General features: G+C 31.8%; 5 protein-coding genes and 1 long non-coding RNA gene across 7 annotated transcripts in view; 4 read left to right on the forward strand and 2 right to left on the reverse strand.

Annotated features, from left to right (window-relative positions):
* The window catches only part of LOC122578538 (transcription factor TCP17-like), a 1,983-nt gene extending 1,713 nt beyond the window's left edge, over positions 1-270 (forward strand). The window contains exon 2 of the mRNA XM_043750515.1: positions 1-270. This exon is cut by the window's left edge and continues 1,283 nt beyond it. The gene's annotated coding sequence lies outside the window, so the exon portion shown is untranslated.
* Positions 271-8,506: 8,236 nt separating this feature from the next.
* On the reverse strand, positions 8,507-12,858 carry LOC122609849 (protein LONGIFOLIA 1-like). The gene is made up of 5 exons (XM_043782795.1): positions 12,538-12,858; positions 11,781-11,830; positions 10,303-11,682; positions 9,993-10,143; positions 8,507-9,371 (listed from the first exon to the last, which is right to left on the reverse strand). Exons 1-5 carry the CDS (start codon positions 12,686-12,688, stop codon positions 8,623-8,625), a joined length of 2,481 nt encoding a protein of 826 aa, XP_043638730.1. The 5' UTR covers positions 12,689-12,858; the 3' UTR covers positions 8,507-8,622.
* A 20,256-nt stretch (positions 12,859-33,114) lies between these two features.
* Positions 33,115-36,483, reverse strand: LOC122579716. The gene is made up of 7 exons (XM_043751939.1): positions 36,427-36,483; positions 35,428-36,351; positions 35,278-35,359; positions 35,125-35,191; positions 34,712-34,894; positions 34,564-34,624; positions 33,115-33,622 (listed from the first exon to the last, which is right to left on the reverse strand). The coding sequence occupies exons 2-7, from the start codon at positions 36,308-36,310 to the stop codon at positions 33,468-33,470; spliced, it is 1,431 nt and encodes a 476-aa protein (XP_043607874.1). The 5' UTR covers positions 36,311-36,351; positions 36,427-36,483; the 3' UTR covers positions 33,115-33,467.
* Positions 36,484-46,794: 10,311 nt separating this feature from the next.
* LOC122579081 (putative methylesterase 11, chloroplastic) lies at positions 46,795-49,338 on the forward strand. Of its 2 annotated transcripts, XM_043751172.1 has the most exons (5): positions 46,797-47,304; positions 47,608-47,844; positions 48,274-48,417; positions 48,520-48,651; positions 48,879-49,338. In XM_043751172.1, the coding sequence occupies exons 1-5, from the start codon at positions 46,906-46,908 to the stop codon at positions 49,149-49,151; spliced, it is 1,185 nt and encodes a 394-aa protein (XP_043607107.1). In that variant the 5' UTR covers positions 46,797-46,905; the 3' UTR covers positions 49,152-49,338. The 2 variants fall into 2 exon arrangements, with proteins under 2 accessions (XP_043607108.1, XP_043607107.1); XM_043751173.1 differs by lacking the exon at positions 48,520-48,651 and having other exon boundaries at positions 46,795-47,304.
* Positions 49,339-55,706: 6,368 nt separating this feature from the next.
* Positions 55,707-59,440, forward strand: LOC122578988. Its single transcript, XR_006320571.1, has 3 exons — positions 55,707-56,042; positions 56,198-56,272; positions 58,704-59,440. It is a non-coding gene; the product is annotated as an uncharacterized LOC122578988 (long non-coding RNA).
* An 11,174-nt stretch (positions 59,441-70,614) lies between these two features.
* Positions 70,615-72,089, forward strand: part of LOC122578296 (eukaryotic translation initiation factor 3 subunit M-like) — a 4,715-nt gene continuing 3,240 nt past the window's right edge. Inside the window, exons 1-4 of the mRNA XM_043750225.1 lie at positions 70,615-70,825; positions 70,930-71,059; positions 71,785-71,923; positions 72,007-72,089. The exon at positions 72,007-72,089 is cut by the window's right edge and continues 130 nt beyond it. Coding sequence (XP_043606160.1) covers positions 70,733-70,825; positions 70,930-71,059; positions 71,785-71,923; positions 72,007-72,089 — 445 coding nt within the window. The 5' untranslated portion in view covers positions 70,615-70,732. The remainder of the gene's footprint in view (positions 70,826-70,929; positions 71,060-71,784; positions 71,924-72,006) is intronic.

Consider the following 72,089-nt stretch of genomic DNA (forward strand, 5'->3'; position numbering starts at 1 on the left):
CGTACGTGATTAAAGACTGCTCATAGCGCCATGGTACGTTCTTCGTGCATATTCCATTAGTTCATTTGTTGCGCGATTACTATTACGAAAAAAAAGAAGGAATTTTATTGAAATTATAATAGGGTTTGATTGATTGTTAGTTTTCTGATTGAAGTTTTGGTTATAACTTCATGTAAAACTCAGTTGTTTGATTATATGTATACTTATATATATATATAACTCATGATTCATACATATATTTATTGAGGTATGAAATGAAATACTTATGTATCCCATTCTTTAGATGTACGTACCATAGCAATGTTGGCCTGTGGCAAATTTAAATGAAATTTTGTTTTGTTTGGGATCGAATTTGTAATTAATTTTATATATTTTTCGCCATCTTAATTTAGAAAACACAATTTTGTTTTGGAATAGATAAATTAACTGGCCTGTCTTAGTTAATTAGCAGTCTATAAAGGTCATCTATCCTAAACAAACAATTAATTAAGTTTTGCAGTTATTAACTCGTTAGTTATTGTTCTATTATTATTATACTCTACCTTTTTCAAAAAGTATGGAAATAGAGTATACATTATTATTATATACATTTTGTAACATCATATCAACGAATTATTAAAAAAAACATCATGATGTCATTTTGCATCTTTATAAGCCAGAATAGAAAAAACTTAAAACAAATTAAGATAGAAGGAAGTGCTGGAAAGACACAAAGAATTTGAATTCTATAATAAAGTAATAGAGAAAGTCAATTGTATTTGATAACACAAATTTGGCCTTCCATATATGTACATCAAAAATTTTGAGTAATTATAAAAATAAAAAGATAAATATCTATCTATCTATCTATAATCTAAGAATCCAAGCATTATTCTAAGTCATCCTTTTTAACTTATAGCTATTTTTAAATGAAACCGTAAAAATCCAAACATCCTAAGTCATTCTCCTTAACTTATATCTAGTTTTAAATGCTGCTATCTCCATATATCTTTTCAATATATATACCCAAAATAAAATAAAAGTTAAATTTCTTTCATATTTATCGAATCAAATCTCATAAAAAAACATGGCTAATAAAATATATTAATATTTTGATTTGGACGTGTATCTCATAATGTTGTAATTATTGAGTTATTTATTAGTCAAACACAACATTAATTCTTATAACTTATAATTAGTCAAATACAATAATTTACAATCAAAAACTCACTTTTTTTAAAGCGGGTAAAAAAAACCCTCGTATATATATTTTTGTCAAATTTAAGAATTTATTTGAAAGTATTATTAGGATCGGTTAACTTGGTTGTTTCTTCCTTGTTGACTTCTAGTCCGAGAACAAGTAAGAGAAAAAGAAGGAGATTGTGTGTTTCACTTTGGTGAAGTTGTCTTGTAGGAAATAACATAATAATGAGATCTGTAGAAAAATTCATACATAATGTGTTACATCTATAGATGAGAAAGATTTTTTCACTTTTTATATATATATATATATATATATATAGAAGAAGATGGATTTAGATCATGTTTGTATAATTGTATTATTGGGTTGTGTTTTTTTAGATTTATTATTAGTATTGAAGATTTGAAAAAAATAAATAAATTGTTGATAGTAATGATTTTATCATGTATGATATTATCAAAAAAAGAAAATAAACGAAAGGTTAAGATCATTGACAGATAGATACAATATATATATATATATATAGAGAGATTGGGTATTATAAAACAAGCATTAAAGTAAAACAAATAAGACGAGATTTTGACTCTTAGATCATGCATGGTTATATTGATGCACAAAGATTCACGAAGTAATTGATGCATGATGATTTTCATGATGCACATTGATTTTCAATGAATAGAAACTTATTGTTTTATTTTTTTTACTTTAATACTTGTTTTATTTTACCTAAAACCTATATATATATATATACTCGTAATAAATTTATTACTATTATATAAAAGTTAACTACACTTTTGGTCCTTATAGAAAGAAAATGGCAAAAACAATCCTCACATGCACGACATGTGACTGACTTAACGACTTGACAGACGGTTGTCAGAACTAGGTACTGTCCGAGTAGGTTTTTGAAACTTGAGGTATGGTCTAAGTAGAGTCGCAAAGGTTTATACCAAAAGAATAATTTGGAGTATAGTTTAGGTACCAACCGTGTAATTTACTCTTATAATTTTAATAAAATTTTATTATGTCAACCAAGCATGATGTGGAAGGGAATTCAGATTCCAATTTTATCAAATTTCAACAAATTTTGTGAATTAAACACCCCTTAGTTTTGTAAACATGTGATAAATAATAGTTATTATGTAATAATAATCTAAATCTCAATTGAATAGCATTTAGAGAATCCAAATATATTGGGATTAATTTTTCTTTTCTTCCTATGATTCTCATATTCAATTCCTAGTATTTTACAAACACAAACAAAACAAAACTAATGAGTTTTTCATGTATAAGTTACTTTATGTTCAACTTACCTGCTGATGGCTCTTTCAATCGAACGTAATAACGTATGAGGCTGAATCAAAGTATTTTATGAGAACTTTCAAACCTTTTTCCTTGCCTGCAATGTTTCAAAATAAGATTTAAAGCTGAGACCTATTGTAAAAATTATTAGACCTTCAGACCATAGGCACCTTGAAGTGGTTATCATGCCCAAACCAAATGCCTAAACGATCGAAGAAATACAAATTTATAGTCGGAAAAGGGCCTATTGTTTAAAAATAATGAATTTAAGCCGACGATCTAAAACCAAAATACATGTGTACCTAATATTATAGGGATAAGTATCTTGTAATGTAACAAACTTTGAACGAATGTTTATAGTAGGAAATAACTAAAGTTGTGTGTATTGTATGTAAACAACTCGAAAACAATGTTTATTGTATGTAAGAAAATGTATTCAACCAATTAAAATCAGACAAGTGACACCTCTATATGGTTGTCACGCATTTTTTCTTATATACAATAAACATTTTTTAAAGTTGTTTACATACAATACACAAAACTTTAGTTATTTCCTACTATAGACATTCGTCCATGATTTGTTACATTCCAGGATACTTATCCAAACATTATATATTATATCTGATCAGAATGTTCATATATAAAATTATAAGTTCATGCCCTTGAAAATTTGAATTTTGTAAGTTCGCTCATTTTACCCTATGATAATTTGTATAAACTTATAAATTTAATGTTTCAGTAGAGATGCAAATTAAATGTTAAGTAGTTATAATGTCTTAAAATACTTTGTTGTAGTTCGTTACTGAAGTAAAAGACTAGTTATCTTTGAGCAAGTTGAAAAAAGAAACTTGATTTGTTTATTTTGATGTAATATATTAATGAAATGTCACGTTATACAGAAATCAACGGCGCCCCAAAATATTTATAAAAAAAAATCCTTGGATTGTTATATATACATACACAACCGAATAAAATCTGAGTGTCATATTGATTAGAGTATTATTATTATTATTAGATGAAAGAGACTTATGATAAAAGAGCAAGTGTCAATTTTTGCATCAGATCCAATACCTACTAAATATGCAGTGGTAGCAGCTAGCTTAAAGAGGCAGTACAGTACTAATAATATTCATTGAATTTAAAGCTTTTGTGGTCCTATTGCCTATATATTGGATTATTAACTTTATATCAACAAACCCAAAATGAAATTAATTGTCTATCTCTGATGTCCAATTTCTATTGGGACAAAAGAACAAAAGCAGTCGAATAACGTTTATTCCAGCTAAATAAAACATGTTTTTGGTTTAAATCTTACACCATTTTTTTTCAACTTTACATCAATAAACATACGTTAATTGTGTTGTAGTGATAATTAATATTCCGTATAAAACATGTTTGATGGTGTGTGATTCGAAAAGATTATACAGGTTTTTAAAATATCTTTCTTTTTTAATGTTTAATTTTTCTATATAACTTATCAATAATGGTTGTAGATGCAAAGCAACATAGGCCTAACTTATATTGTTGATAGTACTACAAGTAAAAGAAACTTAAAGAAAACTTATCATAGTTGGCTTATCATTTAACTTTTAGATATTTATTAGGGAGAACATCGTATATCGATAATACTTTTGCAAAATCAAGAATCATAAAAGTTGTCACATGAATGAATATCAATATAAGTTAATTAATACAAACCATATACACATTATTTCTTTCTCAGCAAAATTAACAAATTAAATGGATAGGATCATAAGTTTAAGGGTTATTTACTGAAATGTTATCTGGACTATCCACCAAATTACTGATTTCATACCTATAATTTTAAAATTACTCTTATCATACCCCAACTTATCAATTTTCCACTCGGACGATACCTGACTTGACGGGCGTCTGTTTGGCCGTTAAATTGGGGTATGACTACCCTAAATTTTAACGTTTTAGGTATAAAACCAGTAATATGGTGGATAGTCCAGATATCATTTATGTAATTAACCATTATTATTATTATTATTATTATTATTATTATTATTATTATTATTATTATTATTATTATTATTGTTGTTGTTTTTTTAATTACACAAAGTACATTGGTATATTTTTGTAAATATTTGTATTTTTTTTATAAAAAAAAATTTATTTTTATAAAAAAAATTATTGTAAATATTTATTTTTTTATTAAAAAGTATTAATATATCAAATACTATTATTTATAAAAATTTTAATAAAATAATATTTTATTTTATAAAAGATCATTTTTAGTACAAAGTTTTTATTTTTATAAGAAAAAATTTCAAATTTTTTTAAAGGGGTAAACCAGAAAAAATATCATAATTTCTTGTATTGCATTAGTACCTGTACAACTACTATGTAAGGTTTGAATCAGCTCAAAACAGATTTAATTAACTCCATGTGATGGTATCCATTCAAGACTTAAAATACATTTATCAATGTTTTACATGAAATTAATGTACTGCTTCCGATTTACTTATTTTTTTATATAAAAATTAAATAAATATGAAATAAATAAAATCATCATGGATCTATAATTTGATAGATTAATAGTTTTTAATAAAAAATAAATATTTACAATAGTTTTTTTTATAAAAATAAAGTATTCATTATAAAATAAAAGTAAATATTTACAAAAAAATATCAATGTACTTTTTAAAATCATTTATTCCTAAATAATACTTTGTGTAATTAAAAAAAAAAAACAACCATGATAATAATAATAATAATAATAATAATAATAGAATAATAATAATGGTTAATTACATAAATGACACATGGACTATCCACTATATTACTGGTTTCATACCTAAAACTTTAAAATTTACGGTAGTCATACCCCAATTTAGCGGTCAAACTGACGCCTGTCAGGTTAGGTATCGTCCGTGTGAAGAATTGATAAGTTGGGGTATGAAATTTTAAAGTTATAGGTATGAAATCAGTAATATGGTGGATAGTCCAGGTACCATTTCAGTTAACAAAATTATTACACATATGTATGTTTGGGATTGGTATTGAAGCATATACAATTCATATTAGTTTCTTTAATCACTAAAAATTATGTTCTATTTCTCTAGGTGTGAACAAATTAACAATTTTGTCACGTTTTTATGTGTGTAAAAATATATAAAAGTAGAAATGTGTAGAAATTTATCCACATTAAAAAGTGTGTACGTAGAACAAAAGTTCACATTTTTTAGTGTGAATTTTCATAATTATTTTGTAACACCTCATTTGTCCATATTAACTAAAAAATGTGTTACAAATTAATCATGAAAGTCATATTTTTACACACATAAAAACGTGATAAAATTTTTAATTTGTTCACGCTAATTAATAGTGTGAACAAATAAACATTATTTATAGTGTAGTGAATGATAGTAGTTTGAGCCAAAGAGTATCATTGGTTATGTGGGATACATACAATAACATATCTGTAAGTCAAATACAGACATGAGGTGTCGTTAACTTAGGTGTTTGATGACCTAGCTAGATTGAAAATGAATTGTTTTTTATCTAAAAATATTCCAAAAATATATTTTGTGATAATAAAAAAGATGTAACGTTTTAATATACAGCTAGATTTTAAACTCGTGTCACATACACGTGTTTTACAACATTATTAATATAAGAATTAGTGTATGAAACAAAAAAAAAATTTATACGTTAACTTGATAGGGGATTGAGATATTTAAATGTAATTACTGAATGATATATCATATCAATGTTGGATGGTGTAGCGGAGTTTTTTTTATAAAAACTCTTTCAGAGAAGCAATAATTTAACTTTAATTACATAAATGATCGAATTCTCATCGATGTCTTGCAAAAGAGTAATTGTGGGGTTTTCAATAATTTTGTTTGTTGTGATTATATTTGTAAGTTTCAGTTTATAAAGAAAAATCTGTATTTTAAATATAATTTGATTTTAATTATTAATAACAACAATGATTATCCTAACTATAGTCTGATTACAATTGCTAATAACAACAATATTACAATTAATTTGATTACAATTAATAATATAAAATAAAATATTGATATAAATATGTAAACTCCATAACTTTTAGCTATATTTTGTTACCCTATCCGTCCCATTATATGTGTCTTACTTTGAATTTTCAAAGTCTTTGTTTTATAACTTTGACCATATATATTTCTAATTGTGTTATATAATATTCGATGAAAGTTATATCAATTGGGACACATCTAAAACTCAATCAATTCATATACTTTTCATCAAGTATCATATAGCACAAACAACTATATTTAAGGTCAATGTTAGATAAAAAAAGATTTTGAAAATTCAAAAGTGGACACTTCTAGTGGGACGGAGGGAGTATTAGATAAACATTATGCAATAAGTATTTAATAAATTGGGTTAAAAGTGTAAATTGGTGATGAAAAACTAAAAAGTGTAAATTAATTTAATCAATTTTGAGAATCAATTTTGAGAAATTGAGAGTTGTGTCAGTTGTTTTTTAGTATATATTAAAATAAGATTAATCTATAAATCGAAAACATATAAAGATTTGTAAAAGATATTTATTTCAAATGCCAAAAAGAATAAAAATACTTTAAATTGAAGGTTGAGATAAATTGATAATGAAAATTCTTTTGATGTGGAAGACCTAATTTCCATATTAAATTTCTATATCTTTGGCAAAGGGGAAAATTAAAAGAAATGAAAAACCAAATTATGGGTGTTTTGTGTCGTTACCCTTTCATGTCAAGATTCAACCAAATGACAAAGCATTTCAGAAAATGGCCGAAATAAAGAGTCTGAAAACATGACAAAACAAAGACCACGCGAACATAAAGTACTTATAAATTTGTGAAAGATGGGGGGTAGGGGTGGGTCGAGTAGCGCCCTCCGACCCATTATTTTCCTATGGGTGATTTTTTTTTTTTTTTTAACAATTATTATGGGTGATGATTTGTGTATCGTTGTTTTTCTAGTCGTATTCAACAAAATATATTTTAAAATGTTGTATCGTGTAATAACGTAAAATATATTTGATAAAAAAGTAAGTAAGTAACTGCTCAGTGCCGTCTTCCGCGCCCCAATACCTCGACGGTGTATGGTGGAGGTTAAGATGTAGGCAGACCTTACCTCTACCTAAGTAAAGAGGCTGCTTCCAGTTTCTACCTAAATGGTAGACTAGACCCTCCAACCTTTACATGGGATGAGGATCGAACCCATGACCTCTGTCTCCAGAGGCAAAGGTATTTACCACTGATCCAACCATGCTGCTTCGTAAAATATATTTGATAGTGTTTGAAAAAAACTGATATATAGATTACTACTATTCTTTATAGTCAAAAGTCAATGCCAAATAACTTTTAATGGGCCTTCAAGATATTTGTAGCCCTCTATGAGTTTAGCAAGCCCATAAATTATATTCATCGGTTTAATGTCTTGGAAGAGTCTATAAGTAGACTGCTGGGGAATTTTCGCATTCTTTTGAGACATATGTACATGTTGGAGAAAAGGTGGCATAAATGTTTCGGAGTATTTCCCAAAAAAAAGTGGTATAAATGCAAATGCTATATTATAGATATGTTATCTCGTTCACAAATATTAGCACAGTGAAAGTGCTATTTGCGGCGTTGGATTGTTTTTTGAATTTTTAGCGTGCATACTCTGCTGGACCCTGAACGTTCACTTTGGATCGTATCTGTGATGGTGGTGTAAGAATGATAGATAAATGTTATATCGGAAAATCTTCAATATAACTTGCTACTTATCCTTTGTGCCTAAAACATAGTTAATAGTTAATAGAAATGTCATGTGGTTCATCTTTGATACTATTTAGAGGGATTATCATGTCTTAATTTTTGTACATGTTAGTATTTTGAATTCATATCATGAAATTTGCATAGTCAACCTTATGTGACACAATTAGTACATATGTTTGCATATTTTGAGAAATCTTCTAATGTATGATTGAAATGATGAAAGGAGAAGAAACAATATAAAGCAGACTTAAAAAGGTAGTCTGGTTTAAACACATAGCTAAAGTTTGTATATATTCTATATATGCATTTGAAGTTACAGTTTTGTACTTCTCAACCCTGTAACTATAAGAAAGGGAGAATTAATGGACCTGGGAGAACAAAAGTCAAGTTTTACATAAAAGATAATTGCCTACGGTGCCGCCCATGTCCATCTTGCCTACCGGCTACTTTGGCATTCACGATCTCACTAATCAAATCTTTAAAAATAAGACGCTCTATATCTAACGCCAGAGCTGGAACCTCACTACAGTTGTCCTCCCAATCTTCTGACTTGTTACTCATATCTTCAGTTATGATGTTTATTATATCATAATATTGGCCACAGACTGTTTTAGTTTCGAGATTATTTATTTCTAAACACAATTCTTCTAGAAACTTCTCTGCATTCAGGGTTCTTGCTTTCCTTTTGCTTGTCCACTGTCCAGAAGAAGCTGCTCTTGTTAGTTTTTGGACAAGCATATAGTTGACGGTATCAAATATCATTTTTCTTCTGATTTTCTCTGATTTTGAGGTGCACTCTTTGGTTTTCTCTAACATGTTGAACAGCTCGGGGTTGATTAAGCTGCCAGTTGGATGAAGGTGAATTATTTGGATAACACAGTCGAGATTTTTTAGTAAGCCCGAGGCTAATAATATTTCTTTGATGTATGTGTGGTCTCCGTTTATGCCTTCAAGTGGATTGATGGTGGCTTCATCGTCGGTGGAGTTTAATAACTCAATTTGATGAACAAGGTGCCTTATGTTATCCAGTTTTATTTGGTTGAACTCGGAAGTTGGCTGATTTGGTTTTCTGCTGCTCACCAAGCTATCTATTCCAACTTGACTCCACTCCCGTTCTTCAATGCATAAATCCTCATCATCTGAATATCAAAAATAATTAGAAATGTTCATCAGCAAGAATCGTCAGCATGGTATTGGGTCTAAAATAGATAATTACTTGCTTGACTTGTCGTAGAAATTCCATAAACCCTTTATGAATTTTTATAAGTGGCAAAATGGGTGGATCGGACAATGGGTAAGTTATTTAACTGGCAGATATGGACTGTTTCGTCTAAATTATATCTTTCTTTTATATACATATATATTGTGCTAAATATGATTCTGGAAACTATATTATTATAGTATTTTTTTTATATATAGATTGGATAAGGAGGTTTTACAGAAAAAATCACACTTTGGGCGATTTAGGACCTGTGTGACCCATTAGAGACAAGACATAACTCAAATAGACCCATTCATTAGTAAACACAGATTTCCATTTCAAAGGTTTTCATAAATTACTCAATGTTTTCTTCTTAACACAAAATTGTCCACTTTTTTGTTCTAGGAAATCCAAGATCTTACATGGTTGAACCTACTATGGAAGGCACATTTAGATGCAAGTGTGTCAAGTTGACTGAAAATAACTACTTTTTGCTTTGTTTCATGTATTTGTTCTTGCTCACATTCACTATATACTACAGTAATAACAAGAAATGTACCGTTGAAAGCATAAGATCTCTTCCGTATTGGTGATAATGTTTCTTCTGTACAAAATGCATCAAGGACCGAGACAGGACTCGGTTGCTCCAAAGTAGGTATGGCAAGTTCAGTCATTGGCTTGTATCCAGGCAATTTTTCTGCAAATTTGTTCTGTAAAACACAAAAGATGAAACATATAAGAATGTTATGATATAACCTCAAAGATCCTTAAACTGATAAAAAGACCTAATGTTTGGAATCACAGACTATAATTAGGTGTATAAATTTACATAATTGGATAACTATATATGCTAATTTCCAATCACGAACCTTGTTTTCTTGTGTCCAATCAGTACTCGAGACTTCTGGCTCGTTCTGAGAACCAACACTAGCATCGCTTTCTGATGGGAAGGAAATCGTGTCACTTTGTTGACTTAAGTTTCTTATGTGACAACTGTTCCTACACGACTGGTCGTTGGTTTGCACCGGGTTAATAGACTTTGACTTTGAGTTCTGTTGCTTTCTGATCACATGAATGTTTTGCTTGTTTGACCTCTGCAGTCTCGGGCTCACAGTAGGTGAATTTCTTGAACTGCAATAGTTCTCTTGAGCCAGGTACTCTGGTGCTCGTGAAGGCGACACTGGTTTTCTATTCCTGTTAGTTGCATTTGTTTCTGTAGATGCTACATTTCTTGCGGATTTCTTGCCAGGGTTGACTTTCTTGACCTTTTGTAGATTTTTGATCACCAAGGATTCTGGTGTTGGTTTTATGGCAGTCCCTTTGATGATCGAGGAAACTGGCTGCACGCTTTTGCTGTCATCTGTCATCTCTAACTTCATTTTGGTCCTTTGAATTGCTTCGAGTATTTGCTTAAGAGCTCTGAGATCCTTACCTGATGTTTTAAACTCCACTTCTGTCAATCTTCTTTCAATCTGACCATAAACAGACTTACAACCACGATCCGTTTTTTTGACTTCCTGCTTCCAAGGAGCCGGTTCTAATGGAATTCTTGTCGATACATTAGGCGCCTTTGGTGAAACAGGTTTTCTTGCAAGTGAATTCGATTCATCAACGGGTTCATTTTTTAAAACTTCTAGACCCATCAATCTTGCCACTACACTTGACGGTGGACGTTTGTTACTTCCCGACTCATGACTTTGGGTTTCTTCGTTAACATTTGTGAGGTTTTTTATACTACTTTGCTTGCTATCCAACGACAGTCTTGGTAGTTCCTTAATATTCGAAAATGATTTTAATTTATACTGTGATACGCGTCCATCATATGAAAACCGTGACGTCTCCTTTACTTCTTTGACTCCCCTTGAGTTTGAAATTTCCCGAAGCTTAGCAAGGTTTTGATCTTTTCTTTCATATGGACCGGGTTTTGGGTGGGGTTCTAACGGCCTAGGGGAATCAACGTGTGTCATGGCAGGACCTTTTCGTTCGTCTTTTGACACTGTTTTAACTGGTACTACTCGAGGTTTTCTAGTCATTGAGTCTTTAACTACATTTTTTATATCAGATGGTTGGGTCGAAAAATCTGTTTTTGTATGTGATGTTGGAGACGAGGGTTCAGAGAAGACGCTTGGGCAAAACGAAGATTGTTCGGTTTGAACCCTTTTACTACATTCTAACGATGAACACGAAGAAGAATACGAGTTTCTTGATGATTCAACGGATACTCTATGGTTGTCTTTCGCCATTTTCTCCTGTAAGTTATAAAAACTTAGTTTTACAATTAAGATTTTGATTTTTTTTTTTTTATGAAAACAATTTATAAGTATATGAATCCAAATCACGGTCTTACCTTAGGTTTCTCTGATGCATTATTTATCTCCTTGCCATTGTCATTTTGACCTGAGCGATGATTTATAAATTAATATTTTAGATGATGAAACTTTAACATATACTCAGTATCATTTTTCAACTTATAATTTAAAAAAACTGGAGATAGCAATCTCTTTGGGGGAAATGGGCTGGGTTGGGTTGATCCGAAACACTTTTTATCCAACATGTTTTTTTTTTTTCCTTTTTTGTTTTTGGTGTAAATAATTACTCTGTCAAATATGCTTACAAAATTGTTATACTATGTCAGTTATAATCTAAGTGTTTGAATAAAATGATTTCTGAGGTTTGATGCATTAAAAATCCATTTGGGCAACTTTTGAGTTTCGGCCCGTTTTGTTTTTAGCTTCTGATATTTTACCCAGTTGACCAGTCAATGATAAAACGTAACCCAAATCGACCCAGGTCAAAATTGACACTTCTACTAGAAAAAGATAGTTACATTTGTTTGTATATAATAGGAGTAGATCAGATATAAACATTTAAGTATAATCTATTCCATTTTCGTTACTGTTTACGTAAAAAAAATCTTTTCTGATTCATGCTTCTACTTTTAGTTGAAGATAGAATTGTGGTAATACTTCATATATTGTATACAGTATACTATATTACTAAATGAACATATATTAAAAAAAAAAGTAGCCTAGGAATAGTAAGTATGTCATGTAACACGTTAGACAGTAATATTTAAAATTTTGCAAATGAACGTGAAAACTGACCTTGAGGTGGCTTCTTCTGGTGGTGGCCATTTCGACGTTGGCCGAGTAGATATCGTCGATCAAAAAGCTGAAAAATTCCATTCATGCATCCTAACTGCTTTTGCATTTCTTGTTTATCTTCTGTTGAAGTGTACATAACCTTAGTAGACATTTCTATCCCACTTTTGGAAATAGTAATAAAAAAAAAAAAGCTAGTAAGATACTTTATTTTTATTGGTTATTGGAATTTGGCAGTAGCCATATTCTTGGTTTTAAAGATTAGTTATAGTTGTACAGAGAATGTGCAGTACAAAAAGTGAGTATTTATATATATCTTGGTTATTTCTGTATAACAGCAAAGAAATATTGAATGCTGTTATTTTTGGGCTAAAAGAATGCTGGAAGTTTAGGTATGTGATTTGATGAAAATATATATAATATGATGTGTGAGATATATATGTATTGGTGTGGCATATTTTAGAACTCAAGAAAGAAGGATTGGCATTGCATATATAGTATATCATAATAATAGTGAAGGGTTGGGTTGGGTAGGGTGGGGGTAAGCAATTGTGGGTCAGATCTGCACTGGCCTTCCACTTCCATGTGGACAAAATAATGTAGTGGGGTAATTGAGCCTGGTCTCTTCATGTGGAGATTGTCAGCTGGTGCAAGTTATATAAAATGGTCATGTATTATGTAAACACTATATGATTATATCTTCCTAAAAGTGTTTATGTAGAACAACATATAAGAAGAAAAAATGATGTAAATGATTAATTTGGTAGGCCTGCAAACATGCTTAAAATTTAGGTGTTACACGACGAGTGGTTAAGTTCGCGAGGGAGAGAGGAAAACAATGGTATTAAGTAAATATATTGTTTGAATCTTAGCCACTAATCATGTCACATATCAATACCAGCATTTTAGGCATGTTAATAGGCCTGCAAGTTAGTAATATGTAGTGTCAAACGCGCAACTGTGCATGATGGGCGGGTTGGGCTGATCCGAAAACTTCTAGACCAATATTTGTAGTTTTTTTTTATTTAACAATGTTTATATTTCTATTAGATATTGTTTAGGAGAATTCTTAAGGTTTTCTTGCAAGTAATTCCTAACGTTCCAATTTAGCGAAACAGCCCTTTACGACTAGTACTTAAAACGCTCCAACAACATTGTGGATATCATTCACTTCATTCCATATATAGAATTTCCTTGTGCTGGTGGGTTGGATCTGTATTTAGTATAGTGCCTTATCAGTGAAAATATACTCTTACTAACATTACTATCTACATCTATTACTATATGTATCCCTAGCCTATTGCGGAAATTCGTTGTAAACGATACAATTACAGATGGATAAGGAACGAAGAATCACAAAGTTATCGGCTCAAATTTCTTGACCATTGCTGTAAGAAAAAGAATTAGTATCCTTGAAGTTATCTTATTTAAATCCCATATGACACTAAATGGCTAGTTTCCCATACACTTGACATGTCTTTTGCTTATACTTTGCATCTTGCTTTAATTTTATTGGCATGTCCTTTGTGTCTCAACTTGTCAATTGTCATTGGCCCTTTATCATTTTTCTATTTTTCTATTTCCCTGTAGCATAAGCTATCTTTGCATTCAACAATCATATACCATATCTTTTAGGATATGCATTTAGGATGGACCAACCTATAAAGTGTTTGCCTATGTATCATATATACATTCATTGCACATAATCCTATAAGTATAGGTCACCTTAATGAAGTTACAAGATATATTTATTCAAGATCTATATACAAGTTGCATTATATTTACATCATAAACTTGGAATTTTCACATTAAAATGAGTCAGATTTTATGTCATATAAGGTGTAAATTTTCTGAAGTTGTAAGAAAATAAACTTATTGAGGTAATGTGGGGTAAAGTAGATGAATGTGATGGTTGGGTCATGGGTACATGATCACGTGGTATATGGGTATAGGTCACATGAGGTCTGCCTACCTTAGTTTCATTTTGCAGTGACTAATTATTTGTATCTATCACATCAATCATACATCATTGCATACTCATATACTATGATCCAAGAAGGCATAACCCCATTGGTATTCCATTATAGGCACATGATGGCCTCCATAAAGTCCTTAAACTTATCCCCTATTGAAACACCATGTGCATCAACACTTGTTTAATACTAGCTACTTGCCATCTAAACTAGATGTTTATCTAGTTTAATATTATAGACATGGATCATGCCCATAAGTCAAGTGTATTATGTGTATGAATTTATGTATTGGTATATAACAACTTTAAATGAATTATACTAGTAGTAGTAGTATATATATGCTTTGATCATTAATTCATTATGCGAAGAGGTGGTAACAAAGGGGTGCAAAAGGACCAATGTGGCAATGTCTGTTTCGAAATTGAAATTTCATATGAATTTTTAACTTTTTTTTTTATAAGTTTTTGAATTTTGTCCCCTTTTAGATTTGTTCTTTTATAATTTTTTTTATTTTGTCCTCTTTTAATTATTTTCTGGTATCGCCTATGATTCTACGAGCAATGCGCGCACGCACATATATATATATATATATATCCATATGAATTAGGATACTACTATTCTTTCGAGTTGTGGGAATTTGAAGCTAGGAAGTTATGTGCCACATCTTGGACATAATAAGATTTTTGCATTCAACTTTACGGTGTTAAATATGTTAATTATGTTGGCAGTCGCTCCATAAGTAGACCCCTACAATGATATTGTAATTCTTCGAAAGAAACCTTTTATTAAATAGTAATCATTATGCGAGATTCCTTGCTGGACATCTACAAGTTTTGTGGTCTAAAGTATTGTTTGCAATAGTTAGTGTTATGAGTCTTATGTGGGTCTAGTTATGCCTTTCAATATGCATACACATTTCTATTTCAATTCCTCGTAGATTTTCTCATCCAAATGAAGAAAACTATATTATTGTGTTAAGTTAGTAATATTCATAAATTTACTCATTCAATGTAAGTAGTGACTTAACCAACTCCATTTAGGTGGGTTGGCCAGGGGTATCTTTTAAATTCACTATGTAGGCCCCGGAGGTGAGTTTTCCCCAAGGTCTCGGGTTCAAGTATTGGATTTCTCATCTCAAGGTATTTTCCATGAGAAGGTGGTTGGAGGTCCAGCGATTTGTTGGTTAAAATTGCCTCCAGCACGTCTGAATCGAAACTAACTTAAAAAAATTGTAAATAACGACTCAAAATTTGTGGTACACATCTAATTGAGAGGCAACTTTTCCTACATTCTTTTAGAATATTAAAAGCCAAGTTTTAAGATTGTGTGAACAATAAAAAAGGGGTTTGGAAACCATGTTATACAAGTAATAAATTAATGTGATTTGTATGTCAAGATTCCTCAAACACCTTTTTCATCACATGAAAGAGCATAAAAGTTCCTTAGATCTAGACTTGGGTAATAAGAAAGAAGCCATTATCTTTATTATAATATAGGTTTAGTCACAGATTTAAGGCACATGAACATGGTATGAAATAAACCTTCACCCAAGAAACATCCCTATTGGGTCCTTCATATAATTTCCCATTAATACTTTTATCTTTTAAGACTTTGTGCATATCTTCCTTGGAAGTTTCATAATTAGAAAATATTAAAAAGGAAAGGAAAATAAAAAGTCAATCCCAATCTGTCAAAACAAAAAAACTCATATTTCAGCTATTGGTAGATGTTGTAGTTACCAAAAGTCATCTACATGCACATGACTTGTTTTGCTTCGATCCCAATTCACACTGAAATTGATGAAGAAAGGTTAACTCTTTATATAAAAAAAAAAAAAAAAAATTGTAAATATCAAAAAATGTATTAAGTGTTTAATTATTTATCATCGAACTAGAGACTTTTATTTAATCGTTCTTTTGGATCACTAGACCAACGTTAAGAGGTATCTGACTCAATGATTTGATTGGAATTGATGGAAAGAAATTTGAATTTTCTAAATTCATATCCATCAATATGAGAGATCTCAAATTTCTTAAATTAGCATAAAAAGTTTTAATTTTTTTCCGTCAAATTTTATTGAAATCTTAAACCTTAAATGACAGGGAGTTTTTTATTCCATAAAAAGTTTTTTTCTTACTTTATTTTTTCTTTCTTTATTTTTTTTTTTTTTGGTTTTCAGAATTTGTCTTTTACAAGTATTTCCTTTTTTTTAACAAAGAAGGGTTGATGTGATTCTTTATATGTTGTCACAATATATTTTTCATGAGACTTGTCAAGATGTAGATATTAGTCTGTTTCAAGAGAAATTATATGGCCAGTTGTATGTATAGATATGATAAAGTTTTTGTGTAGTGTATCTAATATGTAGAATGGTCCAATAGGGACTGAAATTTCAAAATCTAATTTATTACTATATTACAAAATAAAATAAATTATGAATAATGATAATAAGGGAAAATGATAGTGGCAAAGGAGCCCCGCCCACTCTGCTTGAAGTTAACTTCATGTGGTCACAAGTTGGACCATATAATTTTCTGTGCAATTATCATTTCATTTCCTTTTCTCTCCTGTATTATTATAATTCCCTTGTTCATTTTCATTATTAAAATATTGGACATGTTTTATAAAGTTGTTAAGAAATTAAGAAAATGTGAATATATGTTCATCCTTGAATGGTCACTATGTCACATTTTAGTTTCCAAAATAGCTGGGGTATGTAAGAAAAGTTAATTTATAAAGAAAAATGTTTAACATAACCCTTGAGGTTACACTTAATATGTATAAAAAAAAATTATAACTTTTTGTAACAAAAATACTTAAGGCTTTGTTTAACAAAATTGTCATATTTAATTTGCAAAACACTAATGCATGTAAAAAACAAGGAAAACGGCTTAAAATATCAATTCTTTTTTACAATTATTGCATGTAAAAAATATATCTCACACTCAAATATACTTTGATTACCATGATCTTGCATAATATTTGGAAACTACAATCACAATAATGTATTTGAATCATCTTGTGTTTAAATTACATATTTTGTAGATTCCAATTATAGTATTGTGATTAATATTTAGAAACACATTGTAAAAAGGGGCATCGTTTTTAAAAATATTAAAATAGATAGCTAGTGGGATGGTGATAGGATGATCGGTAATGATGGTGACCTACCTTACGAGCAGCAGCCTTAGTCGTGTGGGCTCCACCCTTAGTCGTCGGGTTCCATTCTCAAAGATGTTGGCAGTGATGCTGACAGTGGCAATTGTTGATAGTGGTGGTGGAAGAGAAAGAGAACAGGATCGAGAGAGGAAGGGATGAAAAAAAAATTAGATTATTGAATTGATTAAGTGATTGAATTAATAAAAAGAAAAAAAAAAGTGTATATATGAATTAAGTAATAAACAGTTGTTTTTTGTTTATTAAGTCATAAAACAAACACCTTTTATTAGCATAATAGGTTAAGTATATTCTATTAATTTCATTAAATCCTAAACAAACAGTCTTGGACTTCTAGCAAAATGGCTCGTAGGTTGATTAACCAACAATCCCGGTTCAATTAACAATTGCTCGTAGGTAGATTGAACTTTTTCCTCGTGGGAAGTAAGGTATATTTAATTTACCAAGTAGATCCAAATTTCCAATTGTCAATTAACTTGTTAAAAGTAGTATGCCGTTTCTCTTGTGAGTAGAATATTTTTAACTCCATGAGATCATCATGTTTACTTTGTTTATCACCATCCATATGCTGAGTTTGGCAAATTATTGGTCCATTTCAATCATGGGTTATTTGACACTTCTTCTACATACACTGCAAATAAAAAGAGTATAGTCTTATCAAAACAGATTGTACTATCATTTATAATGGGTTCTTCTTGGGTCATTTTCAATTGCTCTCAAAAGTATATTTCATTTTGCACTATAGGAAGGCAACAAAATGACCTCTAGCTTTGAAGTGATGTACTCAAATTTGTTGTTATCTATACTACTTATTAAAAAGAATAGACCCTTTTGTTGAAAGTTACATAGGAAGAAATGCCTAAAATATCATTTTCCTTTTTAGCTCTTTACACGTCCAACCTCACGCCTTTCATCTCCCCTTCCCCTTCTCACACAGACACTCGCTATACCCGAATCCACTCATTCACCACTTCTGCCGTCAATCACCAACACCACCGTCGTCGATTAACATCATGGATTCAGATCCGTTTATCTCCGGCCATCACCACTGCCGTCATCAACCACCAACACCACCGTCGTTGTTGATAATCGCCCCTTTTTAATATTATTAGATTTAAGGCAATTAAATGTATAAACTTTTCAAGTTTTCATATAATTTATTCTTGATATAATTATTGGACAATTTGAGTTTTTCTACCTTGAAGTAAATTTTTTATATTCTTCGATATATGACGGGGAAAAAAGGCAATTAAAGGTAGAATTTTATGAAGGTTTTCATATAATTTATTTTTGAAAGAATTCTTTGACCGTTTTAGTTGCTATATATAGAGTTTTGGAGATTAGGTGGAGATCTATGAACAATATTTATTCATTGGGGAAACGTATGTAATCATGGTGGTTACGACTACTTCAGGGTTTAATAGAGACCAGCAGGTGAGTTTGTTGTTATATATTGTTGTACTTTTCATGGGTGTATTTGGTTGTGCATCATAAAATGGTTCTGATTTATTATAAATTAAGAATTGGGAGTAGCAAGTTTCGAGCATTCGAACTGATTTATGTCGGTTCTGATTCTGATTATTTGGAGTTCAAATGCTAAATGTTGGTGTTACCCACTGATGTGTGTTTTTATTTCTTGCCTTTAAATTTATGTTGTACAAGTAACTATCTAATAAAAACATACGTAACGAACAGAGAACACGATCAGTGTAGTATAGCCTAGTGGTAAGTTACAGGATCGTTCGCAGGGACGCGTTGCGTTACCTAATCTAGTAGTACGTGTAATTCTAGTTTGTTTGGGGGTTTGTCACTAACTCCTAATAAACTAATACTTTTAACAGTAAATTAAAATCCAACCACACGCTTTGCAGTGAGAGGCTAATCTGAAAGTAGTTTGAAAAAAACAAATAACAGTAATTAAATTAAAATACTTGTTTGGCATCTCCGATCTCATGGTGCGACCAAATACTATCCTACTGGTTTGTTAGCCTGTTGGAAACTTAATCACGGTTCAAATTCTCGTTAGATTCACTTTGCCCAGTTAGTAGTGCTGTCGCTAGACTCACACTACCCTTTAAAACAAATTCTCGCTAGATTCATTGTTTTAAGCATTAATGACCTAAAGTTTGTGTTACTAATTTATCTTTTAATTACCTGGCTCTTAAGCCATGACCAACTATAATTCCCTCTGGTGACCACAGTGCTCGTTTCCAAGTCAAAGGATCGCGTCTGGTATTGTTAAGCTTCATATTCAATTCATCCTAGTTACTATGGTTCTAGATCCCTCAGCTACAAGTGAATCACTTTTTACTTCTATTTATAGACCGACTAGTCATTTTCTGTCCTAGCATATTAGTCCTAGTGTATGATCATAGACAATCATCAGAATTAAACTAATACGTTCAGATATAAAACCAATAGCAACATGAATTACTAATAAACATGGATCTACAATAAACAGTAAAGCACACTCCAACAGATTCTAAACAAACACAGTAAAACAATAAGCGTTTACATGATCACATCGATCCAAACAAGTATTTAGCCTACTAGCCTAGCATTATTAAAGTAATAACAAAGTCTGAAAAGATGAAAGACATTGTTCGATAATGTAAAGTAAATAAAGATGAAAGATCAAGACCAAGAGTGAAGATCGGAAGGTGTTTAGATGCTTCAAAACCTCATTGGAATCTGCAATTTCGATCTAGGGTTGTTGTTGGGCGGCTAGGGCTGCTGAATCGGCTCTCTCTTAGGGTTTTGAGGGTTAGTTCGACTTAAATATGGATAAAAGTCGGTTACTGATCTGGGCCGACCAGCGGCGCTGGTCCTGGGCTTCCATGAGATAGCGGCGCTGGTGACTAGGGGAGCGACGCTGGTGATGGCCAGCGGCGCTGGTGGCTGCTGTTCTTGTTCTTGCGCCTTCATTTGGCTCCCGAATCACTTTCTTGTGTCTTGTAACTTCATAGGCTTCCTTCTTGAGTCATTTGATGTCATTTACCCTCTCTCGCATCTTCCGGGAACCTGTATAAACACGTCATTCATTAAGTACCAATAGTTCCAGAATAATAACTCATTTAAGCATAGAAATGAAGCCTTTCCTTAGGGGTTTTTATCACAAAATGGACGATCATCACCCACCCAGCCTCACTATGGAGCCTAGACACAGACTACCTTGGATCCGACTATTATGGAAAGGATATAAATTCTCCCAATATGAAGATTTGCACTTATCTCTAATGCAGTTGGTTACACGAAGGATAGCTACGAATCTCCTCAAAAGAAGGCAACAAATCTACTCCAATAGGGGAAAACCCTACTTGGAGGACAAGACACTTTCACCCTATAAAAGAGGACACAACATACGGTTCACGATCATTCTCTCTACACTCATAATACACATACTACACATAGTTGGCGTACAAAAGGTTCTCATACCTTACTGCGTGGGAATCACCAACATACAATCTTAAACCCCTCATCCTCTCCGTTCTAGGACCCCGGTTCGGTGTACAAACAATTGGCGCCATCCACAAGACGCATTCTACTTGCAACCCATCAACCACCAAAATCACAAAAGTTTTTTTCCTTTTTCACGAAACCCTAATCCTAGAATATGGATGATTAAAATGGAGCACCCGGATGCAACATCTCACAAACCGGCCTTGCCCAAACCAATGCAGATCTTTAAGATCTAGATTTTTCACAGCCTTTCAAGGCCCAGATCTTGAAGATCCACACTTTTCGCAGCCTTTTAAGGCTTAATTTCAAAAGATACAATGATTGCCTCCACTTCAACACCATTGTTTGATGAGGCATATATACGTCAAAATCATAACAGCATTATCAATACCTTACGTCACCTTCATGCAACCAGGGTAATAACCAGAAGGACGATCAATTTTGATGAAGCCTTCAATGGCCATGATACACCATCCCTGGGAACACAAACGCCATGCTCTCACATCAATACCCTGGGAGCACAAATCCCAGGATCTCATACCAGAACACAAACCCCATCCTGGGAACATAAACCCAAGATCTAACGTCACTCAGATTCAACATAATAATTTTCAAAATATGTCAAATCACAAATTGCTGACCGCTTTTTATTTTATCATTACAAAATCACCTTTACTAAATCATCATGTAATTCCTTTTTCAAGGCTTAGATCCATGAGATCTAGATTTTCAGCAGCCTTTGAGGGCCCAGATCTAGAAGATCCAGAATTTCCACAACCTTTCAGGCTTAGATCCATGAGATCCAGATTTTCAATAGCCTTTCAAGGCCCAGATCTTGATGATCCAAAATTTTCACAGTCTTTCAAGACCCATATTCCGAAGATCCAGAATTTTCGCAGCCTTTTACGGCTCAGATTTTAAAGATCCACAATTTTCGCAGCTTTTACGGCCCAGATTTTGAAGATCCAAATTTTCCGGAGCCTTTTACGGCCCAAATTAAGAAGATTCACAATTTTCGCAGCCTTTTAAGGCCTAGATCTAAACGATCCAAACTATTTCGCATCCTGCCACGACTTTATACCTAGAAGATTGAACATCTCTTCTCAAGACTCTAAGATCTCTTCCCACGTATGTAGATCTTCTCGCTACCTTCACGCAACCTTATATTTAAAGATTTCTTCGCTGCTCTTACACAGCCTCCAGATCTGAAGGCCCCAGGTCTGCAAGGCCCCAGGTCTCATAGACAACAGTCTTTTCCGAAGGCTTTACACCTCCAGATCATGAAGATCCATTCACAAGCACCCAGACGCTGACACGCAGGGTACGCCCAGGATAAACTCAATCTTCGATAAATAAGGAAAAGATATGTACTTATCGATAATCCCCACATTCAAGGGAAAAGATAATACCGTATCATATATTTTCGGAAACGATATACTCCATATCAAAAACCCTACTTGGAACCTAAGTCATGAATCTCCTATAAATAGGTGAAAGGATGGCTAATCGAAACAGAATAATGGTACACAAACATAAAGTTATACCATACAAGGTTTCAATCATCTTCTATGAAGAATAAGAGGCTGCTTACAATAGATCCCAACAGATCAGAGTCTAAGGAATTCACAAAAACATACCAAAGGATGGCTAAAATAATAGCGGTTCGAAATACTACGCAAACAATAATACTCAGGGTCTTGAAACCCACACTGCCAAGGGTTCCCAGAGTAACAATCAAGGAGCGTTTACCCAGGGTTTTCAAAACAATAATCAGGGAGCTTTCAAAGCAGGGTACCAAAACCAACCCCCGAAGGCAAATAAGGGTTTCCCACTCAACGCCCAAGAATCAATAGCCCCGGGATCCCATAAGTACTAATTACCCCAGGTCTACAGCAGCAGAATGCCTACCCAGGCTTTCAAGAAAAAAACCAGACGTACCAAGTGAATACGTTACGTAGACAAGCAAAATGAATATCCCAGACTATCAGTAACATAAATTCAAAGGGCGATTACACGCTATGTACTTATGCTTATGTCTCCGAGAAGACATTCCAAAGGCTGCAACCATTTAAGGAAGACGAAGATGCCCGAAGTCTCACAAAGAAGCTGCGAAAACAAAAGATAATGGATCACGAAGACTCTAAGTGAAAAACCTTTACATTGAAGTCCATACTTTCCGCAGACTTCATAATTTCAGACATTGAAGATCTAGACTTCCCCTAGCCTCTCACGGCATTATATTCAGAAGACCCATGTTCTCCACAGACTTTCGTAGCCTCAGTAAGCGGCGGTTACAAAAGAACTCTGCGAGAGACTTAAAACCAAGCAATCATTGACATTAGTATATCACCCTAGGGTAATGAATAACACAAAAAGGGAGGATCTCGCAAGAAAGACCTGTGGGAAATATTTCCACGATTAAGCAGTCTCTCAATTAACTACGGAGGGAAACACAACCTATCACAGTTGAATCAACAAATTCACGTAATTCCCTTCCTAATCTTCTTTCAAATATTTTTACACATATTTGTGTTGGTAAAGAGGCTCGTAACCTCACACATACAAAACAATTACACTAAAGGTCGCCCACGAGAACCTACTCACATTCTTATTTTAAGTGAAGAGGATCATAACCTCACACATACAGAAAAGGTCACCCTCGAGCACCTACATTTTAAGTGAAGATGATCATAACCTCACACATACATAAAAGGTCGCCCTCGAGGACCTACTTACATATTCTTAAGTGAAGAAGGATCGCAACCTCACACTAAACAATCACATTAAAGGCTGCCTACAAGCACCTTTTCACACAATATAATCGCATGCATGCATACATTCATTAAAACTGCAGCTATACAAGATACGTCTTACACTCATCTACAAATGGGTCATACTTCACACGCATCTACAAATGGGTTATAAACCTCACCATGGAGCAAGCCTGGTAACACAAAAGGATTCTGAAACCCCAACTTATTCACATTCAGCAGCTGCCCAGACTTTGTAATGGCTTAACTACAAGGCTTGGGCAAACTTCATGATAGGCTTAACATACGAAGTTGTTGATGTGAGTAGAAAGGATTAGGAGTTCCACACACATACATAATAGAAACATTATCTAAAGCGTACATACGCTTACACATGTTCAAATAGAAGCATGAAGCAACCCTTGGATTTCACGAAATATGATATACTTTCTGACACCTTTGTTCGCTTGCATCCCGACAGCTGACCAAACCTTGTAATGGCTTAAATAACAAGGCTCGGTCAACCTTCGTGATATGCTTAACATACGAAGTTGTTGAGGTGTAAGAGAGAAGAAATAGAATCTATATCGGCAACATGACATTCTAGCGAGCAATTGCTATGGAAGCTTTTCTCGAGTTTAATACAATGATCTTCGCAGCTCCTTATATTAAATTGGGGGGCTTGTTGGTGTTACCCACCCAGCCTTACTACGGAGCCTACACACACACTACCTTGGATCCGACTATTATGGAAAGGATATACATTCTCCCAATATGAAGATTTGCACTTATCTCTAATGCAGTTGGTTACACGGAGGATAGCTACGAATCTCCTCAAAAGAAGGAAACAAATCTACTCCAATAGGGAAAACATACTTGGAGGACAAGACACTTTCACCCTATAAAAGGGGACACAACATACGGTTCACGACCATTCTCTCTACACTCATAATACACATACTACACATAGTTGGCGTACAAAAGGTTCTCATACCTTACCGCGTGGGAATCACCAACATACAATCTTAAATCCCTTATCCTCTCCGTTCTAGGACCCCGGTTCGGTGTACAAACACTAAAGAATCAGTTTTTGATATTGTATGTTACATCAAAAGGTTTCTTTGGTATTGCTTAATTATGTGCTTTATTTGCTAGATGATTTAAGAACATGCAACCATGTCTTTTTTGTTTTTGGTTTTTGCTTGTAGGTACCTTTTGTTTTTTGTTTTTTTTAAATTTTTTGATCATCCATCCTCTCCGAGCCCTAGGTTGATTGATGGGATCTTCTAAACCAAGTTTGATACTATAGATAAGGTAAAACTCGAAGTTATTAAACCTTTTTTATTTGCTTTTTTTTCTTCTGAAAAGTTGGTTACTCTTTTTTGCCCCGAATGAACTTTCTAACTTCATTCGTTGATTATTATGAAAAGACTTAACTATATGCAAGAGTTTGCCTTATGAAGAGTTTTTACCCCGATCGTTTACATTACACCCGTATATTATGTTTATTTTGTGGTGTAATATTAATGTATTTCAGATTTCTCTAGATTGGATACTGGAGTAACCATTGATGAAGGTTGGAGGGGACCACTGGGTCCATTGTTGTTGAAAGAAACTTCTTTGTAGACGATGAGATGTGTCGCGGTCCTTGGAATACATGATTGGCTGATGTTGTACAATGTCAAGATGAAGAGAAGGTTACATCACCATTTCTATAGTCTTGAAACAAAAACAAACTTGTATGATTAGATATAAGTTGTGGGTAATAATTACAAAAAAGAAATTGTCAATATGTAAAATTCTTTCTGGAAATGGAAGTTAAATATTAAAATCATTAATGCTGATTTGCCTCTTATGATTTTACTTCATTTTGTCTTGAAATACATACAGAGAAATATTACACGATACATAATTTGTATTTGTAGGTTCTTTAAACTTTATATTTTGAATTATTATTTTTTTAACTATCTCGGTCGCTTAATTTCAACTAATTAATGTAATTCTTTATTTGTCTTTTCAATGATATTATTTGTTCTCATTACATTTGAGTTGAGCTGGTTATGTTATTGAAACAAAGATCCGGGTTTTGCTTGAGTTTTCCAATACATATTTAATTTTACATCTAAGTTGCAAGTTGTGTATACAATTGGTTATTACATTTATTTTGATTTCTTGTACTTTTAGCTTAACATTGGCCGCTATTGCAGCTATGTTATATATCATATGTATTGCTTGATTGATTGTTCACACTTATTTTTTTTTTGGTAATCGCTACATGAGAAGCCCTAACCATGGTATCTGCCGCAACGCACGGGTACCATGTTAGTCTTCTAATAATAATAAAACAACCCCCTAAATTCAATTTTAAAACAAGACATAGACTTTGGATAAGAAATAAAATTGAATTCTAGCCATTGGATTATTTAGCTTGCATCATTTACCACTTTTAAAATAATTCTTAAATTACTAAATACTAAATTATTAAATAATAAATACTAAACTACATTCCCTTTTAATGAGATTTAAATATACTGTATACTTTATAAATCATGAACATTAAGTTGATAAACAACTTTATCATATATATATATATAAGGGAAAGATAATTTGAGACCAACTAAAAAAAGTTCAAAAAAGGACAATTGATTTTCGTAAGTTACACACCACCATCATGATCTACTATGATATACAAGACTTTTTTGTAAAAACACTAAGACTTTCCAGCGACGGCCCCCACAGAAAAATCATGTGTAAGTTAACTTACACATGTATAAGTTACACATGTGTAAGTACTTACACATGTGTAACTTAACTTACACATGATTTTCTGGTGAGCCCGTCGCCAGAAAGTCTTAGTGTTTTTACAAAAAAGTCTTGTATATCGTAGTAGATCATGATGGTGTACAAAAATCAATGGTCCTAGTTGGTCATAAAATAAGAGGTGGTCTCAAAATATCTCACCCTTATATATTATATATATATATATATATATAGGGGAAAGATAATTTGAGACCAATTAAAAAAAGTTCAAAAAAGGACCATTGATTTTCGTAAGGTACACACCACCATTATGATCTACTACGATATACAAGATTTTTTTGTAAAAACACTAAGACTTTCCAGAGACGGGCCCACAGAAAAATCATATGTAAGTTAACTTACACATGTAAGTACTTACACATGTGTAACTTAACTTACACATGATTTTCTGGTGGGCCCGTCGCCAGAAAGTCTTAGTGTTTTTACAAAAAAGTCTTGTATATCGTAGTAGATGATGATGGTGTACAAAAATCAATGGTCCTAGTTGGTCCTAAAATAAGAGGTGGTCTCAAAATATTTCACCCCTATATATATATATAGTATAGATATTATCTATCATAACGATTGATTAATATAACCAAAAGAAACATGGAAATTTATTTATTTATTTATTTATTTATATATATAGGGTGATCATCAAATGAGAACTAAATTAAAATAAGAACAAATAAGAACACTTAAAAACTACATTTTAATGCATTAAAAGTCCATAAAACTAACATAGTGTATAACTAATTATCGTTATTTAAGTGTTTAATAACACATTTGCATGTCAAAATCAAGAAAATCATGTTTTTTGTTTTGTACATCCATCTTGGATGCATATTCTTCAAAATGATCCATCCAATAAAAAACGTGATTTTTCGATTTTGACGGATCAATGTGTTGTTAAACACTTAAATAATGATAATTAGTTATGCATTATGTTAGTTTTATGGACTTTTAATGCATCAAAATGATGGTTTTAAGTGTTCTCATCGTTTTTATTCTAAAAGTGTTCTAACTGGAGTGTTATATATATATATATATATATATAGATATATATTTGAGGAAACTTAGTATCAAATGCTTGGCAATCCTTGGTAGAGCTTATTTATGGTATAAATATGTGATTTTTGCACATTTTCATCAAAATCTGAAAAAATCATCCCTATCACTGACGGTTGTCTATTTGACCGTTAAGTCAAGTCACGTGTCATGCATGTGAGGTATCAAAACTGTAATTTTGTGCATACTTCAGGTATTATCCTTGTAATTCACCATAAAAATAATTATTAAGAATTTTAGAGTTTTATATATACTTCATTTATTAAGTTGGGTAGATATGACATTTATTATGAAACAATAACTTTTATAATAAAAAGTATATCGAGAAAAATAGTTGATTCAAGAATGCATTTATTATTAAACATGTCATTATTATTTTGTTATATGTGTATAGTAAATATAACAAGGATGAGAATCATCAAACCACTAAAATTTTCACTTATATATATATATATATTATTAATTTATGATTTATTCTTTTTAATAAAAACCTATTTAAAAAAATATAATTTTAAAAAATAATATAATTTTTTCGTAGGGTTTGTTGACATCCCCCTAATCAGATTAGAGGTGTAAAGCAATATCGAATACTCGTTATGGTTTTAGAATATATCTCAAAATTAGCAATTTGTAGTATTTTGTGTTTAAAGTTCTAGGGTTAATCGTTAGTCTAATCTTAGAATTTCTAAGCCTAAACTTGTATCGTATAATGACATCCTTTTATAGTTTTTATAATTTTTATTTTGAAATAGGTTTTCTTTTATATATATATATATATATATATATATATGCGTGTGTGTGAATCTTAATATAGAATATCTACCCACTTTAATAAATGAAATATAAATATAAATATCTTAATAATTTTTATTAGGAAGAATTACACAAATGATACCTGAAGTATACATGAAATTACGGTTTTGATACCTCACATGCACAGCATGTGACTTGACTTAACGGCCAAATTGACGGCCGTCCGTGATATGTATGGTCAATGTAAGTTTTTGACAATGATGGGTATGGCTCGCGTAATTTTTAAATTGTAGGTATGACCAGTGTAGTTTTGAACAAACCTCAGGTATTATTTTTGTTTTGATTTGCAAAAGTTGAGCGCCTCATGTTGGCTGGGTTCATTTCCAGTTATCTCTCTATATAACTAAGAGATGATATGTTTTTCCTTAGGTGTCACTTCTCTTTTTGTGCCAACTAAGCTTTTTTCTTAGGTGTCATTCTCTAATAATTTTAATATTTTTTTTAGATATATTGACATTTAGATTTATATTTTTTAATGCTTATGTGGTACTTCATTTGCCACGTCATCATTTGCCTATGTGGACTTTTTTTTATAATTAATCTTAAATAGAAAATAAAAAGCAAAATACAATATTAGAACTCATGACCTCTAACTTTTAATATTATGCACAAACCATTTAATCTAACTTAATATTTGTTTATATTTTGCAAACTACGGTAGATATTCATTGAATATTAAACTAACTAAAAGACATTAATAACATATTCTCGATCTTTGTAACTTATCTCTTTCTATTTTCCTTTGTATTTAATTATCTTTATTCATGGAATATAATATACTTTAATATAATATAAAACTAGATTATATTGATAATTACACATAATAGTTTACTAACCGATTATATTATCAATGTTAAATTAGATATTTATTTTATCAATTTCAAACATATATTTTTGATATTTAAATCTATATTCGTAACTTATTTTCATCTAACTAAGATTCCGTATTTTGATAATATATGAGCATAAAAATGTTTATATATGTTTTATACTGCGTCTTATTATTAATTCAATGATAATTATCATTGTGTCGTTCTAAAATAATTATAAAAAAATAATGATCATTGTTTTAAATGAAATTGTTTTTTATATTATATTTAATATATATAGATCATAGAAAAAGAATTCATGATTTATAAATATTTACGTTTCATTAGTCATGCTTTAACATATTTGATAAATATATATTATATATTTATAGATTATAACTTTATTATTTGTATCAGTTGTAAATTAATTATTTTTTATATTATCATAAACTATGAATAATAATGTAATTATCAGTTAATTTAGTTTACGTTCTCAGTCAGTCCCGCACAACGTACAGGTTTAATCTAGTAAATTTAATACATGTAGGTTTAACTTATCTCAATGTTGTATGTTGTACTCTTTAAAGTATCATCATCAAATGATTAAGTTGATTTTTAGATTTTTTAAAAATTGATTTATCATTATCTTCCATTTATAGTTATACATCTATAGTATTGTAAAACATTAAAATGTTATCAGTTATATATGTTCATCCGCGTATTAAGCGGGATAATGATCTAGTTCATAATAAATAACCATAACCAATCAATGTGGAAAAGAAATTTTTGCAGTGTTGTTTCTTAAAAGTTTTCATAACTTTTAATATTTGTAATACAATTAAAAATTCCTAAAAACACGTTCAAGAACTAAAAATACAAAATTTATATAAACAGTGGTGGATCAGGCGAGGGATCGACCATTAGTGGATTGGCTTTATGGTGTATCTTTTATTTTTCATATTTTTTGGTAAATAAAATAAGTTTAATACCACTAAATATTTTAATTTTTATTAAGTATCCTTTGAAAATCAAAATCAGAAAACCCCTTTTTGTTTTTACCAGATTACACCTCAACTTCACTTATTTGCTCATTAAGTTGTAAGATACATGACAGAGTGATCATTGACAATGCATTCAAGTTCACTTTTTCCCTTACCAATGAGCATTATAGCTAAAGTTGTATGTTCATAAAGTTGCAAATAATAATGTATGTTCAAACATTTTGACGATAACGGCTCACCTATAATCGACATGCTTATGATTCATTGATTTGAGACGACTATGAATGAATGCATATGATATGAGACAACTATGAATGCATTGTCAATTCTACTTCATAAATTGTATACCCGCATTGTCTGAGACGATAGCATCAACGTGTTGGCTTTCTTAGAACCGCTACAATCACTTTCGTACTCTACAAAGGATCCTAGTCTTGAAAACCCACCAAAGCGACTTTTGCTTCGTAAACTTGAGACAATTAGAGGCTGTTTGGTTCATATATTCTAATAGTATTTAATAAAAATGAATTTGAAATGTCCTGTGTTGATCTAACATGAGAAGATAGGAAATCCAAATTCGTTTCCATCAAATTTTTATGAAATTTTTGAATCAAACGACCCGTTAGAGAAATGAATAGACGAAGTAGGTTTAAAGGGATGAAAGAAGAACAAAACATATGGCGTATTTTGCATATTTTGTTGAGTTGTGTACTCCTAGTTTGGATATTATCTTGTTTTTGATAGTGCCAAAACGAGTCAAATTTTTATCAAGTAATTTGAGCTCAAGCTCGGTCTGACTCGAACTTATGAGCTAAAAAAGAAAGAAAAGGGGAACCCTAACACCGGTACCACAATTGGATATATAATAACATAAACTTTGATGCTTTAAGTCTGTATAAATGTGTAGATATGTACATCCTTGTTGACAATTTTTTGTGTGTGTTGATCTAAAGTCTAGTTTGTTTGTTTTCAGGATATTATCAAAGCTATTTGTGCTCTCAAGTTCAGGCTTGTCGAATCAAAAAGCATATCTTTGACCCTCCACATATATCAAGCTCGAAAGTCATATCAAAAGAAGAATCATATCAGGTTCGGGCTAAACCAAAAAAATGGAGATTGGGGTTTTTCGAAAAATGGGTTTTCTCTAGAATTAGAGTTGGGTATATAAAAAAACATGCATCTAAACACAAACTTAGTAATTTACCGTTAAAAAAAAAAAAAGTTTCAACCTTAACCCAATGCCTTGAATTGTGCCATATATTTTGACCCTAATATTCCAAACAATTTATAGCCAGTTTTTAAAGCATTCATTAACTAAGCTTAAGCTTAACATATTTATTATTACTTCGATAAAACGACTTTTAAGCAGAATTACTTGCAGCTATTAGTATCTTGCAACAGGACCATTTTTTTGTCCCCATTATTGGAATCATATCAGGTCCCCAAACTATAGCCAGGCCCAGACCTAACAAAACCTCAATAAGAAATATGTTGGCTAGATCTTAACCGGACCTTTCTTGTTCAACAGATCCTTGTACTTGGTTACGCACTTACACTAATCATAACCGAACCCAAAGTCTATATTCCTTTTTCCTATCTCTTCCTTATAAGGATTTTGCTGTATAGTTTAAATTGTAGTTTGTACTAAAGGCGCACAGGCGAGGCAAGTTCTGTGAAAAGAATGTGTTCGAGACAAGATAAGTAGCCTTGAGTCTGGATCAAGTCGGTCTGGTTCACACAACACTATTAACATCTTCTCTTGAATTATATATATAAATCTTTATGTATTGGAAAAATGTATTCTTAAGATTTAAAATGATGCAAGCAGGGTTACAATTTTGGTGACTTTTGATACTATTTCAGCAACTAATGATACAAAACACACAACTAATGTTCGTGTGTGTTAAGTATTATCGTTCTGTATAACTAAACTCTAACCTTCTTTATGTCACGTTATCGATAATATATAGCAAGAAACTAAGTTTTTATTTTTTAATTTTTTTGGGTCAAGAGGATTACCGCAGTAAATTTTATAAAGGGATCAAAATAAAACGAGCAAAACAGAACTCCAGTTAAGAAGCAAGTGTCGATACATTCATCAACACATGCCAACATAAACCAAAATGACAAACCAGGCATATCTACCACCAAACATATACAACCAATGGTCTAATAATGTTGTCATCTCAATCAGGCATGTAACTCGGTGCTACTTCTTTTTTTTGTTCATATAAATAGAATGAGATTGTGTACATAGTATGCTATTATTCGAAAAGGGTTTTGTCTGTTTGCATTTTTGTATCTAGGGATCATAACTTAACTGAAAGTAGCTTCACAAGTATATGATTTGAGGTAGCTCAGGTTGTATTGTCAAATCATTTCATGTTTTGTACATTCTATTTTGTACGTTTTACTTATTGATGTGTCGTAACGACATTCATATTCAGCTATAAATGGTCCTAATTATGTAGCTGGCAGAATTGGTTGAAACAACTGCATTCATTCAATTAGTACAGGTTTTGTAGCTTTTGGGCATATGATCTAAATGCTATCAAATCTACAATGAATCATAACTTCCAAGTAACTTTGCAAAATGACATCTGAACACTTTTACACATGAGATATAGAAACTACTCAAATAAGCAATCAAGTAAGATCAACGAGAGCCACCATAGAATACTTTAGCGATTGATATCAAACCTGACTATAATCAAAATGAAACCCCTACTAGTGAATCTGAAGGGTCGAATATATGCATGTTTCATGCATAAAAAAAGGCGATAATTGTCATTGACTACAACAGTATTATGTCCAGGGTGCTTCCTTTCACATGAAAACTATGAAAAAGTGAGATTCAAAATTACCTGATTGTGTACTTCTATTGTTACGCCTCCCAATCAGCTGATATGGTTGATGATGGAAGCCATTAAGTCAGTCCTATCTTGCCAGGTTTATCTAGTATTGACGTGTGTTCTGATCTGTTGTATTCTTATGCTTCCGTTAAACATGTCAAAGGAAAAAAGATGACAAGCAAAACGGTAAAAGCTAGTTCTATAAAATTTTGGTCCTTAAAGATGAAATATACTAAGATACATCCTTGAGAGCTTCCGCGTAAAAAGACCAGTCCGGGTTTGTTTCATCTATGGCATGTTGACCAAATGGGTGTTCTTCTACGTACATTTTTACATTCTCAGCAGCAGTCACGCCTTCTAGATACACTCGCAGATCGCCATCAGGACCTGCAAGGAGTAATATTTCAAACCATCCTCTACACAAAGAGAATACACAGATCTGTTTATTTACCCTAGATATGGAAAGTCCATGGGTTGGGTAACGGGTCAAATAAGTTTTTTTTAGTACATGTAGAAATGGGCCTGTCTGGCTTGGTTTGGCCCATAAACACCATCTGCTCCATTCTTTTCCATTAATGTGTTAATTATGATTAGAAAAACAATATTCTAAAACTATTAATCTACATCTTTAAATAAAAGGATTGTTGAGATTTCATGTATTAAGAATAGACTTTAGATAGCTTTAGATCTGTTTGACACATTTCATATGGTCCCTTTTAAGCTATAAACACATTATTTGACCCGTCTCACATGTCTGGAATCAAAATACAATCCAAACCGACCCATTTATACTAAAACGGGTCAAAGTTGCCACCTCGACTAAAACTCAAATATTTGTTCCCTATTATATAGGTAATAAACATTTATGTGATTGTGGAAATTTCATTCGCTTGGGCTGGTAGATGGGGGCCCTGGGCAAGCTTGAAGAAAGTAAACTATGCAACCAAAGAACAATAGAATCCAGTAATGACAACCAATTTCATATTTGTAATATAGTGCACCGATATAACTTTTACGTTATAATATAGTGCACCGATATCAAACAAAATCGGCACCACACTATTTGTAAGACATATTTTGCCAAATTATACCATCATTTAGTCACACAACTCTCTATGAAGAACGTAAGTGAATGAGTTTACTGCAAAATGGAAGTCCTAACCAACAGATGCAAGTTTTCTAGACATCTCTATCAACTTACCACTAATCGAATGCTTACAATTTCAAGTAATTAGCAGTGTGTATGCCTAATGGCAGGATCATAGCATCATCATAAAAATAAAATAATTAGTGGAAACAACGATGAGCCCAATAAGTGAGTTAGTTACCTAAAGAGTTATCATTTATATCTTTGTAGCTGTAAGATGAGGGAAAGATTCCAGAGTGCTTCTGTTATGATATTCGGCATAATGAAAAACTCAATCAATACATGCTATGTGAATAAAGGTTTTGTACAAGAGAAGGGAAAAGGCATACCGGATTTAGCAGCGCTTTATATGGAGAATCATCCAACAATAATGTGTTTGATTCATTATAATATACATAATCAGAATCAACCGGATCACTTTCTTCCCATACCTTCCGCAACTCCTTGAAGACTATGCACTTATATTTATTTTCAAGGCTCCTGGCACTTGAATTGGTACAATGTGATACGTCCTGGAAAAAAAACAGAAAAATAAATCATTCCTTTCCCAGTTCCATGAGAAGTAACACAATTAACAAGAACGAGGATTAAGTATGAACCAGATAATCTTTAAAATAAATTAAGGTAGATAAGTTAATAAGACCTTATTAACTCCTATCAACAACCTCTTCTTCTCAATGAAGGTTCAAAAGTATAATAGGTGGACTGAACTGAAAGAAAGAAAAACTAAAACAACACTTACCCAAAGAAATAACAGCCTCTTCTTGAAATCCCCCAACAAATAATCAACCACACGGTTTAAAATTTTCCTATGCATAATTTCATGAGAATCAAGTAGTACTTACTACATATTTAAAGATGAACTCAAGAGTAATATACACAGATTTAGTAATACCTGGTTCTTGAAGACCAAATTGCAACGTCAAATCTCTCGAAACAAAATTCTAAGAAACCATCCAAGTAAGGTCTCTTGAATACTGCATTAAAATTGACTAGTGAGTTCTGTTTTCATAGCATCAAATAGCACATGTGGAACAAATCTTACTTGCGCGTCTTAAAATATTTATATCTGCTTTGCAATTCTTTGGAGGGGGGTCAATGATATCCGCGAGTAAACCATTTACATCAAGAATGAGAAGCCTTTTCTTTGATGTGCTGACATGAGTTCTTATGGGCTGCATGTTGAAGAAATCTTTCAAATGATTCTGATCGCCAAGGATTTCCTCATTTCCCATGCTCAGATTTTCAAAAAGAAACCTGGCCATTTCATAATCGTCAATACCGTCATGGGGATTCAACATAATACCCACATTCTGTTTCTTCTTTTTTTTCTTACTCTTTTTCTTTTTTGATGCTTCCCCATTCGCATCAATACTTGCAGTGCCACCTTCACAATGTCCACCATCAGCAATAGTTCTGTAATCTTCTTCTTTTGACACGGATTTCGCATCAAGGCTTATACTTCCACTTAATCCGATCTCACACTTGCCTTTTTCCATTTGCTCTACTCCTTCTAATACGTTCACCACATCAACATTATATGTCCCATTTGAGCCCATTTCACCATTAACAAATCCTGGTTGTACCCCATCTCGATGAAGATTTAAACTGTTGACTAAAGTTTCTTTACTTTTATCTTCAACATCTATACTTACGCAATCTTCCTCTTTACATATATTTTGTCTGTGTACATCAATACTTAGACAATCTTCTTCTTTCAACACAGTCTTGGCATCAAGGCATGTGCTTCCACTCGTGCCCATCTCACCGTAGCTTTTTTCCAAACACTCTACTCCTGATGATACATTAATCGTATCAATAATATCCATCCCATTTGAGCCCATCTCACCATTAACATATTCCATGTAACCGTCTGATTTTGACACCGACTTCTTCGCATCACAAGTCAAACTTATTAACGAGACCATCTCATCCACAGCAGTTTCCAGGTACTCTTGTCTTGTGGGCCCTACGTTAAACAAACTAGAATGTTTAGTCAAGTCAACATTATTATGACGAAATTCCTATTCTCTATGAGGATTACCAGTACATTCTCCATTGACACCCAATCTATCTTTCTGCACTTTACTTATTTTTATTTGATGTAACTTACATAAACTAATAAGGCCCATTATTCAGAGAATTTGAAAAGAGTGAACAAATTCCTGTACATAATAACACAATCAGCACTCATACATATACACAGAAACAAAAAAAAATAACCCTAACCCTAATTTCATAATTACAATAATCATATAACAAAACCAATCACATATTACAATCTTTTGATTAAGACAACCATAAAATATTCACTGTTATTTTAATTCAAACAGATTTATTTGAAACTCAAATTTAATGCTACCAAAATACTCCATTTTTTTATTTTTTATTGAAAAAAAGGAACAATTTAGTTTTGTTTTCTTTTCTGATTGCAGATCGAATATCACAACAGAGGTTCTAGACTATGTTGTTTTAACCGGGTCCGCTCTCTGTCCACACTAGAGAGCTCCCTCACCCAATACCTAATCAAGGAAAAAACCCGCTAATAGTCCGCCCAAAAGCAGAACAACATATTATGGGAAAACTTTACCTTTTAAGACTTGAACCTGGGTCTCCCCAAATTCAAGCCCTTAGGGGGACTTCCTCAACATTGGGCTATGATATAAATTAGGAAATTGATAATAACAAGGTCTGTCATTACATGCATAAAAGATGGTAGGTTATATTATAATAAACCAACCAAAGTACAAGCTTTAATGCACCAAATTAGCTTTTAGCAACAGCCCCAAAATCAATTACAATGTCTAACATGGGAATGCGAAAGGGTTCGAAGCTATTGATATAAAGATCAAATATCAGTAATTAGTCTTATATATATACATATATATAATAACAATATCATCATCATTATCACAAATAAGCATTAAAAAAAATTCATACAGAATCAGGAAATAGAGATTGAAGGAAGATTGGGGATCATAGAATAAAGTGATACCTTTCTGTAATGGTGGGTATTCTTGACCTGGTCAACCTTGATTTATAAATCCAACTACGGACGAATATATATGATGTATGTATATGTATATGTCGTTTTAAGTCTTGATCATCATATTTATGGCAGTTACAACTTCCTAAGTACAAAGGTACCGGCAAAAGCCTCTCAGAGCGGGAATTTATACTTTCTATAAGTCAACCCTCCACCTCCTGACCCGACCCCAAACAGAGCCCACACCAAAATATGTATCAGAAGCCCAAACAATCACAATTCTTTTCTTCTTGGTAATAATGGGATTCTTTAACTTTTTTAACTTTGGGTACCCTTTATTTTATATAAGCCCAAGAAAAAAAATACTTATGAGACAACATTTTAAATATTAATGATTAATAACAAACACCATCCAGGTGGTGTTTGTGGTCATGTTTTTCTAACTGAGAGGTTTTAGCTCGAGCTGAGCTTGACGGAGTGGTGTTATTATTGAGTCGAGTTACTAGATAAAAGCTCGACTCGGTTACATCTGGATTTAGCTATTATCGAGCTTCAGCCTCTTCCCAAGCCCTAAATTCAAGCCCAAAATATTTAACGAGTCGAGCTCGAGCTCTTAATGGCTCAGCTCGAGTGGTTATCGAGCTTTGTATGTTATCGAGCTTTTGAAGCTCATGATTCATAGTATAAGCCATTTTACTAAAGAATTTGAGATATTTGAGGTTTAGTTACTCTACCTTTTATGATTTTGTATATATTAAAATTGAGTTTAAGAATGTTAGTGTTAAAAATTTGAAATGATGTTATTTTTAGAGTTATAACATATGCTTTTAATCTATGGCTATTTTAAAAATAAGTTTACGCCTATTATTGAGCTTGTCGAAAAGAGTTTAATCCTACTCAAATTTCATCTAGCTGGGCTAATACTTAATACTAATGATTCCCCGCGGCTTTTCATGCAAATTTGACCAGGGTGTTAAGCTCAATCCTACTCAAATTTTATCGAGCACAACTAAAACTCTGCTCGATTGTAGCCTACTTAAAACATAGTGTCAAATCAAATATATAATTATATCTATATAAATAACAATAATGCTTATATGATTATACGCATACAATTATATCTATAAAAGGTTTATAAGTGATAATGGTACTAGAAAAGACAATCTATACATATCATATATCTTTTTATTAAAATCATTAAAGCCAATTTTACTTTTAAGGTAAACATTGTTTTTGAGAGGTAATGATGAGACTCTCATGCCAAATTAAAAGCCTTTAATATAATATGGATTATGAAGTGGTCCAACCAAACTTACTGGTCAGAGATCCGTATATGGATTGGCCCACTGATCTAAAAGGCCCAAACCACATAATGTGCTTATTTCTGTTCTTCTACATCCTTGGACCATTTTACAACTTTTTTCCCCCTTTACTCTCGCTTCTTATATAAGTAACGTGATTTTATTCCATTATTAGTGTAAAAATGGTCCCATTTAAAGTTATATTCTAATTCTCATTTGGGTCTGAAATCAGGATAAAGAAATAGACCTGTTGGATGGACAATTCGATTTTATTATAGAATGAATATTGTAGTGATATTTAATAAATATGTATAAACTGGTAAACATAAAATCAAAATGTTGTTAAATCAACCTAATCATCATAAGCTATTGCAAAAATATTAATACGGAGATTAATTTTATCTTTATTACCTTGAGAGTCTGTTAGTGGTAAAAGTGTAAAAATGGGATGACGGTTAATTTGAGAGGATGAAGCTATAAGACATCTATGAAGATTTGAAGTTTCAAAGGTCGACTGGTTCGGTTACTCTCTCTGAAGAGAGTTTCATTTATGTCGAGTATATGTAACGATAAGCTCGGTCTCGTGTATTATTACTATTATTATTATCTTCTTGAACGGCCAACAAACTCTAAAGCTGAAAACACTGTCAGAGGAGACCCAACATCAATTCTAAACGAAGGACAAGTAAAAGATCGAACCCCTGACACGAGTAAGACCTAATTGTCCGGCGTTCCTTGCAAATTATAAATTGATGAGATACAATCATACAAGTAAAAAAAAAAAGGCAAGACTTGTATTTCACATATCTCTTTTTCTTTGGAACGTTAAATAAATAAAGCTTGACTATTTAGTAGTCCGCTAGAGAAACATGATTCCATAAGGTCGTGAATACTTGTAGTACATAGCCTAAGCTTACCTTAACTTCTATTCTTCAAAAAAAAAAAAAAAACTCACGAAAGCCAAGATGAGAATTGAATATTTGTCTCGAGAGTAAAATCTGGATGTCTCATCATTTCAATATGAATCATTGACATAATTCACATATGCAGCCAAAGAACAAAAGGTCGTCCCTTAGCCAAACAACTTAAAGTACTTAGCTTCCTCTTGTTATCGAATAGATCCCCGAAATCAAGAATCGAATGTCTTAAATGGTGTACTATTTAATTTCTAATCTTCCTATTTGTAACTCCTGTTTGTATTCCTCTGTTCTCAAACTTTTGTACAACTAGCCAATCGCTAGTATTTTGATTGATAAAAGTTTTTTTTATTGATGTTAGTTGGAGCACATTAGTATTATTTTATTATACTAGGTATTGAATGTGAAGAGTTCTCTAATGCGGACATGATTAAAAATAATTATATCTTGTTGCGAGTAAATGATCCACATTTTTAATTAAATAAATAAATAAGTCTCATATCATATTCTAAAGTCACTAATACAACTTTAACGTGATTAACATTAATATTAATACGAGTAGTAATAATAATTGGAGCGAGGAGCATGCTTGGGAATCTTATATTCTTATACGTGTGACCTAGTAAGGTATTCCATAGGATCGCGTCCGCATCAATATCCCATGCCAATGCATTCTTATTATTATGTTTCTACTAGCTAATTAAACCCGGGTTCAACCCGGGTTTTTGAAGTTAAATCGGTTCTATTTTCCGTTCAGATCAATATTAGAACAATATTAAAAGAAAAAAGTTGAAAAGTTCAATTTTTTTGAAAAAAACCCGTAAAAGGTTTAATGTTAATGTTGATTACTATTCATTTATCATTGTATATATGTTTTAAAAATTATTTTTATGAGGATAGAAAAATGGATGAAAGTTTAAGATAGCTAAAGAAATTAAACATGTTTAAGGTAAAAAAAAAAAAAAACAATAAGAAAATAAAAATACAAAGATTATGATGTCATATTTATTTAAATATTGTGTTAGCAAAATATGAGGGTTTGCCATGTCATTCTTTTTCTAAAAATAGTTTTTGAAAACAATTTTGTTTTATTAATATAAGAGATAGTACTAGATTAAACATTAAACCCATAGTTTTACGACTAAAATATATGATTACAAATATGATAATTGACAATATATTTTCACATAAAACTTTATAGAACATCAAAATAAGAATAACTCAAAAAAAAAAAAAAAAAAAGGATGAATGAGAATGACTTTATTATTAAAGAAACTTTTAAACAAAAAAGAAATAAACTTTTAACAAAATTATTAAGGTAATTATAAAAATTACAAATTTACTAATGCTTCATAGAAAACTATGTTTGCTGTAAAATTGGTAAAGATCACACTTTTTGTCCAATACCAAAAGCTTCAAGTCTTTCTTATTTTTATTCCAACTCTTAAAAGGGAGATATATGATTGACCATGAGTAAACAACAAATTCTTAAAATATATTATTTCTACAAGAGTTACATGTTTAATTGAATCAACTATAACTAAGAAAGGTCTTTGACTTTGGAAGGATCTACCTGGGTTCGAGTCTCACTTTTCATATTTGTGGGGGTGGATTAATTGGGGGGTTTTCGAGAGTCCTGATTTTCAAACATACGTGTAATTTAGTAGTAGGATTAGAATAGAATGTCATTCAAAAAAAAATAAAAAATGAAACTAATCTCTTCTCTATACTAAATAAAAGACAATTGTCTTTCAAAAGTATTTTTAAAAAAATTGTGATGTGACAAGTCTGCAATTTTTCTTAAAAGGTCTTTATTTTAATTATGATGTCATAAATAATTTAAAATATCTTTAATTAAAAAATAGCTCACTAAATACTTATTTAAAGTTCATAATCTTTTATTACAAACAAATTTTTTTTATATATATATTCATCATCTCTATATCGATTTATAAGATAATAGGTATTTTACCCGCACGATGTGCGGTAGTTAAAATAATTATTTAAATACATGAGTAAAAAAAATAATTGTATAGATTAATTTTGTTAAAGTTGACTATGTTATAATTTGTGGTCAATTCCCAAATTATTATAGCCATCTAAATTTACTAAATTACTTGTCAAAAAAAAAAAACAAAAACAAATACCTAAACAAAATAAGAAAAAAATATCATACTTTGTGGAGATATGTTATGTGATGTGGATAATACATCATCTAATAGTTGCAAAATCACTTTTTTGTTTTTGATGAGACATATACAACATGGAGAAAATTTATAGATAACTTGTCACACAACATATGTAATAAAAAGAAAGATCATAGTATTACAACAAATTTAAATCATTAAAAAAATGGATTATAAACGGGTCTACACATTACGTTAATTTAAAGAATTGATTACCTTGAAATCGACGTACTCATTCTAAAATACCGACTCACTTGTGCATGCTTATTCTAACTCCATAACATGAAACAATTAAAAAGTTTTTTAATTTATATAAGTTACGGTTAGGAAAACATTGGAGTTGTTTTTCATATCATTTCCAAAATTTCGGACGATAATTTTGGTCCATACCTATGATGATTGATGAGCAGTCGTTTCCTATATTGTAAAATTTAATTAAATTAGATTGTTAATTTTGATCCAAGATTTATATAGAATTTTATACTATTTTAAATTTTTGTATTTTTTAGTTTCAATATTTTGTTTGATATTTGCAACAAAAAAAACTAATAATGTCGAACAACTTTTTCAACATATTTACTTTAATTTGTATGATATTGTTTTCTTTTCTATATATTGTATTTATCTTTATTTTTATATAATCATATGTACTTTTATTTTATTCTAATATTCTAATCTAATTTTAATTTTCTAATTCTAATTCTAATTCTAATATAAATATATAAGATAAAGTATTGTAAAAAATATGGGGATGCCACATAAGTTATAGTCCATGTGGCAATATTATAAAATATGTTTGAGTTGTAGAACCTCTAGAATCATTCGGATTCCTACTGTTTTAATAATTATATAGATTAATAACAAAAATTACATGCATATTTTATAGCTTTATAATTTTAATTAAAATGCCCGGATTGAACCAGGGTAAATTCGCTAATGAAATAAGTATTAAACGATAAGGATGGAGGAAAAAAGAAAAATTAAAGAAAGAATGTAAATAATGTACTGATATATTTCATTATAAACTATAAATATAAACAACAGATTGATATCATGATGATAAAAAAAATTAAACTAATTTCTTATAACATGTCGAAAAGATAATTTTGTTACGATAATCAACAAACAAATTAGAATTGAAAATTAATGGATTACAATTGACACGTATATTATGTCAATATACACGTTTTAAAAAAAAGAGGTAGTTCAAGTTTAAGATATTATATATATTAATGGCTACCATAGCCAAGAAAAAAAAACATTTTAAGTTTTCATTTAGACCATTGAAAATATTACAAAAATCAATCTAAACCATTAAAATACAAAGTCAAAGTCAAAGTTTTATAAATAAGGAAATTTAGAAATTATATACAAATTTATTAAACATGAGAGAATCCCACTCAATATTCAAAATCATTACATACATCTAATATGTTATAATTTTGCTTATTAATATGTTTATTTAAAATGTATCTAATTCTCTATTATCTCAATTTCTTTTGTAAGATGAATTTTAATTAGGATTGATGATGATATTCACTTCGTATATATAATTTTGAACTTGGTCAACGACCGGGTATAGATCTAATTCGTAATAGATATTATAGTTACTTGTTATTAACAATAAGTCAGTAACATTATATTATTAATTTTTTTTTTAGGATATTACTATATCATTAATGGCGAGGCTTATGAACAATGCCACGTGCCACGTGGCGCTATTTTATTGGTCTCGCCCGTATCCCGCGTTTTCTCCAGATTTTGTCATATCGGATTCCGTTAAGGTTATTTTTTGTTTGGTTTTTCTTGGTTTCTTACATAGTTTTTTTTGCTTTTGTGTTTTCTTTCTATTGGTCCACCTATACCCCGCGTTTTTTTTAGATTTTGCTATATCGGATCCCGTTAAGGTTATTTTTCTTTTGGTTTTTGTTGGTTTATTACATAGTTTTTTTGCTTTTGTGTTTTCTTTCTATTGGTCCATCGTATACCCCTCATCACTATTTAGATTTTTTCATTTTGGATCCCGTTTGGGGTTTTCTCTTGGTGTTCATCATAGTTTTTTGGCTTTTGTGTTATGAATTAATATATTGGAAACTTTTACACAATATTTAATTTTTCCTTTGTTATTTCTATTTTCGTTAAGGTTATTTATCTTTTGGTTTTTCTTGGTCTTTTGATACCTTTTTTTTGCTTATATGATCTCTTTTATTGGTTCATCTTACACCCCGCATCACTATTTAGATTCTGACATTACGGATCCCATTTTGAGTTTTTTCTTTCGTTTTTTTTTTGGCATGGTTATCAATAGTCACCATACTTATTAAAACTTGACACGTCGCATCGGCTATAAAGTGACACATCGCACGTTTCCTATAGTTTGGATTTTGCCACATTGCATCCTGTTTTGATTTTGTCACGTCTTTTTCTTTTTTAGTTTTGTTTTTTTCACACTTTCTAATTGTCATTCAACCTTATTGTGATACACCCCGTACCACTACTTGCATTTTGCTATATCGCATCCACCTGATATCTGAATTAATATATTAATATTTTTGTCATATCACATCCCGTTCAGATTTCCACTACGGGTTACGTTTTGTTTTCTTGCATACTTTTATACAAACATATTAATGACAAAAATTTTTCTATTAAGCTGTCGAAAATTCACGGCATATATACTAAAATAACGAACCGTTTCAACAAAGAAATTGAGACTCCGCAACGCAGGGTCCAAAATTTTCTAGTTTATAATAAAACTATATGTAACTTAATTAACAAAATATAAATGTGAAAAACTTGAAAAGAAAAAGAAACAAATGAAAAATCTGGTAGCTTAGTTTTTAAGAGTTGAGGGGGATAGAGTAATCTTTAGAGGAAGGAAACCACGCGATAGTAATCATGTATCTTCCCCTGCTGCTTTCTTTCTATGGGTCCAATAGTTAGTTTATCAGTCCATATAGATTTAAGACTATACATACTTGACCCTCAACTTGTACCAGAAGAATTAAGGTATAGGTTGACAATATAGTCATGGATGAAAGACGTGCGACAGTTGGAAAATAAGTAGTTGGTTTTCCATCAAACCTGATTAATGTAATTCCACAATGCTTCCAACTAACAACTTTTGCTACCTATTAATTGACCTTTTCCTGTTTCTTTTGCTTCTATATGAAATACAATATATGTTATTAATATATTACATCCTTATCTTAGTTTTTTATTTTTATTTTGTGAATGACATAGTCTTCGATTAAGGCAACACCTTCTATCATAACATAATGAGAGTTTAAACAACATGGATTGTCGGTTGTCTAAATCGTGTGATACTACATCCCACTTGAAACTGGATAGGTATCTCAAGACAAAATTCAACTAAACTCCCAACTATTGAAGAATTAACTGAAAGACGATTTTACGTTTGTCGCAGATCGAACCCTTAACCAAGTAACTAGACAGATAAAAACCTAGATTTTGTCATTGGACCAATGAATTATTATTCTAGTTTGTTAATTGATGTTGTACATTAATTACCTTGAACGACTTGGAGGTGAAATTTGCCGGATCATTATTGAGTGGTAGCGACCCTCCGTTCAGCCTAATTGATCATAAATCAAGTAGTACCATTACCATGTGACTACATGGATCCACAATTAAAGTCTGCAAGTTACATGTTCAAACATTATCAAAGGCAAATGAAAAAAGTATAAAATATATCTTGTGATTCATGTGTTAGAATGATAAGCAATGAGTATAAGTCTATGCGATATGCGTTTTAGATACTAGTTATTACCTAGGACTAGTAAGTTTCCATCCATTACCTTTTACCTTTCTTATAAAAAATAAGAATATTATGTGAAGTTCCCAAATTTTCATGTGTTGACTTGGTTTATATATGAACTTACAAGAGATACATCTTCATTGCAAATTCATAATCTATAATAGTCTTTTTTTTATTTATTTGAATTTTAAGTTTCAAAATTTCATTAAAATCAAATTACATCAATAACCTACATTATTCGTCATTGTCATGGTCATCATCGGCGTCACTGGATTTTAAACTAACGAAATGTTCAGTAATAATAAATTACGGTTCATTATACATTAAAGAAATGTTCATTAAACCCGTCATAAGTCGATATTAAATGTACGGATCGATACAAAAAATTTATATCATTTGAGTTAAAGTATGCGAACATGATTTTCTAGTGTTGATAATTTAAAACTTTGGTCCTTTGTTTTCGTCCGTATATATTAGTTGGTGTTCATTTACAATATTAGAACATATTTTTTGAAAGTACTTTTGGATGTTTTGAATTATTAAATTTACATAATATTTCTGTCTATTGTTTTGTTATAATTTATTTGTTTGGCCTTGTGTTCATTGATGAACACACATGAATAAAATGGATAAAATTTATAGTTCGACTATACATTTAATAGCCATTGGTTATGTTAAATAAACGTAAATATAAAGTATTGTTTATATATATCTTTGATTCATTTACCACTCTAAATGATCGTCATGCAATTGCAATGATAATTATTCCAACTGGTCAGAGGCATCTCAGCTTTTACCTAAAGTCTTGAGTTCGATCCTTAGAGATGATAAGTCTTGGGGTTTTTCCTCCGAATACTTGTAACGACCCATGGTTAACATCTCATTGTCTAGGGTACGTGTAAGGCTTCACCATTATACAGTGAGGTTTCCTTGATATCATATACCGACTGAATGTTCGGAAAAAAAAAATGATCCTCCTTTCTTATGAAAATTAGTTAATTAAAATTTAACAAATTTTTTTCTTTTGACTTTGATTTTACGAATCATTTTTAATTTTGTAAAAATAAACCTTCTAAATATTTAGATATTCATATTCATACATAATATTATTTTTTTTAGTTAGCATTTTCCTATTATATATTTTTGGAGTATAGATCTTTAAGAGAGAGAGTGTATGTGTATATAAATATACTTTGACTTAGTTAAATGCAGCAAACACAACATAAATATCAAAACTAGTTAAACCTGCTTCTTCTACTTCTACTACTACTACTACAAAATCTGCAATTAAAGCCATTTTCACAAAAATCTCTCTATACACATTTTCTGATTACATAAAAAATAACTTTCTATAAATGGGAATATGTTTTTCAAAAAAATCAACAAGAACAACTACAAGAAGAAGAGATACAAGAATATATTCTAAACGCATTTCAAATAATTCCACTTCTTCTACTTCTTCAGGTTCAATCAACAACAGCAACAAATGTGGTTCTTCTGTTGTGAATCGATGGTCTCGTGTTCGTTCGTCGTCTGTTAAATTCGACGATCGTGTTCTTCATGAACAAGCCATTGCTGCTGCTATTTTGTTTCAACAACACCAACAACAAAATAATAGTGGTGATTTTGTTTTGCCATTTGATAGATCAATTTCTCTTAGGAATTATCATCAGTCTGCTGTCGGCGTAAATTCTAGGAGTTCGAGTACTATTAGACGTCGTAATTCTCTTATCGATAATCCTGTTGTTGATCTGGTTTGTTATCTTCTCTTTATTTTTATTTTTTTTTTCTTTTGTCATACATGATTTTTGTTACATATGTGTGTGAATGATCAATTATAGAGTTTGAAAAATAAAAACATTAATTCCTACAACTTTTTCTAGTCATGTTACTTTTTTTCAGTTAGATGACATTGAAAGAATACTAACAAACTATTTAATGCTTTGAGTTTCATAAATCTTTTTTTTTTTTTAAAGAAAATCTACTCTGTTACTTTGAATTTATTTATGCATTTTTTAAAAACTTTTAATGAATGTATATTGTATATTGTTTAACAGGAGGTAAACCATGAAGAATTAGAGACAAGTCATATTGTCCTTATACATGGTGGTGGTTTTGGGGCCTGGTGTTGGTATAAAACAATAGCACTTTTACAAGAATGCAAATTTGAAGTCACTGCAATCGATTCAACCGCTTCTGGAATTGATCGGTTTGATGCAAATAGCGTCAAAAGTCTGTCACAATATGTGAAGCCACTCACAGATTTTCTTGAAAAGCTTGCTGATGGAGAAAAGGTTAGTTTTCGTTTTATCAATTGCAGACTTCATTTTTCTCTTCTGTATTTCTTTGATTATATTTCCGGGCTTAATTAGTTTTCCGCCATAATTTCATATAGAAAGCTGTGACTAAGAAAATTGCTTTTATGTTGTAAACTGTTAGAGATATGTATGATAATAACAGTCGAAAACATGTATTCTGTTCTTGTTGGTTTAATACCTGAATGGGCTGGGTACTTGCATTCTTGTTGACAGATGAACCATTCAGTAACTTTTTTAAGACCAAAATTAAGCTTCATTGTAGATTCTTTTAGTGGCTATGCAAATTTAGATGGTATAACTACTCGAGACTGCAACAAATTTATCGTTTAAATGATATTCACAGACTGGATATAGTTTTGTTTTATTTTTTCTGATCTAGAACATATACGCTTCTTGACTTTGTAGGTGATTCTGGTTGGCCATGACTTTGGTGGCGTGTGCGTATCATATGCGATGGAGCTATTTCCAGCTAAAGTTTCAAAAGCTATCTACATCGCTGCTTCAATGCTGAAAAGTGGGCAAAGCACTCTCGATATGTTCTCAGACAAGGTTTGCCACATATAATCTCACATGTCGTTACTAACTGAAACTTGGCTCAAGTTAAAGTATCTAGATCTTAAATGCCATTGTTGGTTTATGACAATATTTCAGGAGAATACAAGTGATCTAATGAGACAAGCTCAAACATTTTTGTACGCAGCTGGGAACACTAAGCCTCCTACCGCAATAGATCTTGACAAATCGCTTTTGAAGGACCTTTTATTCAATCAGAGTCCTAATAAGGCATTAATAATTACCTTTTCTCTTCTCTAAATATTTGTATAAAATTTTTAAAAGGTTGTATAATTGGGTGACTTTTAAGTTTTAACTGGTTCGACCCATTTGATTTGTTTGAGATATGTAAAATCCCAAATGAACCCATTTATTAACCGGTAACTAGTCCAGTAAATCTTTTTTTTTTTTCCTTCACATTTATTGCTTACTGATACAGTTTTGAAATATTGGCATAGGATGTGGCTTTAGCAAGTGTTTCAATGAGGCCAATTCCCTTTGCCCCAGTTCTCGAGAAGCTCTCACTTTCAGATTCAAACTACGGGTCTGTCAGACGATTCTACATTGAAACACCTGAAGACAATGCCATACCCATCTCTCTTCAACAGATGATGATAGACGCAAGTCCAGTTGAAAAGATTTTCCGTATTAAAGGTGCTGACCACTGCCCGTTTTTCTCCAAGCCTCAAGCCCTACACAAGTTCCTAGTCGAAATTGTAAAAATCAAATAAACAACGAAATGAAGTCTGTTTGATTTTGCATATAGCTCACATTTTGACATCAATACATCATCCAGAAAAACTGGGAATTTTTAGTTTACCTTCATTTTAGCTATACAATCTGATTTTTCAAAAGATCAGAACCGTGTAGAGATTTTGGAAGTTTTTTGGTTAATGCTTTTGCGATTTTGTTAGCAAATCTTTATCGTTGTTTAGAATGTTTATGTGAACTGACTTAAATACTTTGATCAGTTGTTTTTTGGACTTTTGGAGAATGGATTAATCACTAAAGGTACAATTCAAGTGGACATATAAGATGGATGCACCTTACTTCCATATTCTCTTAACATTCTAAATGATTTCCAATCAAACTAAATTACTCTTTACCATTCTAAGGATTTTATCATTAAGAATATAAACTGCAAAGTACAAACTACTCAATTATACCATCCGTATTAATCTAAATTTCTATTTTTTTTTCTTCTACTTTTTGTCACAACGGAAACTTGTAATTGATGCAAATTTCAAATAGTAAATGCACATGATCCTTAGGGCCACCAGACTTTGATTAGCCCAACTCTCTTAATAGTCGGCAACACAACCTCTTAACTGCTTTTGTCACACCAAAGAAGACCCACAATCATCGATCCCATTAATTAATCGAACTTAAGTTGATTGCTTAGCCATGTAGAGACTGTAAACTATATCTAAAACCTCTCACATACATTCTACCAAAACAAATTTGATCTTTATAATAAAAATGTACTCTTGACTCTTGAGCACTAGATTTACCAAAACCATCCAGCCATGATATACATGGCCACATAGGCATACAATGTTTTGGTCATCATTCACGCCTTATTTATGAGTTTTTGCCATCATTTGGACCTAAAAACGCTATACTCTATGAGTTTTTGGACTTTTTATGTTTTGCTGGACTTAGGTTTATGGCCCAGTTTTCAGCCTCTTGTCTTTTGAAATCCATTCCAAATTTTCAATCTTTGCATTGCATTTTCATATAACGGCTAGCCGTCCTGTGACACGAACGTTCAAAAAAAAAATAAAAAAAATACCTAATACCCCTTATAAAGAGAATAGTTTAAGACATTCAACTTACTTTTTTACCCCATAATACCCTCACTTTACCTTTAAAATTCCAAACTTACCCTTTCTACCTAAAACCCACACATCCACCCACAAAAAAACAATGGCGCCTCCCTCCCCCCTCTCTTCTCTTCTGCTCTGACGCTTCCCTCCCCTCTTTATCATCCATCGCCACCAACGTCGGATTCTTCATGACCATCAACCACCGCCTCCCTCCTCCTTTCTCCGGCCGCCATCAACGCCATCAAAAAGGTCAGCCCCCATGACCATCGGTTTTTTAGGGTTTCTTTTAGATCTTTTGTTTCAGGTACATAAAACCTTGACAAGTTTTTTCTCATCTCAATTTTGATTACCAGAATCTTGATGATATATATTTATATGTGTATATATTAGCAGATGTGTATATGTATGTTGGGATGAGTTATTTTGAGAACTTATAAAAAAAAAAAAAAAAACCTCAAAAACTATTCTGAACCACACATTCTTTCTCTTTTTCTCTCTCTTCAATTAAATATGAAAATTCATCCAAATCATTCAAAATGTTTTATCTCACAAACCGTAAATCGTTAGACGAAACAATAAGCATGGGTAATCTTAAAATTTTGTCCTCTTTCATTAGAGATCCAATTCGATATACTGTTGACGACTTTTTGATTTTCGTTTCCTTTTTGATACTAACACATAACTTACACATGTGTAGGTTGAACAAAAATTATGATTCGGAGCGGGCTTCGCCCTTAGGGATATTCATAAACCAAAGCTGGTGGGGGTGATAGGTCATAATGTGGTAGATCATAGAGGGTGATAGGTCATATGGGGTGATCGGTGATGGGTGATCTACCTAACGGGCTCCGCCCTTAGCCGCTATGGCTTCGCCATGGACTGACGGGCTCCACTCTTGGCCACCATGGCTCCGCCATGGATTAACGGGCTCCGCACTTGACCTTCATTGTTGTGTACATATATTCATTTACTAATTTACATTTGAAAACAATGATCCTACACACGTGTAGATACACAGGTAGAAGGGAAAAAAAACAAAAATTAAAAAGTCGTCAATGTAACTTAATATACCGCCGCCGTCTAAAACACACATAGCCATGGGTGAAATATGGTAATATGTTCTCTTCTTTTTTTGTTATTCAAGGTTTCAATAATTTATATTCTTCTTTAATTCTTTTTTAATATCGATTTCAAGGTTTTAATAATTTATATTTCTTTCTTTTTTTTTTGGTTTGTTGTCACCGCCGATTGAGCCACCATCTACCACCGCCTATTCACCGCCGACCGAGCCACCATCTACCACCGACTATTCACAATCTATGTGAATTAAAGGTAAACTAAATCTTTTTTATTAATTTAATTTAATCAATGTATTATTTTGATTATTACATATCATCCTTCATTGATTCTTTGTTATTTCAATCGTATTTGTTTTTGTCTTACCGTATTATAGTTTCTATTATCTAATACTCCCTTATAAAGAGAATAAATTAAGAGTTTTCCCTTCCCAAAATACCCCTATCCAAAAAACAAAACCCTACATACCCCCTATCATCATGGCTTCTGCCAAACCATATACACACATACATCTCCGTCACTTCTACCAAACCTTAGACAACAAACACACGTATCTCACACTCTCCACCCACCACCCTCTATCACCACCGCCTTCCATCTCCACCGCCGCTGTCTTCTGCAGATACCGCCGCTATTTTCTAAAAATCGGAGTCTTATTTTGATTTTCTATATGGAAGTGCGATGATTTGATGTATGGGAGTATTCTTTTGATTTCCTTCATTATCTTTTGATGTTGTATTTTTTATATTCTGGAATTGCAAATCAAATCTTTGTTCTTAATGTCGTATGTTTTCCCAGATTTGGGATCCATCTCGAACCCCCCCCCCCCCCCCCGCCATCACCAATCTCTAATGGTATTTTACTTTCTTTTGAACTTTTTTACGTGTTTGAATTTGCCGAGTGAAATGTTAAATATGGTAAAGGTTAAATGGCCCGTTTTCGTTTTGTACTTTGATTGTTGATCGATTTTTTAATAACACTATTAGATCTTATGTATATGAACAATCAAAGCTTTTCTTAATTTTCAAATAAGTTTTTCTTCCCCTTTTTGTGTTTTTGAATAATCAATAGTTGCAAAGGTTTCAGCCGTTGTGAACAATATGGTTTTCACGCTTTTTTTGCTAGTGGGTACTCGACATCAGTGAAATATGGGTGTTCATATATAGCTTTGCTCTATTTCTTTATATACAAAGTTTCATTTTAAAATGAGGTAATGTGCAATTTTGTTTTTTACTTGCTTATATAAGGAAACGCCAGAACATTTTCCTCTTTAAGACTAACAGGAGCAAGGCTTTATGAGGAAGCCCCTCATAGGGCATCTCTTGACAAGTGGCAATCCACTCATCAAGGGGCTTCCTCTCATTTAATCTTGGAGCAAGGCTTCTCAAAAGAATGCCCTTTTGTGGGCCAATCTTGTATTTTTTATTTTTTGTTTTATGTTTTGTTTAATAAAACTTTGTTTTTTACAAATTTTTACCCTTGAGCTTTTATCTTTATATTTTTAAGCTTGGAACTATGTTTTGCAACTTAACCAACTTTTGTATTTTTAAGCTTGGAACAAGATATACACAAAAACAAAGTTTTTAAGCTTCAAATGTCCAAATATCCAAAACCAACTACGTTAGACGCAGTGGAAACTATTATTCGTATTTTGGCGACAAAAGCCATAACCACTATCAAATGTCCGAATATGGAATATCCAAAACTTGTTCATGAATATCATTCATAGTGAGTCAATAGCATAAAAGAACATATGGAAACTAACCAATCCATGCAGTTTATACAGACCAAGATTCCATGCAGTTTATACAGACCACTTTCCAGAAGTCAAAAATCATTTAACGTGATTGTCATTTGTAACCCATTACTTGAAAAAGTCAAGATTCCATATCTCTAACTAAGAAGTACGTAGTGCTAGCAAAGGATATGGCCACAAACATAAATCTGGGTTGGTATCATTTGAGAAGTTAAAAATCTTTAAGTTTAAAAATTCTGTTTTCGAAATGTATATACCTATACAAAAATTTGTAAGATAGATAGATAGTTGTGAAATACAAAGAAAAGGGGTTAACTACAATTGTAAAAACAAATGGATAGAAAAATAAAAGTGTTGGTGACTGGTTATGTACAAAAAGAAAAGAAAAGAAAAGAAAAGGGGTTGAAGTGAAAAAGCAAAATATTAAAAAGGGATTATGGCACCGGAATGTAACCAACTATGACTCAATGGTTATGTAATGTAGTGACCTTTCAAATTGGCTATCTGACATAAGTACCTTTCATTTTTGTTCTTTTAATGTATCCTACCGGGTAACATCCTATTTGTAAGCGGTAATGCCACGTTGTACGTAAAAAATAATAGGGATTAAGGCACCGGAGTGTAACCAACTATGAGTGAATGGTTATGTAATGTGGTAACCTACGAAAGTGTTAAAAGTGATGTAAGAACCTCTCTGTTTTGTTCACTCGATGTATCCTACCGGGTTACTCCGACAACTTTATACTCTGGTCATCTTCTCCGGCTAATTTCCGGAACTATCTTCCGTAACAACAATTTTTTCCGGAGAGCAAATGTGAAACTGTAACTCAATGTCTAACTTCAATCCCGAACATAAATTAACACTAGATATAACTAGATGCATATATACATTTATTGATTTCAGAACACGATTCAATAATAATCATACTTAAACCATAATCCCCAAATTGGATTGTGTTATGATCACCCCATCATCGTTAACCATAAAGATCTGGCCATCCCATCCCCACCATAATCAAGATCCAACAACTTTGGTTTACAATGGGGTAAAAGGGGGGATTTTGACAGAGAATGACGATGGTGTTTGTCTGGGTGGCAGTTGTCATTTGTTTGTTTTACTGGTGGCAATCAGCGGTGGCACGTGTCTGGATGTGGAGACGGTGGAGAGATGGTCGCACCTTTTGAATGGAAGAAAAAATGAGACCGAGAGCACCCATTACAACCTCGTCAGAGTCTAAGACCATCCACCATCCATTTCGTCGGAGTTTATAACCCACAACCGTAACCATGACCGTACAACAGGTCAACCAGTACATGAAAAGTACAAAAATGAGAGGTTCTTACATTAGATAGCCAGTTTTAAATATCACTATATAACATAACCATTCAGTCATAGTTGGTTACTCTCTAGTGCCATAATCCCAAAGTAAATCTAACATTGTTACCGGCTACCGGTACAACAGGTCAACCGATACACAAAAAGAACAAAAATGAAAGGTACTTACATCAGATAGCCAATTTGAAAGGTCACTACATTACATAACCATTGAGTCATAGTTGGTTACATTCCAGTGTCATAATCCCCATTAAAAAACATAGATAGATAGCCTTTTCAGTAGTGGGATACATCTCCAACGTCTCTTTGCTTCTTCAAAGTGAAGGCTTCAATTTCTTCACGCCACCCCAAATTTTCTGACATATAACGCCCCCAAGTCCAATGTAAGGGGCTTTTCAGGGCGTTTCCAAGCATAAAAATTGAAAAAGAGCGCCTTGCTCCGCTGAGTCTAAATGAACTTTTATTGGGCACATTCTGTTTGTGTAATAGATTAACAGGTACAAGTTTCATACATTTATCTGTATTTGAACTTTTATGTCAAAGTCTATACTTCGTACAAATATACAGTATGAGACATACAACTTACCATATCTTTTCGTTGCAACTTTACCAACACATAGTAATAATATCCTTTTATTTTTTTTATCCTCTCTCTCTTCAAACAAGAACATCACCATCTTTACTAGATCCCCTTTTTTTATCTCCTTCTGTTTTCTAAATATTCTTTTCTAAATAATTTCAAACCTTATTAATCAAAATCAAATGATAAAAGAGCACAATAACCATGTGGGTAGCGGTTAAAATTTCTAATCATCTGTGGTGGCTGCCATGGTGGTAGGCGGCGGCTGTCATGGTGGTAGGGAGGTTGGTGGCGGAACAACAGAGAGGTAGGTGGTAGGATGGCTGCACAGCAGCGGTGGCTTCCAGGGAGGTGCTAATCACTACTAGCGGTGGCGTCAAGACGGCAGGGAGTTGTGGTGGTGGTTGGTGGCGTGGTCGTGGCTGAGCAAAGAAGGATAGTTGCAGCTGAAATACAAAGGAGGAAAGATTTGTATGTTTTGGGGTTTTTTTGTCAAAATGTATCAGTATCAATTCCATTCGAATTGAAAATATTCCATGGGTTAAGGGAAGGATTTGCGAATTCTCTATTTTAAGGAATTGAAAGAAAGTTTTGAATTCCAATTTCATATTTTTCCAACCAAACAAGGTAAAACATAGAATTTAGATTCTAATTTCATGGAATTCCTTAAAATTCCATGAACCAAACACCCCCTTAGTTTCTTGGAAGAAAATCACTAAAGAGCATGGATATCTGCCAATGGTAACACAAAATATATTTAAATAGCTTAAAAAATGATTAATATAATTAAATGATAACACAAAATCTACTTATACGATTTTCGTTATCTGTTCATACATCAGGACCTGCCGCCGCGAAGTGCGAGCACAAAAACTAGTTTTGAATAAGCGTGGACCAAGATTGCAAATATGCATATCGTTCTATATTATACTCCCATAGACACAAGCAGTTTCTAATTTCTTGATTGTTTCTTTTCCTTTTATTTTTCTTTCTTTCTTTTTCTTTTTTCACAATGGATATCGTTATTGGAGATCGTCCGAAAAAATCGTAAGCCCTATATTATATACATTACGTTTCTCCGCTAGTTTTTTCTTGTAATTTTTAATTCTCACGGGTTTTATCTTATAAATTAAATTTTTTTTAACCTATAATATAGATAACTGTCATTAATAATGGTTAAATGTTTTACAATATGATTGTAGGCTAGACGAGCTCATGGACAAATTGCGCCGCAAACCTCCCGTCTACGAATCTCTCCTCATCCCGGGTTTCTTGAGGTTTATTCACTGAACCAGATTATTTCGATTATTTCTATTTTTAGTTCTAAAGTTATAGCTGCATCTATACCTAATTATACTGTATGAATCAACATCTGTGGTAAAGTTTATCTACGTTTTAGAAAAAGGGTTATATATATATATATATATTTTTGTCCGATATAGTTTTGACTTAATATTAATCGGGTTGGTTAAAGCTTGGTGATATTAGTCAAATTATATATGTTTTGCATATTGATTAGTTGGCTAATATCATTTACTTGTTTACATTTTAAGTCAAATTTGTATAAATTTAGTTCTTTATTATTTGCATAAGTCATTTCTAGGTCTCTCATATGATTTGGACACTTATTATAGCTAAAATGAGTTAATGATGGCTCAAAATCGTGATCAAGTAAAGTGATGATGTGCTGACATACTATATGGTGAAGTTAAGTTAAGAAATCTACCTATTATAAAAAGACCCTTTTTCTTAAGTGAAGTGATTCTTGTACCACATATATTAACTAATTTACCACATGTATGCTTTAATGGTTTGTACGGTATGTTTTAACAGTTGTACTGTGTGGTAGATTTATCAATATTTGTGGTACGAAAATCATTTCTCTTGCTTAATGTATCCATTTTCAATATATGCCACGTGGACAAAAATAGTTGGAAACTGCTGCCTCCATTATAACTTTTTTTAATATAACATTCCCTAGCCTTTTTTTTATCCATAATTTTGGTACTCTTTCTCACTTTATTTTTTTAAGGGTTTGCTAAATACAGTCTTTAGGGCTGTACTGTGTTTAAGGTGCATAAATTGTTTGTACATTTATCATAAAAATCAGGGGGCGGACTTTTAATATGGAAGGTACAAAATTTTTTATGCACGTTTAGGGGTTGTATTTAAGCATTTCCCATTTTTTTAATATACTCTACTGCTACTTTTTCTTTTCCTTTTTCATAGAAAAATAAATATATTGCTTCCTTTTTCAAAGTCTAAATTAGCATATATGAAATGAAGATGAAGATTAAGAAGGTATTCATTTTAGATTTTGTGTGGTTTTTCTTCATGTATTTTATGAAATTAGCTTATAAGTTATAGCTAACGCTATATAAAGTTGATGTCTAAGGGTTTCCTTTACAAACAATGGAATGATTTCAATTTTCAAAATTTACTTTTGCATATAAAAAAAATACGATATATGCACTCTTCCTTTTTCAAAGTCTAAATTAGCATATATGAAATGAAGATAGAGATTAAGAAGGTATTCATTTTAGATTTTGTGTGGTTTTTCTTCATGTATTTTATAAAATTAGCTTATAAGTTATAGCTAATGCTATATAAAGTTGATGTCTAAGGGTTTTCTTTACAAACAACGAGCATAGTACCCGCGTAATGCGGCGGTGGTGGGGAAGCTAATCTGGTGGTGGCGTTGATAGGGTTTTACTTTGCTAGAGACAAAATGCTTGAAGGGCATAATTGGTATATCACGTGAGAGGGTGCTTAGCATGGAAGATTATTTAAGGGCATTTTTGTCTTATCAGGTTTTTAATTAACTTAAGGGCTCCAGTTTAGATGAATTGATTTCAATTATCAAAATTTACTTTTGCATATAAAAAAATGATGAATTGATTTCAATTATCAAAATTTACTTTTGCATATAAAAAAATACGATCTATGCACTGAACTTCACCGTTTTTGCCGACAACAAGAACAAAGTTGACTACCTATTGTTTCCCCTTTTAGTCATATGTATTTCTTTAATTTCCATATTACACACACATATAGACCTTGAAACCAAAAAATTTGTTCCCAAAGTTAAAAAAGAAAAGGAAAATGAACTCATTTTAAAAAAAAATTTCTCTTTTTATAGGTTGAATAAAAGAAAATAGTGATTAATAACTATTTTATTCTCAAGACATCATGGCATAAAAAACAAGTTCCCTCGATTATAAGTTCCCTCGATTATACTCGCAATATGGTAATTTTGATGTCTCGTGGTACAATTTCATTTTAGAATTTTATGTGTTTTCCATTGTTTTCTTACATATATTCTTATAAATGTGTTTTTCATTGTTTTTATTTTAATGTAATTTTATATTTATTGTCATGATCTTGTAGAGCATGTTAATTATTTTAAGATGATTATACATTTTTAATATAAACTTACATATAACTATGATACATTACAATTTTATTTGTATTTCTTTACTTATATAAAAATGAACTCATGAAAGTGTATGAAAAGAAAAATCAAATCTTCTTGTTGTGTTTATTACTGCTTGAAAATTTGATTATCCATGTTGTGTTAAATACTTTCTACAAAATATCAAAGCATATTGCATATTGTTACCTAATATTTACTCGTGTTTTATAATATTTTTTTTACTTCAGCTATATGATTTACAACTTTTACAAGTATTGACCAAAAATAATGAACAGGTGTAGTTACTATATAAAGCACTAAAGCTGTACAGTTTAGAGAAATTATTGTACAAAGCAACAAAGATTGAAGACAAATGAAAATGGTCATGATGAGGGTTGATGGTACATGGTTGGTAATATGGTATGGTATGAGTTATGTAGTGATGATGTACCCTCCTTTAAGGCTGCAATTTAAAGGCTACATCTACGGATGATGTACCCTCCTTTAAGGCTGGAAGTTAAAGGCTACATCTAATATTTAGGCCGGAGCCTAATCCACCAAATAAGGTCCGGACATATTACCAGGAACATCTCAAAACACTATGATAAGGCTAAGGAATCGCCAAGGTGTTTTGTACTACGAATGACGTATGTCTAAAGGACTAAGCACAGACCTTTTGTCTACACTCGACAATACGACGAAGTTTGTTATGCTACAAGACACGCCGAATAAAGGCCTCTGACTAATAGACGTCATGCTAAAGGGGACCAACTTCTGGACCCTTCCTTTGAGCCCTATAAATACCCCCAATAAATCTCTCTAAGAGACCAATGAAAAACACACACAAACACCTCTCAAATACACTTGGTGGCGTGAAGCAACTGTGATACTTCACACCAATTGGGAACCACCAACAAGTCTAAACATTTCATTATCATTTTTTACACCAAATCAATCCATACTAATTTAAGTGTAACTTTACCCTTAAACATGTAGATTATGAAAGTGAAAATAGTCATGATGGGATTGATTCTATAGGTATTGATGGGTCGGGTTAAATGGGTTTCGGGTTATTTGGTTCGGGTTATTCGGGTTTCGAAGAATTATAAATTAAACCGTAACCCAAACCGAATAAGATTTGGGTTATTCGGGTTTGGGTTGTTCGGGTTCGGGTTCTTTGGATCAGGTTTTGGGTAACCTAAATAACATGTGATTGACTTTACGTGCATTAGTTACGGAACATTGCAACAATCTAATTTTAATTTCGAAAACTTGAATAACAGGGATACTTATACTGATTAAGTTTGTGCGTTTTTGGAATTCTTGCATGAAAAGATGATTGTATTATTAGAATAAAAGTCATAGACAAAACAAAAAAAAAATTATAAACTATATAAAAATATAAAAACTACTGATATTAAATAAACAAAATTTGACAATATATGACTCTTCTTATATTCATATTGTTATTATCTTTTATTAGTGTATTTTTAAACATTTATTATTATTTAACTTTGCACAATCTTGATTTTGTTTATAAATCAAAATTTAATATTCAAATAATATATACTTTAAATAAATTTAATGTGTTATATTATTGTGTGTATATATAAACGCATTTTATTTGGTTATTCGGGTTGACCCAAATTATAAAATTTTCATCCGCAACCCAAACTAATTAAGCTTTGGGTTATTCAGGTTGACCCAAACGATGACCCACAAACCAAATAACCCAACCCATTTCATCCAAACCCATTTGGGTTGGGTCGGATTGCTTGGGTTTGGTTATTTTCAACACCTCTATAATCTATATAGTATGGTATAAGGGTATCTCTAATTGCATCAACCTATTAATGACTTTTTATTATTTCCATACCACCAATTTATAATATTAAATTAAGAATGTTAGATAAAGTCATATTAATATAATGTATTTATAAGTTGGTGTGACTGTTTTTGAAAAAATTTCTTTCATCAAATAGGTTGAGGATTCTCAACCTTTTGATAAAAAAAAAAAAATCTTTTCCAATGGTAATAAGCTTTTCAATGACTTATTAACATAAAAAAAAGCTTTTGATCAACCCACCATTATGAATGCTCTAAGTTGTGTAGATAATATTTCAATTTGGTTGGCCCATATCAAAAATAGAGGTCAAACAGAATGTATGGTCAAAGACTAAAAATATAGACATATTAGATTTATCATTCAAGATATTGTTGCATAGAAATAGATAGAATTGTTTAAAATAAAATTTAAAGCAGTAAGTTTAACAAAAAAAAAAAAAAAAAAAAATTGATTTTTCACTTAAATAATTAACTATAATGATTTTAATATAGTAATATTATTATTTAAAAGATATGATGATAATGACCATTAGATTAATATTTCATATATTAACTGCTGTTGGAAGTATATTAGCTCACTCCATTGAATCTCAGCATTGTATTTCATTTTAAAAGAAATGATTAAAAATTTTGTTAAATCACAATTCATATAATATGTATTATACATAATAAAATGACTATCCACAAACTAATTTTTATCTTAAATATGGTGGTATTTTTGTAAGAAATTATGACGAATCGAGCTATACATACCTTTTCCAAATATGGTGGCAATTTTATAAGAGATTATGATGAATTGTGGTATATATACCTTTCCGGCATGCTAACCATAGTGACATAGTGTAAGTCTTATGCTTATAAAAGTTCGATAATTATATCCCGTAGTGAATTTGTGAATATGACTTAAATTTTAACTAAAAATGCCAATCGATAGTCAGCTATTAAAACTTAAAATAGGGTGAATGAATATGTAGCTATAAATGTTGACAAAATCGTAGCTGCATAATGCAAGCAAAAGTAATAATGTTGCGTAAATTATACTAACAATTACCCAAGGCCGGTTATAGAGGTGGACAAAGTGGACGACGGGCCGAGGCCTGATTTTTTAAGGGGCCCGATTTTTTTTTTGTATATACAATAATATATATGTAATTAACTTAGCTCATTACAAATTATAACAATTAACCAAAAACTAAACCATATAATTTAACTTACATAAAAAAAACCCACTTACACACCTTTTTACGGATGAAAAAAGTTATATATTTCAATCTTGGAATGTAGTCACAAGCTATTCTAATCATTGAGAATAACTTTTGTTATGTTTATTAATATACTATAACTTTTTTCATCATTTTATAAAAATAGTTTATGTATATAGAACCTCTATAAATTTATACTCAACAACTTAATAACCTTAATAAAATTAGTAATATAAAGTCTAACTTAGGGGTCTTTTTTCTGGCTCGTCCGAGGTCTGTAAATTCTCAGGGACGGCACTGCAATTACCATATCTTAGTGTTTATGATATAACAATTTTGTAAGAACATCTTTAAGGTAGATCTTGAATACTTTCTTTTAAATAAAGAAAATAAGAATTTATAAGAGATTTTTATGAAAAAGCTTAATCTCTAACAATAAAAAGCTTTTTAGAAGCTTGAAATATATAGTACAACAATAAGTTCAATTAGGAACCTATAGGTTGATAGAAATCAATTTTTTTATTTCTAAGTCTTACGTTTTAAAAATCATTATTTTATTTTATTTCAAACTTTTAAAACTTTTTATTATTGAAGGTAAATTTTTTTTCATAAAAACCTTATAAACATTCTTACATCTTTTTCTACAAAAATATTATTCAAAATTAAGCATCGAAGATAATCTAATAACAATAACTATCTATTACTTATAAAGTTTTTTTAAAATTTTTGGTTTTCTCATAAAAATATAATTAAAACCTTAATTTACATACTACATCTATAATCTATAATATATTATAAAACAAATCTATTTTTCAACTTTCAACATTCAATTTCAACAATGTACACATGATAATGCATGATATAACATACATCAATGCATACAACTTTCTTTCTCCTCCATAAATCATTTTATTTCTTTAATTCTTTCAAAATCTTTTATCTCAATAACCATATATCGATAAATTATAAAAATTATATGAGTGTTCTTAAAATTTCATGCTCTTTTATTAGAGTTGTCATTCGATATACTTTCGACGAATTTTTAAATCCGATGACGGAGCCCTTACGGCTAAGGCATTTGACTATGACACTCTATGACATATCACCTACAATGACCTATCACACTTTATGACTTATCACCCTCATCATTTTACCGCTGCAACACGCGGATACTTGTTCTCGTTCCACTATAAGCGTCTCATACATTTATTTAAAAGTGTTTGTTAGAGAGGGCCGTGCAAATGCACGGCTAATAATTCTCTATATACAAAAGATGAAAAGAATGAGCCAGCTGCTGTTTTGCCAAAAGCTAAATTTTAAACAAGTGCACGGGAGCTACATGATAAAAATAAAAAAAAAAAAAAAAAAGCAACACATTTGAGCCAATGTTCCAGCAATGTTTTCACGAACCCAGATCCATCCACTTATTTAACTTTCTTTGTTGACTACAATGTTGACCGCCCAACACACCATGCCACGTCGCCCCTCATTACTTTTATTTCCTTTTGCGACTGGATGAATAATGTATTTTTCCTCATTTACATGGTTGTCCATTAAACTGGATTATTGATGTGTATCACCCATATACTTTTTAATTTTTACATGGTTGACCAACTGCTGATCTGATAACCTGCTATAACAGGTTAATCTCTATTCACATAGTTTCTCATTAAACTGGGTGACTAATGTACTTTCTCTCATTTACATGGTTGCTCATTGAACTGGATTATTAGTATATATCACCAACATACTTTTCTATTTTTTACTTGGTTGACCAAATATTGACCTGATGACCTACAATAACAGGTTAAACTCTATATTTACCTTTTATTTTTCCAGAAATTATCTTCATCAATTTTTCAGGTGAAAATTCCGATACAAATTCCAGCAACCATGTTCTTTCGTTTCAAATTGACCCAAACGTCCATAAACTGGGTCATACTGGGTCGTCAGTTCAGAAATTTAGATGATACTAGACTTTAAAATATTTCCAAGCGAGTTATTATTGATCAAAAGGAAAAGTAAAATCCTAAAGTACGGGTCATAACGGATTGAGTTGATTGCTGGGTTGTTAAAGCTTAGGTTGAAGATCATAAACTAATTTATATTGATAGTACAATTATACTATTATTGTATTATTAAAAATATAAACATATCTACTATATGCTTATACAGTTATTATATAATATTATATTATAGTTTTATAATAAGATTTTATTAAAAATTAATGAAGAGGATGAAACATAAATTAATAAATTTTTGAAAAAAATATAAATAAAAATAGAGATTAACTTGTTATTGTAGATTTGTAGGTCATCAGGTCAACATTTGGTCAACTATGTAAAAATTAAAAAAGTATGTGGGTGATGTATATTAATAATTCGATTCAATAGGCAACCATGTAAATGAGAGAAAGTACATTATTTATCTAGTTCAATGGACAACCATGTAAATAGAGATTAACCTGTTATAGTATGTCATCAAATCAACAGTTGGTCAATCATGTAAAAATTGAAAAGTATATAGGTGATACACATCAATAATCCAGTTCAATAAGCAACCATATAAATAAGAGAAAGTACATTGTTCATAAAGTGATTTAACCCTAAATAAAAAGCAACACATTTGAGCCTATGTTCCAGCAATGTTTTCACGAGCCCAGATCCATCCACTTATTTAACTTTCTTTGTTGACTACAATGTTGACCGCCCACTCACACCATGCCACGTCGCCCCTCATTCCTTTTAGTTTCCTTTTGCGGCTGGAAATAAGTTAGCACAAACTTCACTTCCATTATTTTTTTTTTTTAAAAACTAGTCAGTATTCAACATTAGGGACACCTTAAACATTAGGGACACCTTATCGTATAATGGTGAAACCTTGCATGTACTCTAGATTACGATATGTAGATCATAAGCCGTTACAAGTGATTCAAAAGAAAAACCCCTATGACATATCATTCTAGAGAGTCGAACCCATGACCTGAGGTAAAACCAGGGATGAGTCGGATGACTCTAGCCAGTTGATCTAGCCTTCATTGTCTACATCTATTCATCTATTTCTTGTATTTGGCTATCCAAGCTCCACGTAACGACAATCTTATTATTGTGATGGCCACATATTGTTGGAGATTTGGACGAATAGGAAGAAGACACGGAGCCCCGTATATATATTTTGGGAGTGTTACTTTTGGGAGGGGGCTGCTTATTTTGAGTGTTGGAATAAACATGGTTTGATTCAAAGGAAAATACTCACCAGATGATCATGTGGAACCTGTAAGAGCATTAAAGCATAATTGCTATTGATTTCGGGTTCCCATAACAAGATGATTGAGTAATAATGGGATGATGAATTTGGTTGTAACATGATGGACGAATTTCTAAGAGAAAACCACACGAAAATTAGGGTTTAATATGAGTTGGGATTTTCCATAACTTAGGGTTAATGACTCTCTATTTGTAAGGAGAGTGTTTACACATTCAACCCTTTTGGTGTTTAATGTGTGCATCATTAGTCCTCTTAGTTTACAATCACCTAATGGGAAACCCTATACTACTTCTCGAAGAGTAAATAAGCCCATTATATATTTACTAGACATAGGGATTTCAGTTATCGTCAATTATCATATCAGGAATGATAGATGATCAGTGACGGTCACACTAAAGTGGTTCCAACATTCTCCCACTTGACCAAATAATCATTTATCTATGAGTATTCAAATAAGTTCCGGAATAATACTCGTTTTGTTTTAAACCAAAATCATAGCCAATAAGTACAGTCGTAGAGAATAACATCAACTCAGGACCCCCACTAGTCAAACTATGACTCAAATTTAAAACTAATAAGCAATGATCAATTGACTAAGACAAATTTTGTTATATAATTCTTTACACTGTTATGAGCTCGAAGTGTAACTAATAGACAAACAAAATCTGAATAAGGAGGAAAATTTTACATTAATGTAATAATAATGACCAATAAGTACAACATTCTATCTTAATGGGACATTTAGTAAGCCTCATCTTCGACATGTGTCCTACGAAGATTTTAGGAGGAAGACCTTCAGTCACTGGATCCATTAGCATATTTATGTGTACTTATGTACTCAATACAAAGAACATTTTCCTCAATCAATTCACAAACAGAAACTTTGTATCGAGATACACCTCAGCGCCAGTTGAACTGTTACTATTCAAGCAAGTTACGGTAGCTGAGTTATCACAGTAAAGCTTCAGTGGTCTATAAACAAAGTTGACGATTTTCGAGTCCACTGACCAGGTTCTTTAACAACATCTCATGACATGAAATTATGAACGTTTAGCCATCATGGGGACGTTGCAGTCAGTTTTTATTTATGACTTCGTCAAAAGTTAGGTTTGCCAGCTAATCATAAATATACATTCAGAAGTAGATTTCTTATTGGAATTAGAACATCCCACTACTTCTAAGTTGTCACCTCTTCTATAAGTTAGTATGTAGTCTTTGATCCTTTGTAGATATCTTAGAACCTTTTAGCCACTTTCCAGTGTACTAATTCAGGATTAAATAGTTAACTCCCAAGCATACCAGTAATGTAAGCAATATCTGAACAAGTGCTGACCTGAGCTTACATAATGCTCCCAACTACTCATGAGTAAGGTATCATCCTCATTTTCCCCTTCTTTAATCTCAATGTTCGGACTTTGGAAACAATCACATACATTTCCTTTTACTAATAGATCTATAGTGGGTGTGTAGTGTTGCATGTTATGGCGTTCTAAGATGTGTTCAATATAAGTCTTTTGAGAAAGAACCAGAACATCATTACGCCTATCTCGATGTATTTCGATACCTTTAACATAAGAGGTGTCATCGAGATCTTTCATGTCGACATTCTGCGAAAAATAAAAGCTTCGACTTACGCAACATATCCAAGTTGTTACTTGCAAGTATATCATCCACGTGCAAATCAAGGATTGTAAATTTACTCCCACTGATCTTGAGATAGGTGCATTAATCCACTTGAATCTTTAGGAAGTCTTGTCCTTTTATGACTTTGTTAAACTTAAGGTACCATTTTAGTGATGCTTGCTTCAACCCGTATATGGACATATTTGCACGTATATGAACTTAACTTTTTCAACTAATAAAATATGATACTACTAGAAATGCAACCATTAAGTGTGTACATATTTTATTAGGGTTTATTTGGTCATAAAAAGAGGACACTCACCTTATGATTGAATGAACCAACATGAGAGTCGTTTTCATTGCTTAGTTAACGAAGTCGGGGAATACTTGTGACCGCAATACTCGGATTGGTTAACACTAGTGAGTCTAAAGTTGAAATTTGTTATTAAAAGAGCAACCTCTAAATGGTAAATTGATATTTTGTCTTACGTCGCGCTTGTGAGAAGGCTAAGGGTCATAAGTCTTAACTTGTCAATCCGTTTTAAATTGTTATATCTTGTTCAACCACTATCGTTGCAAAAAGAGGGAGATTCGCCCAAGCAAACACATTTGTTTGTGATTGATATTGTTATTTTATTTATTTACCTTATATGTTTGTTTGTTTTGTCTTTTTTTTTTCCGTTAGTTGAAACCACCTTTCAAAACTTTTGTTTAATTAACAAAATTCACTTAAATTCAAATACTTCACTTAAATTTTCAATTCACCACTTTCTAGTCGACACTCGAGTCATATTTGCCATATACTTTTGTATTTGATCAATTATTGAATTTCCATTTATTTCATTTCATTTTCCACCTCCTCTTTTATTGACTGTGGCTCGTTGGATTTCCAGAGACGTCATTCGGGCCCGCATCACTTGACCTGGGTTCGATCCTCATGCTCCGCAACGCCGGAGGTGTAGAACCTGGAAGCAACCTCTCGACCTCTTACTCACTATATAGTTAAGTCAAAACGAGTGTTGTGTTATTTAAAAAACTAATAATGCAAGTTATAGGTGGGATATTTGGCGAAGGAACATTTGAATTCTTTCAGTTACTTTGTTGAAACTGGGATTAAGAAGATTGTGTCCGCTAGTCATACCATTAGGTCCAGCAGTAATCCTAATGTTTATTTCCGGTATTATTCATATTATATATTATTTTTGTATGCCATAATAATTCCTTTATATATCTGGAGTCTGCAAATTAGATTTTACTATGTACACAATGTGTCTGTCATGTCCTTTTGGAAATTGCAGATATGAAGATGTTTGGATTGGCAAACCATCTAGATTGATTGATGGTGTGGAGGTGTCTCTATATCCACACACCTATCGTTTAACTAATAGGACGTAAGGCCAACAACTTTGCTATCAAACCATTTATGCCTCTTTGTTGTGACTGTGGTTGGCAATGCATTTTCGGTTATGATGCTCCCATATACGTGACTATCAAGTATTGCAATGGCAATCCTGAGGAACTTTTTATGAAAGTAAGTCTGTGATATACTTTTGGTATTTCATTCATGTCAATACAATTTTCAATATAATCATTCTTCCCAATTGCAGAAAGATGTCATCATAGGTAGAATCCATATAATGTTGAGAAACTGTTGTTGTGTCCTCTATCAAAAGGATGATGATGAATTGGCCAATATCGGTATTGTCTTCATTTACATTAGAGTAAAATGTCTAGGAGGTTAATTTTTTTGTTCAATACACTAATGTCTTTAATGTTTTGTTCATGTGAATATGCGCTTGATCCGGGTGGATATTTTGTTATGAACGGATCGGAGTAGGTTTGTGTCTGAATTTAAATGTCATCTTGTCTTGTCGTTACTATGTTAATTTGATTATATATATGCTCATAGTGAGAATTTCTGCAGGTGATATTAATTCAAGAACTACTTGCTAAGAATAGAATAATCGGTGACAGGGATGAGAAACAGTGGTGAGTATGTATAGTACTAATGATTCTGTTTTTTTGGTTTTGTTTTTGTTCGGTTTATATTTCTTGTTTTCTCTTTAGCGTCCAGGCTTCTATTACGAGCAACACTGTGATCCAAAGAAGTAAAACTGTTACTGTATAAAAATAGAGAAAGAGAAGCTTTATTATTTAAAACTTAAATCATTCGCAACCAAGGTCATATGTTATTTTAGTGTCCACCCCTCAAAAAGAATTGTATCCCTCACCTCATGAATGGTTAATGTTTTCTGTGTATTTGAATTACTTTTAAAAGTTTCATTACGCCTTTAGGTACCTATTATAGTGGTTATGAAAGCTATGGGTATGGAAACAGATCAAGAAGTTATACAAATGGTTGGAAGAATCCTGATTATGCTTTACTACTTTTTCCATCTATCGAGGTAGATTCTTAGCTATATGAACTTCCAATTAGAGCAGCCACTTACCTATTGAGTCAAGTATCTACCTCAATATGATTATGCTTTACTACATTTTCCATCTATTGAGGTAGATACTTTATTGAGGTAGATACTTGACTCAATAGGTAAGTGGCTGCTCTAATTGGAAGTTCATCTCAATAGATAAGTGGCTGCTCTAATTAGAAGTTCATAGCTTATCTATTGAGTCAAGTATCTACCTCAATAGATGGAAAAAGTAGTAAAACATAATCAGGATTGCTTCCAACCATTTGTATAACTTCTTGATCTGTTTCCATACCCATAGCTTTCATAATCACCATTAATAGGTACCTAAAGGCGTAACGAAACTAATAAAAGTAACTCAAATACACAGAAACAGTAACCATTCACGAGGTGAGGGATAATTTATTTTTTTTATGGGTGGGCACTAAAATAACATACGATTTGTACCTTGGTTGTGAATGATTTAAGTGTTAAATAAAGCTTCTCTTTCTCCATTTTTATAACAGTTTTACTTCTTCGGATCACAGTGTTGCTCGTAATAGAAACCTGGACACTAAAGAGAAAACAAGAAATATAAACCGAACAAGAACAAAACAAAAAAAAAAAAAAGAATCATCAATACTATACATACTCACCACTATTTCTCATCCCTGTCAATAATTATTCAATTCTTAGCAAGCAGTTCTTGAATTAATATCATCTGTAGAAATTCTCACTATGAGCAGATATATAATCAAATTAACATAGTAACGACAAGACAAGATGACATTTAAATTCAGACACAAACCTACTCCGATCCGTTCACAACAAAATATCCACCCGGATTAAGCGGACATTCACATGAACAAAACATTAAAGACATTAGTGTATTGAACAAAAAAAAATTAACCTCCTAGACATTTTACTCTAATGTAAATGAAGACAATACCGATATTGGCCAATTCATCATCATCCTTTTGATAGAAGACAGAACAACAGCTTCTCAACATTATACGGATTTTACCTATGATGACATCTTTCTGCAATAGGGAAGAATGATTAAATTGAAAATTGTATTGACATGAATGAAATACCAAAAACATATCAAACCCGTACTTTTATAAAAAGTTCCTCAGGATTGCCATTGCAATACTTGATAATCGCGTATATCGGCAGGAGAGATTAGTTTAACGAAACCGATGTACAATTTTAATCAAACACATCTAGCTATCTATTGGCTGAATAGAAGCAACTATGTTATTGATACAAAAAATTAAAACATACCTGGAAGAGAAGATCGGTCGTATACAATCTTTTTTTAGAGAAAATATAAAATTTTTTGATACAAATTCAAAATATATTGAGATCCATATGATATAACCCTAAATCCCTAAAATGGTAAGGATTTGATTTTATCTCTATTATTTGAATTGGAGCGTAATTGATGGAATTAAGTTGGAGGATTTATGGTTTCTGGCTAATGTCGATGTATATTTGGGGTTATTTCCTAAATTTATGTTTGATCGTAATGACACTTTATCAATAGTGAGTTTCACAATCATAAACAAAACATATGTTGGTTCAACTGGTTAAGATGCATTGTGGATTGAAAAGGAGATCACATGTTTTTGTGCTCGGCTTTTTTGTGCTCGGCTGCTCGCGCTTCGCGGCGGCATGTATTAACGGATAATGAAAATCGTATAAATAAATTTTGTGTTATCATTTAATTATATTAATCATTTTTATAATAAATTGATTTTTAAGCTATTTAATTATATTAACCATTTAAAAAAAAAAAACGGTTGGTCTGTACCCGTACCCGAACCATTGCAATCATCCGGATTATCGACAGGTAATTTGGGGTCGACCATACTTTCTAGCAGTAAAAAATCGTCTATACCATTGTTCTTCCTCCAAATTTGTTTATCTACTTTTGCCGTAAACACATCAACCGAGTTTCCCGTTGCAGCTTCCGCCGCCGCCATGACGACGGTCGTCCCTACTTCCGAAGACGATCCCGTCGTCTCCGTCGTCCGCTTCACTGCTGAGATGTCCTGGGCTGAAGCCGGTCCTGAGGTATACATATATATATATATATATGTTGATTTATTGATTATATTGTGTGTTGTGATGTAATAATAATGTATAATATTGTGTGAAATAATTGAATGAATAAATAGGTAGCAGAAGCACAAGTGAGTAGGTTATGTTTAGAAGCTCAGGAATGTGTGATTGGTGGCAGATGGTTGGATTTAGCTTCTTTAATGATCACTTCTGCTGATTTACTCGTTTCCAAAGCTTCCGATAAAGGTTTTTCTCCGATTTTCGCCTTTTTTTTTTTTTTATCGTTGTTGTTAGACATACAGGTTTACTATTTTTATTATGTTAGAATTGTTAAAGTTTTTATTAATGATATATATTAATATATTAGTGAATGTACTTGCTTGGAATGCTTTCCGGTGTATAGTTCATTGGTGTCGTTTGATTACTGGTTTTGTAAGTCATGACAATACCGTGGCAAAATACTAATCTGCCAAAACCTATATCATTATCTTTAAGTTATATGCAAATGTACATTTGATATGAGATGTTATCCACCTGAAAGATGTACATTTGCATGTAACCTAAAGATATTGATATAGGTTTTGGCGAAGTCGTATATCTCAAAATATCCGTATTCATTTTGGTTTAGATATGCTGGCGTGAGTGCTGGATGCCTGGATTATCATTTTTTTCTGCTGTCCAGTCTCACATGTATACCATGAGAGACATGTCAGTTGGAGCTATATCACCTATTCACGTTCATTTGCATCAATTTCTATTTACAAATTATAAAGGACAATAATGCTGCCGATTTCAGTGCCGTGTTTTGCCTTGGATTTTTTTTTAATAGTTTCTGTATAACTAAGTTACAATATGCTTTGTCTCATGTTCCATGGCATACTGCTAAAACATATTGATAGTGTTTAGTTTAGTTTTCTTATATTTTATATACCAATGAAGCTAAAATTGTTTTTTCTTTGCTCTTACTTTAGACCTTGAATGCATTTTCACCGTTATCTGCAATCTTGTCAAGAAACCTGAAAGTACTGATGAAATTTTAGAGATGGCAAAGCTTTTATCCACAAAAATTGTGCAACAACCAACTGATAAGCCCGCACTGCGATTGAAGATGTAAGTTTGGGACAGTTTTTGTAAACCATATCCAATTACATCTGAAAAATTGCTCAGTGTTATTATTTTCTTCTTTGTCTTAGCCTGTTCAATCTGTACAACCTATTGGAGAACCCTTACTGTCGGTTCTATGTCTACATGGGTGCCCTTAAGTTGGCAATTGATG

This window comes from Erigeron canadensis, chromosome 8 (assembly GCF_010389155.1).
Source record: "Erigeron canadensis isolate Cc75 chromosome 8, C_canadensis_v1, whole genome shotgun sequence".
NCBI lineage: Eukaryota > Viridiplantae > Streptophyta > Magnoliopsida > Asterales > Asteraceae > Erigeron > Erigeron canadensis.

Bases quoted from the DNA above. Each gene is read 5' to 3' on its own strand.
- LOC122579081 (XM_043751172.1), top strand. From the start codon at position 46,906: ATGGGAATATGTTTTTCAAAAAAATCAACAAGAACAACTACAAGAAGA. The intron at 47,845-48,273 runs GTTAGTTTTCGT...TTGACTTTGTAG, and splicing joins AGCTTGCTGATGGAGAAAAG to GTGATTCTGGTTGGCCATGA. The intron at 48,418-48,519 runs GTTTGCCACATA...ACAATATTTCAG, and splicing joins TCGATATGTTCTCAGACAAG to GAGAATACAAGTGATCTAAT.
- LOC122609849 (XM_043782795.1), bottom strand. From the start codon at position 12,688: ATGTCTACTAAGGTTATGTACACTTCAACAGAAGATAAACAAGAAATG. The intron at 10,144-10,302 runs GTTCGTGATTGG...TGTGTTTTACAG, and splicing joins ATTGGACACAAGAAAACAAG to AACAAATTTGCAGAAAAATT. The intron at 9,372-9,992 runs GTACATTTCTTG...TTTGATATTCAG, and splicing joins GAGATCTTATGCTTTCAACG to ATGATGAGGATTTATGCATT.
- LOC122579716 (XM_043751939.1), bottom strand. From the start codon at position 36,310: ATGGTCTCGTTAATAAGTTTGACTTGTGATGCGAAGAAGTCGGTGTCA. The intron at 35,192-35,277 runs GTATTACTAAAT...AATTATGCATAG, and splicing joins ATTTGGTCTTCAAGAACCAG to GAAAATTTTAAACCGTGTGG. The intron at 34,625-34,711 runs GTATGCCTTTTC...ATATCATAACAG, and splicing joins ATAAAGCGCTGCTAAATCCG to AAGCACTCTGGAATCTTTCC.